Source organism: Malania oleifera, chromosome 4 (assembly GCF_029873635.1).
Source record: "Malania oleifera isolate guangnan ecotype guangnan chromosome 4, ASM2987363v1, whole genome shotgun sequence".
NCBI classification, from domain to species: domain Eukaryota; kingdom Viridiplantae; phylum Streptophyta; class Magnoliopsida; order Santalales; family Ximeniaceae; genus Malania; species Malania oleifera.
The window spans coordinates 77,176,034-77,248,122 of NC_080420.1; the positions used below are offsets into that span (position 1 = coordinate 77,176,034).

The 72,089-nt window shown below is 34.8% G+C and overlaps 1 protein-coding gene across 1 annotated transcript; it reads left to right on the top strand.

Moving 5' to 3' along the window:
* The first annotated feature begins 7,004 nt into the window (after positions 1-7,004).
* Positions 7,005-34,220, top strand: LOC131153066 (phytochrome-associated serine/threonine-protein phosphatase). Its single transcript, XM_058105099.1, has 10 exons — positions 7,005-7,278; positions 9,597-9,743; positions 9,858-9,925; positions 12,611-12,668; positions 25,117-25,227; positions 25,404-25,454; positions 32,699-32,842; positions 32,918-33,013; positions 33,106-33,177; positions 33,829-34,220. Exons 1-10 carry the CDS (start codon positions 7,198-7,200, stop codon positions 33,910-33,912), a joined length of 912 nt encoding a protein of 303 aa, XP_057961082.1. The 5' UTR covers positions 7,005-7,197; the 3' UTR covers positions 33,913-34,220.
* Positions 34,221-72,089: the final 37,869 nt, after the last annotated feature.

Genomic DNA, 72,089 nt, shown 5'->3' on the forward strand with positions numbered 1-72,089 from the left:
ATATTTAATTAAATAGGGAAATCTTCTATTATTTTATTGAGTAGGAAATATTTAAATATTAATCCAAAATAATTATTATTGAAATTATTAATCAATTAGAGAGACAAATTAATTGATAATAGCAACCTTTTGTTTAGGCCCTATTTAGAAAATGAAAAATGGGGGAAAAAGTAAAAGAAATATAAAAGAATTTAATTTTCATATTTCATATCAAGAAAATTGAAGGGTGGGGGGGGAGGGAAGTATAGTAAAAGAATGAATAAAAATATAATTTTAGAAATGATCAACATTTGAGTTTTCTAAATTATTAATCATATAAAATAAGTTATCATTTTTTAATCAGATATGATATAAAGAAAAAAAAAAAAACAAATGAACATACTTTTTCTTAAATTTGTTTTTCTGTGCTTTCCTTTTCTTTTTTTAATACCAAATCTTTCATTGAAATGAATCTTAAAACATACCCGTGTACTGAAGATCAACGAGCTCAATCCGAAAAAGGAAAACCCGATTTCACAGTAAATGACAATTACTTGGGCTGATTTGATAGACAAATAGACCAGAGAGCCTTTTGAAATGTTCCTTCAGCAACCTCCTGGGGAGGGAATCTTCTTACAAGCCATTTCACCACATTTTTCCACCAAAAAAAAAATCCCACCAAGAAATGAACCCTAATACGCACCAATTCGCTTTACGAAATAGGTCTATCGAGTTCCCCAAAATAATAAAACAAAAACAACAGAGCCAATGCAAACACCGATCAGAACAGAAATCAGAACCACATAACCCTCCCAACATAACGAAAAAGCAAAGATCGAAGCTCGAAAGAAATGGGCAGATGAAGAAATGAAATTACCGGCAAAAGAGAGAGAGTGGGAAGTGATGCAAAGGCTTTCAAGGAGAGATTGGAAAGTGAGATTGAATTCAAGAATGGAGAAGATGGGCTAGTATGTTGTCCTATTTATAGGTGGGCTTTGTTAGTGTTACGGGGAGGGTACCTATCCCAAACCTCTATGGCAGAGTTCAATCTATGACCGTGGTTGTGGCCTCGACAAGCCGCTCTCTATTCTTAGAAAATGCCCAAAAGGTTTCGACATTCTATCTGAATTCAAGTCCTATTGAATCGCTTTAATCTCGTACGCCATGGAAATGGCTTCCAGTCCTCGAACTGTAGAAGAGATCTTCAAGGATTACAGCAGTAGACAAGCTGGCCTTGTTCGTGCCTTAACCTATGATGTTGATGATTGTTATGGCCTTTGTGATCCAGATAAGGAGAACCTATGTCTGTATGTTACAACCAAATGAAACTTTGGAAGTTACTCTTCTGGCAGAGGAAGTTCCACTTCCTGAACCTGCACTTGGGATTAACGAAGGACAAGTCAAAGGCAACCTGAAACTTGCAGATGAAAGTTACGAGGAAGATGAAGATGAACATAGTGAAACCCTTTGTGGAAGCTGCGGTGGAAACTACAATGCTGATGAGTTTTGGATTGGTTGCGACATTTGTGAGAAGTGGTTCCATGTAAAGTGTGTGAAGATTACCCCCACTAAGGCTGAGAGTATTAAGCAATACAAATGCCCATCTTGCAAGACTTTTTTCCCCGTATATCTTTTTTTTAAGAAAATTTATTAAATAATACCTTTTTTGGGCAAATACTTCTCGAAATGACTCTGACGTAATATTGCTACTTGGTCCAACGAGATTTGCCACGTGTCACGAAACGACATCTCTCATTTTATGTGATCTTCTAGATTTGTACGTCATGTGTGTATGACATAATCTTTTGGCCTTTATAGCATTTTAAAACCCCCCCCCCCCCCCCCAAAAAAAAATTCCTTTTGTTGCTTGAATCATTCGCCTAAATGGAAACTAAAATATGGCTTTTAATATTTGATAACATCAAGTATCCATATCCTTTGGATCCATTTGTTAATTAACTTAGAATAATCTTCACTCATTAGTTACTTGTTTAATTTAGGGATGGGGTTAGCAAGTATTAGTTCAACCAGGTTTTGAACATTGAACTGGATCAAATTATAGAGGTTTTTGTGCTTATTCAAGTCCTTTTTTTACACTTGTTACCCACACAATTTCGTTGGATTAATTTGAAATAGATATGTGATCATAAATTTTTTTAACAATGTTTCATATGTGTAGCCATGTTGGCTAACAAAGATAGCCTTCTGGTTTGAAATTTGACTTCGTTTGGTACATGCTTGAGCATGCATATTGAGTTTGGCAGAGTCCCCTTTAAAAATTGAGCATATCCATCCATGCACCTGTTCAAAGAAAGCATTTATTCTACACAATCAATACTAGTATGTTCACAATGTTACATTCACCACTTTCATGTATACATCCGTGGGAAACAATACAAAACGTTCATTCACACCAATCATAACCAAATTTCATTCACATATACATCTTGTGGAAAATGAATAAATATTTGTAATTATAGATAAATAATACAACGATGCTCTTTACAATTGAAAAAAAAGAAAAAAATATATAATGTTGTACAAATGAAATAATAGAACAATCATCTATACAAATGAAAGAATAGACATCCTGATGCTATACAGAAGAATTAATACAATGATGATCTATACAAGTCAAAAAATGAACAAATAGATGTTTGCCACTTTAAATAATACGATGATCTATACAAATGAAATAATGAACAGATACATGATATACAAATGAAAGAATGAACAAATACATGTTGTACAAGTGAAATAATATGATGATGATCTCCTACTCGGTGCCACAGGGAGGTCGTCTCCGGTGTCGAGGTGGCTGCCGCCTGCATCTGCCCTCTCCTGGCCGCTCCTTCGCGTCTGGCGTTTGGGCTCGTCGATGTGCTATATGTTCATCTTTTTCGCCAATAGGTATTGCATCATCTATATCCATGCGAAGCGGAAGGGGAGCTAACTCGTATGAAGTCTTTAGACGAGTTTGATACATTGCACACAATCTCCATCCGTAATCGTGCTTCTTACACCTAGCAACCCATAAATCTGGGGTAGATTGCACAACGTGGAAGTCATGGTGGGTTCGAGCGTGATACATTCGCACTCTCGCAATCAACTGATCCTTTGACCCGAAGAGCATCCACCTACTCAGCTCAAAGAATTCATCCCAACGAGTGACGCGTATAGGAAGCTCATCCACCGCAATTAAATTTACAACATCTAGGTCAATATAACCGTATATCAGAGGCTCGGCCGTGAACAGGGCGTCGAACGTTGCGTTATCCGTTTCACGAGGGGGTGGGTTCACATCATCGGGGTCCTCATTTAACCCTTCACCCATTTCCTGCTCGTACATGCCTTCATCTTGAAGATGAACATTGTTCGTAATGTTTATGCCCTCGTTCAATGTGTCGTTTGCAATGGTGAACAACGATCCTGAACCCTCTATCGGGACTTCTTCGCAACCTCCCTGCGGATACGTGTCAGGAACAGGTGTTTCGTACGTCGGCGACTGGAACAACGATCCTAGATATTTGTTCAAATCCACAATAGGCATACCGCCGACCTCCACAATCATATCTCCATGACGTGTTTGTTGGGTGTCTTCCTCCACTTCATCCAAATGCTCGATAGGCGCCTTTGGCTGCCTAGTCGCGGTTACACGCATTTGAGGAATGGTTTCGACATATAATTGCACAGCTAAATATGTCAGACCTACGCAGTGTGCATCCAACACAATAGGCAGACCATAATCATCAGATATGGGAACAACCTCGTAGAAGACTGTATTATTCAACCTTTGCAAAGGGTATCTTACGGTCACTCGCAATGCATATTGATCTGGATCAATATGCAAGTATTTGTATATTTTCGTATACAATTTATTTAATTTACACCTACGACCAATTCGAATTGATCGAACTAGTAGAGTACTATAACTAACATCATCTACTCTAGTTATAATGTCCCCCCTATATACAACAATACTGTCACCGAAGCACTACTTGAGCTTCCTGCCATTTAGATCGGCGTTCGGGAAAGAAAAAAGACCTACGCAAAACAAAATTGTATGTATGAGTGATATGTGTTACTTATAGTAATCAATAATTAATTTCACTAAGTATACGAGACAGTATCAGCATCCTTTTAATGCAATTACACTAGTTATCTATTATTCATATTTCATCATCTGACCAGTGCAATCTTCCCTATATGTTCACGAGCATGCAATCTTCTCTATATGTTCCACTCATCATTTCAAAAACATTTTTGCATGCATTTAATTGTTTTCATTAGTATATAAGAGCTTTTATGGGAAAAGTTGTATCGAAATTTCGTCAGCGTGCCGTCTGTAATTTGGACATTTTTTTATTTTTACCAAATTTCCCTGAAACATTTGCAAGCAATGTAATAATTCCAGTATGAGCATGCGAGAACTTATAATATCTATCAGCATACAATTCATATCATTGCATCAACCATGCAGGAGGCATTCAAGAGATTTGTGTTTTTTTTTTGGTAAACTTTGTATTTTAAAAGAAAAATTATATAAATCCTTCTTGTAGATTAACCAAAAACACGTTTAGTCATCCTATAACTCTATTATGATCATTAAACTCCCTTTATAAATTTTTATGTGCTATAAAATCTTCTCATATCTAACCCCACCCATCTCTCATAAACATGGCACGTCACTAAATACTGTGATTATGAAATATGAGAAAAATTATAATATCTATGATCCAATAATAAAAAATTATTAGAACAATAAATATAGTAATTGCAACCACACCTAAAATTTACTTTTAAATTATTTATCTGCCCCATTGGGATTGTTGACTTTCACTATGCAGTAATGCAACCACCATTAGGTTCACGTTCACATGCGCGGCTTCTATTCGCCACACATCAACCAATTAATATTACCTAAAAAAAAAAAATCATTAAGGAATAACAATTTTTAAATTTTTGTATGGAATAAAACAAATTCTTGTATGAACATAAGAAACATAAATTAAATTTTTATTTATTAATTTACATACAATTCATTTTAACTTTCAAGATAAAAAAGGGGAAAATTTTAGTAAACCTTTTTGGGATTTGACTTAAAAAAAGTACTTTATAGTTTTATTATGATCACTAGATTCTTGTGCTTTCTAAAATTATACAAAATTATTTTTTGGCCAACAAAACATCTTAAACGGACCCAAATATCCAAATAAAATAATTAACCAAATTAAAAAATTAAATTATTGGATTAATATTTATACAAATTTCAAGACTTAATACCCCATACTCATCTTGGAGTGCATCCCTATCATAATAGTTAGACTACTAATGGTTAGTTAATTGTCTACCATTCAATCAACAAGTACTTGGTTTTTGTATGGAATAAAACAAATTATTGTGGACCCTAATGTAAATTTTTAAAAATCTTCACAAAATCCTAGTAAAATTAAGGATTTCTATTTACTGACTTTATTCAATTATTATTATCACTTTAGTTAAATCTAAAAGTACTAGAGAATCCCTATATTATATATATATATCAAAATAATGTGTGTAAGCAATGGAGTTACATACATATAATATTAAAAGAGAGATAAGGGAAAGTAAAATAAATTTAATTTGTAGTGATTTGATTATGTGAGATTAGTTTGGCTAACAAGCAAGTTCAATTGGTTGCTAATTACTCTTCAGCATAAAAAATAATTTGAAATTTATATGCTACTAAATTTAAAATACTTAACACAAAATCAAATCACAAAACCCTACTGAGGTTTAATTTTATTGATAATATGAACTTTCAGTTAGTCAACCATTAAATTTAGTAAAAAATTAAACTTAATAAAATAATAAATATACCCTTCCACTCAATTTTGATGAAATAAATTAAGAAAATAAACAACATGCATTTAGAAATAAAGATGCAAATATATCAAACAAAGATGATTCCATAAATATGCTAAAGAACATTGAAATACAAAATGATTATATAATCCAAACAAATAAATTTCATGCATCTCGTTTTTGTTAGGGCATACTGCATCATAAAAAAATAAAATTCAAATGCAAAAAAAACCTTAACCTTAAACTTGGGTGTTTCCAAACGAAACCTTCAAATAGCAAATTGAAAGACACACTAAACTCTTTTATCAATCAAACAAACTTTTTGATAAAAAAAATAAAAAAATAAAATTTATGAACAAAGCAAATGGTGGATTTGTGTCTTACCCCATCTCCTCGAGTTTATATAGCTACTCCTCAACGGTTAGGCAGCCTCCCGACGAGCAACGGTCACTTGCAACTTGCAACACGTTCGGCCTCTACCTCAGCAACGGTAACCTGCTATGCTCCTCCCCGTCTCTCTGTAAAGCCTGCGTAGGAGGACCTACTCTTTGTTCGCGAACAAATGGAAGGAGGAAGGGCTTTGTAAGGGATGAAGCAAATTTCGCTGGATGAACCAACGAGATTTATCATGCGTCCAATACTGGCTGGATGGGTAATTAGTATTTCGAAGCAAATTTCGTTGGACGAACCAGCGAGATTTGCCACGTGTCAAGCGCCGAATGGTTGAGCGATTAGTGTTCTCAAGCAAATCTCACTAGGTGAATTAGCGGGATTTGCCATGCGAGCATTTTTCATCCACAATAAATCTTATTACTCCAAGTAGCGAGATTAAGTCAAAGTTATTTTGGGAAATACTTCCCAAAATAGGGTATTATTTAATATATTTAAAAAAAAGTTAAACCAAGAAAAAATTTAGCTTTCGAAAGTATTGATTTTTGGTTTGAATTTAAATTATATTAATTTTTTTAAAAATTAATAGAATTTTACTTACATTTTATTGAAATCCACACAACTACAAATTCAAGGAAAGTCCACACAACTACAAATTCAAGTGTAAGTAACTACCACTTTAGAATGATAATTATTTTTTAAAATATTTTCTTGTTAATTATTTTCTTAAAAAATTAAAACATTTTATAATTTCAAAAAAATAAAAGGGCAATTCGGGACTTCGAAAAACTGGACATATGGAAAATCCCAAATCGGAATTGAATCTGCCATTGTGTATGTCTTGCTGCTGCTTTTGGTCTCGTCTCTCTCCCTTTCCCTCTCTCTCTCTCTTTCTCTCTCTTCCTCTCGCTTCTTGTTCTCTGGTTGGCTTGTTGGCCTAAACCTAAAACATAAAGGAGGCGCAGGCCCGCACTCAGAGAGAAGATGGATTTGGATCAATGGATTTCAAAGGTCAAAGAAGGGCAGCATCTCTTGGAAGACGAGCTTCAGCTTCTCTGCGAATACGTCCGTAATCTCTCCTTTTATTTCTTGTTCAGCATGCTATGTATCCATGGTTTTGCCTAGTGTCTTTTTTTCTTGGTTGTCTTCTCCTTATTCTTCTTCTTCTTCTTCTTCAACACTGCTACTGTCCACTTGGGAATTGGATTTCTTTCTTTCTTTTTTCTTGTATCATCTTTAGTGAACTGTGCATTTTGTGTATTCTTTGGAATTTTCGATACGTCGGTCTAATTGATGCTCTCCCTCGTAGTATTTTTCTGGCTGTAGATATTTTTTTTCCCTTTTTAAGGCCATTTTCTCTTCATTTAATATGCTTATATCTGCGCGCAATTGTCTCAGTTTAGATGTCACTACCTCCATTGGTGAATAAACTAAGCATAATGTATTGATTTAGTTTCCGTAGGGTGTCCAAATTGCCCTCCCTCCCTGCTCTCTGCGCTTGCTTGCATTTCTTTTTCTTGTTATATTAGCACCTTCAAACGCTTTCTTAATGAGAAAAAAATTTGATAGTTCAGAATGGTTTCTTTTATGTGATACCACATTCAGAGTTTCAGTAGTTATGTAGTATCTAGGTGATTTTTTATGAGTATTATATGTTTGAATTTGTGGCATTGAACATATGATTGCCAGGGTTTATTATATTGTTATAATGGTAAGTGTAACAGTGAAAACAATGTAAGATTATTTTGACAATTCTGTTTCTTTAATGACTGTTGAGTGTAATGGGCGTTGAACATATAGCTTTTAGGGTTAATTGTAGTGTGGGGTGATGTTAGGTGTAACTTTGATGCCAATGTGAGATCTAAGATTTCTGTGCCAGTTCTACAAAAAAAATGAAGAAATCTGAAGCAATTCACTCTGTCTTTGCTGCTATCTCTCAAAAGACGAGGGAGATAAATGGAAAACTTTTGAAGATGCTCATGGATATACATTAGGAAGGAATAATATCAACCTATCCCTTTTTGTTCTATCCTTTCCAAATTGCAAATGAAGTGTTTTGAAGTTAATGAATCTCTAGTTGGGAACCTTATTGGTAAAACCTATTGATTGAACAATAGTCTCTTTAAGTGCAACAGTAGCAGCCCACTCAATGCCATGGCCAAAGGCAACAACAACTAAGCCTTTTTACTCAACTATTTGGAGTTGATTTCTTGATTTATTTTTCTTGAACTTTCTATAGAATTCATTTTCTTCATTCAGCCAAATTTGTGATACATTTTCTTAATTTAAGTATATAATATTTTCATGTTAATTGTAACATGTCAGTAATAAAGGGTAGGAGAACTAGTTTGCAGCTTTATTAGATTATGATACAAGGGAAGTGTGATTGCTAACCTTCACTAAAATAACCTATATAGCTTTTTTTTTTTCGGATAATAAAACAGAAAAGCATACATGGATACCTGGTCTCCATTCTGCACAAACACGACTAACTACCTACCCTCCGAAGCTAATCGAGTCACACATGATATTTCCTTTTGATCCCTCTGTCAATTCAGCCTTGATGCCTGTGTGGCCATGTGCTCTTGTACCTATACAGTTCTAATTAACAAAGAGATGGATAATTGACACGACAAAATAGTTCAGAGGGTTTAAGCTTAATGTTGATAGGAAAAAATATGTAGAATAGATTGTGTAACTCGTGGAGAGCAATTTGATTGGCCAAGCAACGGTTCTTAAGATTTTCTTATTATTTTACTGAATAATATTTCTCTATAGCTTCTTGAAATGGAATTCTTCCTCGAGAAGTGGTCCAAACGATGTGTGCTCTTAGTGAGCTCGCAAAACCATGGGAAAAAAATGGTGTTATTGGTTGTACAAGAGCTGAAGATGTTTAATGTCCCACTCTTGTTGGTTGGGAGGTGTGGGAGCTTGTTCTGCACTGTTTGTGGTATTAGTTGTGATGTGATAAAGATTTTTTTTATATATGCTATTATACACAGAAAATTGTGCTTCTAAATTTTTTTGAAGTTTTGGTACAAAAAGTCTATTTATTTCCTGAAAACATTGATTTAAATATCACCATAGTAGACAAGTTTATGTTGGTGTTGAGCTACATACTGACCTGAGAGGAAGAGGGCATAAACCAGCTTCTTGCACTGCTACAAAAAACCCCATTGGACTTCAAAGTAGCAAAATCTAATTCAAAAATTTCACCCAATTGAGCACATCTAGCATTCTTCATATATATATAAATATATATATTTTATATATTTATTTGAGGAAGATGTTTTTACTTTTTTCTATGTGCATTTGAGTCATGTATTTTCTTTGTGAAGCTAATGATTCTTATTATACTTATTTTCTGTCTTGTTTTGGTTCAGGTAAAAGAGATACTCATTGAGGAGTCAAATGTCCAGCCTGTTAATAGTCCAGTCACTGTTTGCGGTGATATACACGGTCAATTCCATGATCTTATGAAACTTTTCCAGACAGGAGGTCATGTGCCAGAGACAAATTATATTTTTATGGTAAATTTACACTTTTTTCCTTCATCTAATGATCCTATATCATCTTTTTAAGAGCGCCCATTTTATGTTATTTATTATTTCCTGTGGTTATCAAGTCTTTCTAATGTTTCGTAGGGTGATTTTGTTGATCGAGGGTACAACAGCCTTGAAGTCTTCACAATCCTTCTGCTCCTTAAAGCAAGGTATTTAATTTTTATACAAGCTCGTAACTAGGCGTTGATGCATATTTTCTCATTATGTGGCACTAATTCATCAGCTTTGAACTCTTCAGCCCTTTTGCTTTTGAAATCAAGGTATTTTGTTTAGCTTGCATTTGCTTGTGACTGTACCTGTGCATTTTTATGCTCCTGAATTGTTATTGTTAAGGCTTGCTATACATTTTTTGCCCACAACCTAACAGCTTAAGGTTTTAGATGAAGTGGTAGTCTAACATGGTATGAGAGCTATATTACCAGGAGGTCCTGGTCTCTATTCTTTTTGTTTGCATTTGTTGTTTGTTTGTGTTAAAATTATGTTGTTCCCCATGGTGGGAGTTGTTTATTGTTTGTTTATCTCTCTATGTGCAATAGGGTTGCATGTGCAGGTGAGTGTAGGCTTGATACACATTGTTCATCCACAACTAACAACTTAAGCTTTTAGGTATAGTGGTAATCTAACATTGTCGCTTACCTTATTTCTATCGATACCCCTGCTTCTGCATCATCATCCCCCGGGGTGGGGGGGGGGGGAAGCAAAATCTGTTGTGCTTGAGATTTTTTGTTTATGCATAATATTTGGCTGCTAAAAGACAATAGTAGCACATCATAGGGTACAGTGTAGTCTAAATGACATAGGACCGCCCTGCCTACATCTTTTAGGCTGCCCATTCAGCAGGCTTATTTTAAACATAGATTCAAGAATTATATTTGTATTAAGCCCTTTTCTTTGTACTGTGTAATGTCCTGTTTTTTTGGGGTTTTATGTTAATATGTGTTTTATACTTTAGTTACTTGGTATAAGTACTTTGGCTTGTAAGTTATTTGGATTTATTATCAGATTTTAATTGAGAGTTCCAGAATTGGATTTTCCTCTCTCGCGTATAGGTTCCCCCTTCCCTCCACTCTTCTTCCTTCTTCCTTCATCTTCCTCTTCCTCCTTTCTTCTTCTTCCTTCTTATTTCCTTCTCCCCTTTGGCCTGTTCTGGTTTGCTGTTCTATTTCTGTTCTCTGCTATCTCTAATTTCTATTCAAAAATTCTGCCTTGCTGCATCTTTAATTCTCTTTCCTTTCTTCCCTTCTTCTTTCTATTTCTCTCTCTCTCTCTCTCAGATCTCTCTCTCTCTCTCTCTCTCTATATATATATATATATATATTCTTGTCTTTTTATTTCTGTCCTACATCAACTAGATATCGGAGAAAGTCTCGATTTACCAATCTTCCTCTGTTATCAAGATTCATCCACGGAAAAAAACTGGAATTTTGAAGCATCGCTCATCTGCAACTTCTTAAAAAATTACAGCCGTGCTCCTTGAAATCAAACTCCAATTTCCAGCCAAAATTTCACAATACCACCCACATCATCTAAAATAGAACCCCCTGAAATACCATCCCCTAAAGTATCATCGCCGTCCAATCACTGAAGGACCTTACCTAAAACTTTTCTGGTCGGCCATTCTTCAAAATTTCGCATTGCGGTTGTTTTCTTGACACACTGCCACCAACAAACAACTCACCAACGCCTGATCTGCCACATCATTGGAGGCTTCTTGCTGGTTGTCCGCACACCCCATGTGTCAAGGATGTGCTTAAGACTGAACCAGATTCTCGAACATTTTTTATAGATTCACAAGAAGTTGCTTCCAGCGTACGATAGCCTCTGAAAAACACACACTGTCCTTCCATGATTCTTGACTCTCCTGATGTTGTCAGAGGCACAGTAGATGCACTGGAACCCATGATCACTGAGATCATCTGCTCTTATGGCTCATTTCTGTCACTATATCTTTCAACGCATGGAAGAAAGACAACCATCCTGAAGCTTTCACTCCCTCAGGGAAGCTTGAGCCCCTCATATATCTTTGAATTTCTCCAAACACAACAATTTACCCTTTCCATTCAACAAAAAATTCAAACTAACAGCTCCTCCATCTACTTACTCTGTGGACTTGCCCTCCTGAATCCTTCACCGACCCTCCTTGTTCAGACCAAAATAACTCCATCTTCCTTAAACCCAGTGAATTTTCTTCAAATCTTAACAGTAAAATAACAGTTAAATCGCTGTATGTCTTTTGGCAAATTCCCAAATGTGAAAAGAAGCATGATGCCATTGATTCAAATTGAAAACCTTCTGATTAACTTCAAAATCAAAATGTATACCCATAATGACTAATCTTAACTCTCTAAGACACAAAAAATATCACTTTCTGGATTCAATGGAGAATTCTGACGAGAGAGAGAGAGAGAGAGAGAGAGAGAGAGAACACAATTTCAAGAAAGAGAAGTAGACTTTATTGTATAGTTGTTTTAAATGCATTTGTGACTGCTAATTTTTGATTTACTCTATTTTACTACACATGGCATTTTGGCTTTGTTAGTTATATGATTAGTTAGGCTGGAGTTTTATTTTAAATCTAATGTGTACTATAGATATTTTATTATTTGTTCAGTTGCTCTAATTAGTATTTCCTTGGTATTGTGCTGCCTCTTGATAACTTAAAATATTGCTTTGGTTATTTTTGTGCCACAAATTCTGAGAAGATTATGAGCAGCTATGTTGTCTCATATTGACTGGATGTGCAAAACTAGTGTTGCTTTACTGTCTTCTGCCTCGTCTTCCTCAGAGACATTAAAACTGTTCTGTTTCTCATTTGTCTTTGTCTTTGCTCATAGATTCCCAGCTAACATTACTCTTTTGCGTGGAAATCATGAAAGTAGACAACTAACTCAGGTATGCTTTCGTAGAGTACTCCATGAATTTGTTAGTTATGCTAACTATGTTTCTGTGTTTGTGATTGTCTAAAACAAATTCAGGTGATATGTCCATCATACTTCCATGCACAGTAGAGAAATGTCTGCAATGCCATTGGTTTCAGTTTAAACACTTGTGCAGAGACTGGTCAAAAATTTTTGCTCATCCATCTGAAGTCCTGCATTTATCTGACATCAGACATTTTTTTGAATTAGTTTGGATGAATAGAATTAACTTTTCAATGTTAGCCTAATAAATTTAGTTTCTTGAATTTTTTGCTTTTTATGTTTTACTAAAACCAAGTGACAGGTGATGCTCTTGAAGCTCATGCAAAACACTTCAATCAACAATGTTTAAGAGTTTTGAGTGCTCAAGTTTTTTTCTTTGCTCAACTTACAAAATGTTCACCAATGTTTACAGAATTACAGTGGCCTTTTGCTGGGTTGACTATAACATTGAGGTTTTCATTGATATGAAGTGGTTTTAAGTCACAAGTATTTGTCAATAGCTTATATACTATATTTGTTTTTTTAAAGGACAGATTGATTTGTTATATTGTAGTTTGCTTGTCAAAAAAAAAAATTGTTGAATATTAATTTTTTTGATGAACATTTTTTTTGGATAGACATTATACATTATAATTATATATTTTAACTATGGTGTTGCACTTGTGTGAAATACTATAAATATTTCATTAAGTTGGGCATTCTTTTAGAGATCCTTTTGCACCTGTAAAAATGAAGATATGTTTTACGGTTAGGTTGAATTCTTGGAGAAGCTATGCAGTGTTACTGTTTCATTGTTGTCATAGGTGCATACTCTAGGCTCACCTTCCCCGGACCTCCCCCCCTTTTTCTTGGAATCATTTAATGTTTTTTGTGTGGTCAAAAGTGGGGTGGAAAAATGGGTCAATAGGCCAAGTAGCTGATGAGTGAGTGTGAAACAGGTTCAAATTTAAATTAACTTTAGTTGTGATAAGGAGCATTCAAAAGTTAAAACAATAGTTCCAAATTAGGCTTGGATGGCTCTTCTGCGAAACCCTCCTTTATGAGAAAGTGAGAATACATAAGGTGGGAGAAATCCCTTATTTGTTTGTTCTTGAGAACAATATTTTTCATAATAGATGAGTAAGATTCTCCAAAGAGGCTGTAAGTTGGTTTACTGATGTTCTATCAAATGGTCAGATGGGTTTTCGAAGTGTTTGTCTTGGAACCATGCAGTATTGGCTGTCGATTCGACGGATGAAGATGGGAAAATTTCTGGAGCAGATTGGGGTGGAAAGCTAAGTAGTTTTTTTGTATTTGTCCTTGGTAGTGTTGAATGTGATGGATGGTGAAGTTATGTGAATGGTTTTTGCGAGATAGCTAATTAATTTGGTCCTGAATTTGAAGGCAAAGGTGAAGCAAGTTCTTTGGTTCCTAGACCATGGAGTCAAGTGGTATCAGAAGGGAAAAGAGGCGAAGGCAAAGGTGCTGGTTTTAGAAGTTGTATCCATGGTTGTAGAAGTCGTATCCAAACATGGAAGCAGAATGTGGAGTATAGGAAAGGCATGATTCGTTTTCGGTGTGGGGGTGAATTGCAATTGAAGGAACCTGTGGTTTCGTTGTTGAAAATCGCAGCTGATCGATCTGAGGATGTCCACAGAGTCATAGTCTCTAGGGTTTTAGAAGGAGTTGCAAAGATAGTGGAGGCAACTAGGGTTGTGCTTGGAGAAGATGAGGCAAGAACTTTGGGCCGGGATGCTTGGTTTTCTCTTTGGACTCGGGGCAGGTAATTGAAAAGGGAGCAGCTTCTTTTTTAACCAGTCTTGGCCAATTAATTGAACAAATCCAGAGTCTTGGTAAAAATGATTTGGGCCATTCTCTGGAAACGAAGGAGGTTTCTTATTAGACAGGCCATTCTCAGATGGGCCATTTTTTAAACAAGCCCATCATTCGAATAGTGTTGATTTGTACCAATGGACTAATGCAAATACTCTAGGAGCTGTTTAGTTCTTAAATAAGGCCAAAGAGGACCCTTCCGCTAGTGTTGTTAAAGACCAAGACTGTTCGGCTGGAAGTGAGGAATTGAAAAGAGAACACTTACAAGAAGATGCAGTAGAAGGAACTCCTTAGATGGAGCAGCAGTTAACATAAGTTGGAGCGCAAATTTAGGGAGTTCTAGGGAAACCTGCATTTCAAGCCCAGTTTTCCATTAATGTGTGTAGGCAGCCAAGGGACATAACAAATATGTCATCTTCCAAGCAAAATTCAGGTACCAACCCTATCTTGCAATAGAAGGAACTTCTTAGATGGAGCAGCAGTTAACCTAAGTTGGAGCACAAATTGAGGGAGTTCAAGAAAAGCCTGCATTTCAAGCCTATTTTTCCCCATAACTTATGTAGGCAGCCAAGGGCTTAACAAACATGTTGTCTTCCGAGCAAAATTTGGGTACCAATCCTATCTTGCAATGTTCACTTTCTAAGCAGATTCATGATGATCAAGAGGGTTCTCAATCTTCCATTGTAAGAAGTAAGAGTACCAAAAGGTTAGAGGGAAAGAGGCGGTAAAGGAAAGTCTTGTTCCAAGCAATTCAGGAAGTCTTGTTGATGATTTTATTCATTTAGTTGGACAAGAGATTCTAATAGTAGAAAAGGCGTCCAGCGGATCTTCTAGTGTGGTTACCAAAGGAAGGGGTTTTATAAAAAAATCATGATTCTTATGAGGTCAAGAGTCGGGAAAAATGTTGGTTTGGGATGGGGAATCAAATGGTAAGAAAGAAAATTCGATAAGTTCAAGGTTTACACTCATTGGAATCTAGAGCTATTGGGTGTTGAAATGAGGAAAAGTTTGAAGAAAAGCGAGTTACATCTGCTGAGATAACAGGAAAAGTTTTGTGGAGAGATGTAGGAGGTAACTTAAGCATACTTGAAGTACCACTTGCCCAGAAGGGTGGGACCATATTGACTAGTGAGGGGTTGAGTAGCTGCAAGGAAAAAAAGAATTGGGTGTAATTTTCAGATAACGATAATGTTGGCATCAGTGATTTTGATTGTGATGCTGGGTTTGCTTTTAGACGAAATCCGAATGGTATGGTTATGATTCTGATTATTCTAATATACTTGGGGATTTAACATATGTGCTGCCACGTCCATTGGAAGGATTGGAGGGAATTAGTATTTCTGAAAATGATGGTGCTGAAGAAAATCAACTGGGGAGAGATGGAATTTTTTCTTTCCCTATAGAGGAGGTAAAATCTTCAAACTCTGCATTTGTTGGATGAATTGGGTCAACACGTCAGATTACTGAGGAAACAAAATTTGGATGGCTGTTGGTATGTCTAAGGTTAAGAAGGGTCGGAAGGAATTAGCAAATTTGAAGTGTTCAATGAATTATGGTGGAAGGGTTTGAGAGGGTTTTTCTGGGATAATGTCTGTGTAGTTCTTTTTTTGTTTTAATTTTTAATTTTTATTTGTTTAATTTTTGCTTTATTGAGGAATTTATGTCCTCGCTTACGTTGTAATCTCTCTCTCTCTCTCTCTCTCTCTCTAAATATATCTTCTTTTATAAAAGAACAAGTTCAAATTTAAGTTTACCCATTTATGAATGTGCAAATAAACGTTTGCTTTTGTCCATCTAATTAAGGAGTTGCACGGGATTTTTTTTTTATGTATTTTCTTGGAAATTTCAACATATTTAAGTGGAACCATAGAAGAAAATGGCAACCACCCCCTCCCCACAAAAAAAAAGACAAAGAAAATGTTACTCTCTCTTCCTAGGAGGGAGAGATAAAGCAAGATTTTAGGTCATGATTGGTTCACGGAAAGTCTATTCCTATGAATAGAACACTAACTTAAGGATTTGATAAATTACAAAAGATGTGTTGTCATCATAGAGCAAATGGCAAGGTAAAGATTGTTATGAATCCATAACATGAATAGTCAACGATTGAGGATCCCAAATTTCACCATGGAGATGCCTATTCTAGGTTGGATAGAATAATTCAAGTTTTTTCATTGTTGTCTTTTTTTCTAAATTACTATATTTCTATACAATTTATGTTACAATTGTATCTTATTCTATTTTGTTCTTAGGGATAGACATTCCACAAGCCAAATGTAACCTTAGGTAAAAAATTGACGCGTTGGTACAATATGATGCACTTGAACTTCGTTTTCATATAGGTTGTAGAAAGATGGGCTGTTGTTGTTATGTTTGTATTTGTGTGTATTTTCTATTATTTAATTTTGAGTGATGTTTTTAGAAAAATGCTAAATTGTCTTCTTGTCTTAGTTTGATTCAGTTATTCATCAGTTCAAGCTTAATGATTCCCTGTATAATAATGATGATGATGATGATGATGCATCACAATAAAATTTCCTTGTATATGATATAGTACAAGAAAACTTCTATAAATTTTCAATAGATGAGGATTGAAAAATGTTGGTATAAAAAGCACTATTTTAGTTCTTGATCCAACATCAAGTATTTCTTTTTGGATAAGCATAATTTTTCCTTTTTAAAAAGATTTCCTTGACTCCTTTGTCCCCTTCTTTGGATAAGATAACTTTCATATAAATAAAAAGTTGGAACTTTAGCTTGTCTATGGTTTAATGTTTTATCAAATGAGGGAGATTTCATTATAGATCTGTGTAAGAACTATTGAATTGTGAGTTTCTTACAGATAAAGGGATTTCAGTTTGTTCAGGATGTTATAGCTTTGTAGTTTTTGTATCTCACAAAGCTCAAGTAGATATTTCCCCTGATTTTTTGAACTTTGAAAACTACTATTTTTTTTTTTTTACCCCTAATGTGGCAAGAAGAATAAGAGACTACGTTTGGAGATGTCTCATCATAAGACATTGCATGACTGCATTGATTTTTTCCAGCCTAGCTTTAAGTGGACTAGCGTCACAGTCCCTCATTGTATGTATACTAGGGAAACCTTGCTTAGGTTTGACTACTGTTATGTGAGACACCTTTTATAGGGCAAAACTGTGAGGCCAGTGGGATTTTTGGTGTTAACTCCATTCAAGTGCCACCAACCAAACAAACACCTTTATCTTACCTTTAGCTTGTCATATACCCCAATAGAGAGGAAAGACCACATCAGCCTTAATAAGGAGCAAAGAAAGATTTACAAGAATAATCCCCCGATATTCCAAAAAAATTCGATAATCCAAAAAAATAAAACCCTATCATCACTCCTTATGTAAAGCTGTTTTATAATTTTTGTATTATACTTACTTATTTTTAGCATTATTTATTTCATAAATATTTTTGTTTTTAACTTATGTTGTGGTTTGACTTATATTACTCACTGCTTGAATCAATGACCTAGGATGTAGCTCCTTGGCCAGACTGACGTCTTTCATGTAACGCCCCGAACTCGAAACTGGGGTTCGGATTGTTATTTAAAAAAAATAAATCTCTGATACCAAAATAATTACACAGCAGAAGACCTCAATATTCATATACCAGAGTACTAAAAACCTTTTATTATAAGAATATCTCCAATAACATATTTAATACATCCTTAGAAATTCTAAGATATACCACAGATAACAAATTTAATAATTAATCTAAACTACTATTTCTAACACCACCCACGCTTTTGCTGCGCACTCTGATTATTGTCATACTCCACATGGCATGTGAAAATTATTTGATAATGATGGGGTGAGACACTTCTCAGTAAGGATGAAATAAATTATCATTAGTGTGTGACCAAGGAGTTTAGTGTATACATAAAATAACCATTTGTTAATAAACAACAATTGTTAATACATTTATAGACTATACTCACACATACACCATTATTTATAAGCGAGAGTTCCCGAGATTTGGGGAGATTACAAGCCCATAACATGTAGCGCCCCCTTTGCTCTGATACCTTATATAACCTTACCTATTTAACTTGGGTATGGCTACATCTCGTACCTATCAGGGCACTCGCCTTACTCAGCAAGCCCTCAGGCGGAGAGTTTACCTCGCTCCAATCACATGTAATGCCACAGTATAAAATACATTTAATACTTTATTATAAATAACTTTCACATGCAGACTATAACTCACACCTATATAAATACTATAAATTGTAAGCTGTTAATACTTTGCAACTATAAGCTGTGTAATGTAAATATTTTGCAACTATACTTTGTGAATTGTAATATTTGGAATACTCTGCTCTGTTATACTTTGTTAAATATGCTCTGTTTTCATATACTCTATTCTGTTATACTCTGGTTAAATCTACAAAATATGAGTATAAGAACTCACCCCGAATGGATAAACGACATGCTTCCCCTCATGACGGGTTGTGCGACCCGTAGGCTAGACTTAGCCCTGGCCGACCTGCCACCAGGCTAAGTCAACTATACTGTATGTCTGCTAGTACGAATGGTGATCCCATAGCTGGTCTAGACTCCAGGTGGGAACTCTATACTTCATTGGCCCATTCGACTATTCAATACCAACACTCTCTTCGAGACGTGTGGTTGCACTAAGCTCTTCATTACTATAGCTGTGGTACTGAGCGATCTATGAACTATCGGAGTTCTTAAACCATGCATTTCAATTTAATAAAACTACTTGTGGTTTATACACCAGCATAATTATTTACTATACATGCATTTTTTCAACCATTCTAGAAAATAATATATTATCAACACATTTTCAGTATATCATTATATCAAACCATAAACTCATAACTTTAATTCAACAATAAAATTCTTTCTCATGCCACACGATTTAAGTGTTTCTTTTAATTATATAAACTATTGGAAAACAGGTCATTTTATACCCAATATTTGTTTTACCGAAAATACCGGTTTAATTATCTCCACCATTTATTTAACTCAAAATATGTATTTAAAGGAAAAATGGAGATAACCAACCCTACTTACTTTAATTCTTTACAAAATACGTATAATAAATCAAACCAATAATTTTAACCGGTCAAATTATTCAGAAAATCTATAACAATAATCCAGAAATCAAATACTTTAATTCAATCGGTTCAATTTTAAAATAACAATTTTTATAAAATCCCTAGGCTCACAAACACCAATTTAATTAACTCATAATAATAATAATAATCCAAATTCCAATTTCCATATGCCAGAATATTCAGAAAAACGTATATATAATTCCTGTAATCTCAAATTTCAATTTAATTGGTTAAATTATAAAAATTTCTGACATAATTTATTCCACTTACCTCACCCAGGAGTGGTGCCTACGACGCTCCTACGACAAATCCACTCCAGTTAAAATGTTGGTGGACGAAAATGGAACTCAGTGATATTTTTCGTTTCCATTTGGCTGAGAATCAGAGAAGAAATTGAAGAGAGGGAGACGAGCAGAGGAGAGACAGAGAGACGTGAGAGATGAAGAGAGAGAGAGCTCTCTGCTCTCTGGATTGAAAACAATCCTGAAGGAATTTGATTCCTTCAGGTGTAAGTTTGTATATGTAATATTATATTATTATATTAATATATTATTATATTATATTATATTATTTAATTAATAATAATAATTTATATATATATATATATATATATATTTTGGAATCACTACATTTCATGTACCTAATGAATCATGGGAAATTGTGATCCCCCCGTTTGGTGTTTTCTCCATTCATTTTAGTTTAAGACCATCCTGTTTGGCCATGCTTTTGTCCTTCTTTTTCCTGGGCTTCATGTTGTTTTGAACTTCAATTAAATCATCTTCCTTCTTTTCATTTCTTGTTTTCATTTTTTTATTTTTTTGGGGTGGGGGGGGGGGGGGGGGAGGGAGGGCAATAAATATGGATTTAGTATTAGCCAGCATGCAACAAGGGGTTACCAATCTGTGTAGACAAGAAACATCATTTATGGTACTTGAAAAATGAGCAAAATCTATCACATTCTGCACATCCAGCATTTTCTTCTCACAGAATCCCGAATTATAGTATTTGTAACCACTTAATTTAAAGAAAGATAAGGGAAAAAATTTCTTAATATATATAAATTTTAGATAGAAAATAACTTTTTTGGGGAGAGTAATTTCTTCTCTCAAAAGCTCTCTTGTTCCCCTTCGCTTCACTAGCCAAAAAAGGGTCAGATAAATTAAAAAAAACTTTTCTATGTACAATTATGAATTATGATTAATATTGAAAGTCAGGTGTTATCCCAAGAGGGGGGTTGAATTGGGTTTATTAAAATTCTTTAATTGTTTTTCTGAATTTTCAATTTTTTGAAAACTTAAGCAAACACACAAGAATGAGTTAATGTTAAATCCATCACAATCCAAACACAAGCCAAATACCAATCACAAACCAAACAATAAACAATTACCCAATCACACAATACTTAACAAAATTGTGAAAACTTGCAACACTTTCTTATTTCAGCATTTGCCAATTTTCAGTTTGTAGCCCTGTATGAATGATTTTTTAAGCACTACTTTTAATCAAGATTTCAACAAGCGGTTAATCAATGTACTCCTTTTTAAGGTTTCCGCAAAATATTAACCAACGTACTTTCTAAGATTAAAAGGTCTTTTTAATCTCAAATTTTCAGCAAACCTGCACTTTGAACCACAATTTGTATATGCTGAAATTTAAATAGAAAAGGGTAGAGAGTGAGACCGAGATTTTTTATGAGGTTTGGCTTATCCCCAGCCTACGTCCTCGCCTTAGGCAAGACCACCTAAGAATTCCACTAACTCGTTCCTTTCCGGGTGGAACAAACCGATTACAACTCTCCTTTAGGGTGGAGCCCCCCCCTACAAGCGATACCCCACGCTCGGTTACAACGATCCAATCACCTGAACTGTCAAGAAACAAGAAACAAGAAACAAATTTCTTTTGTACAAAGAATGCTCTCAGATAGAGCTGGTTAGTACATTTGAATCACTATATACTTCAATAACAAATATGACAAGAAATAGAGTTGAAGCTCAATTATAATTTCACAGGAATACTTCTCTAGATGGAAATCAGCAATTCAGATTGTAGAGCTCAGAGAAGAATGATCAGGAGTTCAGAATTTCAGTAATTCTCAGATTGCAAGAGTGAGTAAGAGAGAGCTTTGAGAGAACAAGAGTGCTTTCAGCTTAAGAGCAGATTTTCAATTGCTTGGTGTGAGTTTGATTTGTGAAAACATGTATTTATAGGCTTAAAAAGGTAAATTCATGTTGCCCAAGTTTACTTGGAGTATTTCCCAAGTTTTTACAAAATTTAGGGCATAAGAAACTTAATTTTGAATTTTAAAACTTTTAAAAAATATACCCGTTAATAGTGTTCAAGCGTCTGAAGTCTCGGTGTCAGTCGCTTGAAGTTCTTTAAAACTGAGATTTTTCAATTGAAAACAGGGTCAGGCGCCTGAGGTGACAAGGGTCAGTCGCCTGAGGTTACACTGCCTCTTCAAGAATTCATCAGGAAATTCTTCAGGCGCTTGAGCTTATTCTTCAGTCGCCTGGGGAAAATCTTCAAGCGCCTGAGGTTATTCTTCAGTCACCTGAACAATTATATTTTCTGTTTTTCAGTTCAGTTTTCAAAAACACTTAGCCTTCTTGCTTTGTCACTTTGAAAATCATTTTTCGGGGTTTTAAAACAAGGTCTCTAAATCCAAGACAAACCCTAATGAGCTTCAAACCATTTCTACATGACATGTAATATGAAATACTTACATAGATTCATCCTAAAGCCTTAAACACTCTAAGCTTTGAAGTCTTTATATGAGTTTTTGCTTTGAGTCCTCGGAGACTTTGAGCTCGAGTCAACTTTAGGTTTCCAAATCATTTTGGTCCACTTGAGCTTCCTTTGGATCACTTTGAAGATAAGTGTGGCTTTATGGTCTTTGGTGATCTTGAACTTGCATTTCCTTTGGTATTTTGAACTTTGTCATTTAAGCATTCCCGAAACATCATCACTTAACAACACATGTTAAATCAACCTTCATTTGTTATCATCAAAACGAGATTCGAAAGCCATGTTAGGCCAACAAATATTTCTTTTGAGAACAACTCTTCCACTAATGCCTGATAAATAAATTACATTGGTTTAACATGAGACAAATGTGGGACAAATTTGGAAATATGCTAAGAGTGAATTTTCTCTCTGCCCGGGAATATTACTACATTCCTTGGTAGCAATGTTTCAAGTGCGTGTAAATTGTAATATATATTAATTAAAGAAGGGTTCTGAGGCATAACATATATATATATATATATATATATATATATATAATAAATTGAAGAAAATTATGTTTGCTTTATTGATGTGTGATGCCTTGAATTTTTCTCTTTGATGAGGCTACTTGAAAACCTAGGTCCTGTAGTAAGACTGTTTTTTGCTTTATTGAGATGACATGATTCAACTTATCCTTATTCTTTTCATCCTCTTCTCTTCTGTATCTGTGGATACATCCTGAATACTTTTCCACCTTTAAAACCCATAATATCTCTCTGTGATGGAGTTGCATTCTGTCGCAGCTGAGAAAGGAGAAGACAGAGAAAAAGACAAATCTGTGGTATGATAGAGGGAAACGTGTAGAAAGTTGTAGAGAGTGAGAGTAATGTGTATTTTGAAAGTTGAAACTGCTATTGTACCATGAAATCCAACATGCCCATGACATAAACAAGAAATTAAAATTTCAAATTCTCTGCTTATGGCTTAAGAATCTGTCTGGGAAGCAATATATGGCTTGCAAAAATATGGTTTCTGGCTGTTTTAGAGAATGTTGACGTTGGATTATGGGTTATTCAGGTTTACCCAATTCGGGTAGGGAATTAGAAATTTCAAACCCAGCTTGAGTTCAAATGTATATAGTTTTGTATATTCTATATTGTTTATAGAAAATATTTTTTTCCCACAAATTGTCCTGTAATATGAATATTACAACTGGAATTTTATGAAAAAAGCCAAAGCCCCTTATCATTACTTAATTCTTGACAGGTTTCTTTGTATGTGTTGTCTGACTTGCTCCCTTGCCTTGATTGAATGAGAATGGATAAGAAGCTCATGGGGTTGACGTGAGGGGGTAGGGATGGCTATATTTCTGGGTGTGTACTTTGCCAATTTCTAGCAATGTCCTTTATATGTGTGGTTTCAACTTGAAAGGATCTATATAAACCAATTCTCCAATCATCCAGTTATCCAGTTATAGAAGCGACCCCGTGGGCTTTCACTTTCACATCTCTCTAATTCCATCATGCGGGATTTAGGTTATGATTGATTAGTGGAATGCCTATTCCTAGGAGTAGATTAGTTTTAGTAGGTTAGTTACAATTAGTTATACAAGAAATTATGTTGTTACTATAAGTCGAATAACAATGTGAAATATTTTGAGTCCATAATAAGGAATAGACAATGAAGAACTATTTCCAAATTTCATCATGGAGATCGTCTATTCCTTATTACATTTTGAATGAAATAATTAGAAATATAAAAGGAATAACTATTCCCTTTATTAACAAAATTTAAACTATATTCCATCTTATTCCAAGGAATAAATATTCCTCTGAACCAAACGAGCCGTTAGTTTATTAAGAGGGAAATTATGGTTACTTTGGTTTTTGAAATGTGAAAGGAAAAGAAAATATTCATGTAGCTGAAGGTTTTATTGGTTTTGTAATGCATTATTCAGCACGATTGGTGTTATGTGTAGGATTGTTAGTTCGTGCTGGTTTTATTTGTCCTTTTTCCCCCAATTTTTTATCTGGATTTTCCAGACTTTGATAAGGAGATGGCTTATTCAGGTAGTATGTTCGTAATTTATTAGTGAAATTCTTCTTTTACTATGAAAAAAATGATCCCTGCATGCATTCTGAGGATCAAGTAAATTAGAAAGTGAAATGTTTGATTGAGTTAATTACTGTACAAGAAGGTGAATCAAAAGTCCATTATGGTTTCTCAAAAACTTGTACATAAATAACGTTATTGATGGGATAATATATAACTCATAATGAAATTTAAATTTGTGAAAGCGAATCTGGTTGTGGTGTGTGTCACTGAAACTTCAAAAATGTGTCGTTTGTGGTTCTGGTTTGGGTGTCAAATTTCAGCTTTGCTAGTTTCTTTGAGAATCCTGTGAATTTTGTTAAAATGGTAACTTGACTTGAGGAATGATTAGTCAATTTGATTTCAACGCTTGACTTGTCCAAAGTTAATGTGGCTGAACAATAAATGATATTTATGATTCTTTTAGTAAATGATATGCTTTGGATTACTGGAGGTTTTGAACGTTTTGCAAAATGGAAAATTTGTTTTGGCCCTCAGAAGTCCTCAATTTCCAATTTAAGTGGCTTTGATTATTAAAAATAAGTGATCTTTCTACCCAAGGAAAAGTGAACTCGTAAATTGAGACTAGAATCCCAAGATCTTGAGGTTGTTTGAATTTAAGTAATTGCAATAAGATCTTTCAAGTGTGTGTTTTGTCGTTAATGTATGATTATATGTTGTCCAGGTCTATGGCTTTTATGATGAATGCCAGAGGAAGTACGGAAATGCTAATGCGTGGCGGTATTGCACAGATGTTTTTGATTATCTAACACTTTCCGCTATTATCGATGGAACTGTAAACCCACCTTCCTCTCTCTCTCTCCCAGAACACACACATACACACACACACACACACAGAAGCATACCTGCGCAAGTGAGTAGATACAGTATGCATGAGTGTTGGTATGTGTAGATCCAAGTTGTGTGCACCCTCTCTCGGTTTTAACATGTTTTTTGTTCTTGAAATTCCAGGTACTTTGTGTGCATGGTGGTCTTTCGCCTGATATTCGAACCATTGATCAGGTTTTGTGTTCTTTGCTTTGGTTTAATTGAAAATATTTACATCATTGGTAATGATTAAATTAGATTCTTTCTATCTAAAAAGGTAATAAAAATAGATTTATGTTGCTCTACTTCAACAATCATCACATCAGTTCACTGGAAGTTTCTCCTGCTAAAATTTTAATGGTATTAACAGGATCTTGAAATGAAGGGCAGAGTCCGTGACTATGCCTGACCATGTATTTTGGCTTGAATCAAGCATTTCTCGTATTTATGCTCATGTGCTTAATGCTTAATATAAACGGGGCATTTGGTTTTTACCTGGATAATTTTATGTATTGGAATGATCCAAGTGGGTTTATACTTTTTGATTAGAAAAAAATAATTATATTAACATTGATCCAAATAGTACTGTAAATTACTAAAGCGCTGCCTGCTAATTCCTAATGAGATTGGGCAGCAGCAGACCCATAAAAAACCTGAAGGAATGGAGCAGAGAAGCTAATAACGCTGCTTTATCTCACAACAACACAGAGATGTTGTGTGATCATTGAAGGTTCTTCCTTTTGATCCATGATGTCCACAAAATTGCAAAAACTGCCCTACACCATAACACTTCTCCCTTCTTGATCTTGCCAAAATCCCAAAGCTGAATGAGCAAAAATTGGTCCACCAATTGAGGTGGCACCTAAGCTTCACCATACAAGAAAAGAGGGCGCTCCAAAGATGGGTTGCAACTCTGCAATGTAAGAAGAGGTGAGCATTTGTTTCATTGGTCGCAGCACATCATGCACATGCTAGGATTGAGATCCTTGTTGGGCCTTTAATAAACAAGCCCATCAACTCCAATGAGCCCTCAGCCACCCGAGCATCCTCTCAGAATTGAGCCCTGTTGCAATCACCCACTTTGAAATGAATGAGAGGGAAGAGAAGACTGGCTACCTTAGGCACAAACTTCCAGGGGCTAGTATGAGAAACAAAACCAACTAGACTCCCAGCCATTCTGATGAACCCCGTACTTTTTTAACCACCTTGTGCCAGAAGGAACCTGACCTGTGAACAGACCTATGATGAACTAAATGTAACTTTTAACATTATTGGTGTTATGGTTATTGTCTTGTAAAATATATGATAGAAACTTTTTTCCCCTTTCTTTTGACAACCAAATTAAGTATGGAAACAGGGAGCTTGGGGTAGACATTTTCCATAGTGATAGATTCCTTGCACTATAAAGTACAATGAGATTAGATTTGATTCTCGCGGAACTGTATAAACATGCATCACTTTCTCTCAGTTCTATGACCAGGAATAAGACTCCTTGTTCCGAGTTTCACCAATTCCCATTTTACTTGTGTCGCTTTAAATCCTTTGAGAATAAATATGAAGAGCCTGAATCGTTGGGTTCCTTAGATGATTCAAGAGTAGTAGAGATTTTTCATGCTAATAATCAAGAATAGTTCTTCTCAAAATCCGGCTGTTAGTAACCAAATTTTAAATCTGTATGTGGAATCCCAAAATTTGGAACATGCACGAAGGATGTTTGATGAAATTACAGACAGCTATGTCCATTCATGGTTGATTCTAATTTTGGGTTTTGCTAGAATTGGGTCATCTAGATTGTGATCTTTATCAAGATGCAAGTTGGGGGTGTTTTTCCCATCCAGTCACTTTATCTTGTGTTTTGAAGTGTTGTTCTTGTTTGAGCTTGAGTTGAATGGACATGGGAATTCAGGGGTGGATGTTACACAATCTCTATGTGAAATGCAGTGTCTTTCATTGTGTGGAAAAAAGGTTATTGAGTTGATGGTCGAGAAAAACAGTTTGTGGAATATAATGATGGGTGCAAATTAGTGAATCCAGATATGAAGAAGTCTCTTGATTGGTTCTGGAGATGGCCTTTCAAAAATGTTTCAAGTTGGAATGCAGTTGTTGCTGGCCAATTGCGAAATGAGTTCAAAGGAACTGCAGGGGGCATTTGATAGAATAAGCATTAAGGGCAGAATGATGGATCCAGGTCTGAGTCTGTGAACCCGAATTAGAACAAAAGTGAAACCCTGAATGCTGAATAGTTTAGATTGTTTGGCAAAGGTCCAAATATGGATTTTTTTTTTTTTCTATTTTCATCCTTGAACATTTTCATGAAAACTTATAAAAATAAAAAAACATAGAAGGTAGAAAATTATTCAGTTTTGAATAAAAAAACAAATGTATATAATTTTTCATGTCAAAACAAGTACATCCTATGTATTGCAGAAGAAAGAAAAAAAATCTAAAACATCAAGAAGTTACCTTTACATAAAAAATGAATTAGATTTAAAAAATAAACCAACAATAAACCCAGATCTTTGTCTAGCTCAGATCTTCTTGCTAGTAAAAATTCTAGAAGTTGTCTTTTGGCCCATCCCTAAAAATTCTTCTTCATCAGGGGTTTGGATCCGTTGAAGGATATGCAGAGGTGCTCACTTTTCATTGTTGAGAAGAGGCCTCGCCTGGTTCTGTTGTTGAGAGAGAAGTAAAGAGAGATGAACGAAGGAGAATGGTGAGGAGAGATGTTCGTCTTAATGTTGGGCCTTTTAGTACTTTATCCATATCTAATTACCCCAAAGATTTTTCATTGATCACTTTCAAAGATTCTTTTATTACATGTCAAATCCACCTTGTACCGTTTCAAAGACATTCATGGGGTGATCCATTCCCTTCGTTATTTATTCTTGTTGTGGAGATACTTGGCAAGATCATATAGAAGGCTGAGGGGGTTGGTTGGTTCTCTTACTGGGGGAACTGCAAAACAACTTGGTATCTTCATCTTTCTATTCTGCTGATTGCTGTTATAGATTGCTTCTCTTATTCCTGCCATCCATTAATAGAGAGGATTTGGTGGTCAATTGTATAGAGGTTAGAGGAGAGATGTGCTTAGTGTCCTATATTTGTTAGGACTTAGGAGTGTGCTCTGGGATCCTGAAGAATTTTTGGATCTTTTGGGCTCCTTTATGAGATCAAAATAAGAAGGGAAAGGTGGAATTTGCATCAGTGATAATCTGCAAGCCAGAGGCAAGATGCTGGTGAATTGATGCTATCTTTGCTAGGCTTTAGCAGAGACTGCTGAATATCTACTTTTACGTTGTCCTTTTAGTAGATATTTGTGGTTGAGGTTGCTTGGGTGGAAGCAGGGAATGTGCTGGATAAGTTGAAAGCTTGGAGAGGGAGAAAAAAATGTAAAATATGTTTACACTAGGGAATTATTATGTGATGTCTTCATCTCTTTAGAAACTTAAGAGAGGGCCAACAATACATTCCTTGCACACTGCCTGCTCAGATGCAAAGGTAAATAAAACAATGACTAGCACCCATTAGTGGAAATCCAAAATCCAATTACGATAATTTAGTGAATAGGAGATGATGCGGACTATAAGAATCAAAACAAAGACCTTCTGAAAAATGGGAATTATGGCTCATATTTATTTGGTCCATTTGAAGGCTTGCTGGCCTAGGCTTTTCCAACCCCCTTAACATTCCAAACCTGTTCCATCATTTCTCAAGGTTTGAACCTACCCCCTGTTTGGTTTGCCGAATGAAATTGAAGCAGGAAAGGAATCAAAGGAGGAATGGAATCAAGGTAGGAATGGAATTGCTTCTAGAATGCAATTATTGTGTTTGGTTAATACCATGGAATGACTGTAGCAATCTAGTTTCAATTTCTTTCCAACATTTGGTATTTTTGAATTACTTCTATAGTGGAATGAAAAATAAGTCATTTTTTTTTAATTAAAATCTATAATACATAATTATTTAATTATGTTTTATCATTTTGATTTTATAATAGTGATTTTTATTAGTTTTAATATTATTTTTTTATTTTTGTTATTATTATTATTTTTATTTTTATACTAATTATTATCCATAAAATAATAATAATTATTTTTCCTTTTTATTATTATTATTGTTCTTTTTGTTATTATTATTTTATAGTAATAATTATTATTGCCATTGTAATTATTATTAGTTATTATTATTTCTTAATAATTATTGTCCTTAAAATAGTAATAATTACTATTATTTTTGAACTTTTTATTATTATTTTCCTCATTGTTATTACTATTTTATAGTAATAAATATTATTATTGTAATTATTATTATTTTTTTTCTGTTTTTATAATAATAATAACAATTAGTATTGTTATTGTTGTTGTTTTTGTTTGATTATTATTATTTTTTTAATATTTATAATAGTGATTATTGTTATTGTAATTATTATTTTTATTGTTTTTATTACTATTTTTATTATTTTTATAATAATTATTATCCTTAAAATAATAAAAATAATAATTTTTTCCTTTATTATTACTGTTCTTGTTGTTATTATTTTACAATAATAAATATTTTTCTTATCAAAGTCATTAGCTGTAATTTTTTTTTTATTATTTTAATAATAATTATTATCCTTAAAATCATAATTATTTTGGCCTTTTTATTATTTATAATGTTCTTGATATTATCTTAATTATTATGTTAATTGTAATAAATATTATTATTATTGTTATTGTAATTATTATTAGTTGTTATTGTACTCATAATAATAATATTATTATTTATTGTTGTTTTTGTTTGATTATTATTATTTTTTATTTTCATAATAGTGATTATTATTAGTGTAATTATTATTGTTTATTGTTAGTACTATTTTTATTATTTTTATAATAATTATTATGCTTAAAATAGTAATAATTATTATTTTTGCCTTTTTTAAAATCATTATTGATTTTTTTTATTATTATTTTACAATAATAAATACTATTTTTATTGTAGTTATTGTTAGTTGTTATTATTTTTATTATTTTTTATAATAATTATTATCTTTAAATAATAATAATTATTTTGGTCTTTTTTATTGTTAATATTGTTCTTCTTGTTATTATTATTTTATAATAATAAATATTATTTATTGTTATTGCAATTATAATTAGTTATTATTTTTGTCATAGCAGTAATAATAATTAGTATTATAAGCATTTATTGTTTTTAGATTTTTTTTATTATAAAATAAGCCTGATTCCATGGAATGAAGATCGATTCTAGTCTAATTCCAGCCTATCTAGAATGAAATCGTGATTCCCCCATTCTTAGGAATCGTATTCCAGTCGGAATATGATTCCATTCTTAATTCCACAAATCAAACGCAGGAATGCGATTCCATTTGAAGCCTAATTCCACAAACCAAACGGGGCACTTGTACTTGAACATTGGTGTCCCATGATCATACTATTGGGTTGTCCCTTGGGGGAAGACATACCATGTTAACTCACCTTTTGCCCAAAAGGTGAACTCAACATGTTGTGGGCCAACAATGTGTACTAAACCTCAACATATTTACTTGCTTAGCAAAAAGGGTAATTCCTTGCTTCTTGATTGAGTCTTAAAGTGGGTTGAAGTTGAATTTTTTGTCTATGATACTTGTATTAGATCCTTTGGGTTGCCTCAGTAGCCTATGTGTGTGTGTTTTTGAGTTCGTGCTCGTGTGCCTGCATGTTAAATTCTCTATCTTCTACTTCACTCTTTTCCTATTGTTACTCTATATGTATATTTTTTAAATAAAGATTCCCTTTCACTCTTGAACTTGTTGGTGGGTGACCGCGCATGGATAATTTTAGACTGTCATTTTTATGCTTTAAGATTTAGAATTAGAGATCTTGGTTTGGTTGGGGAAATATGAATATTTTGGAATTTTGTTTAATTTAGGTATTAGTTTGGATATCTTTAGTTACTTTGGGGTTATTTTGTAGTTTTTCGTTATTCAGTTTAAGGGCTTCTTGGTTTTCTACAAATATAGGCTTATGGATGTGTAGGATATGGAATTGATTTGGATAAATTGAATTGCCTAAGCACTTATCTCTATCACTCCTCGATATGTTTGATCTCTTCACTGTCATCAGATTTGGTATCATGGTGCATTAGTTCCACCCACAGATCCCTCCTTTGCCATCATTATAGTAAATTTTGCAACGTTGTCTGGTCCTTGTTTCCATCTCTGACCATCTCGCTACTGTTGTGGACTCGACCAACCCAGAGTTGGTGGGAATGGGATTGTGGTTGGCTGATCCTAGAGGATATGAAGTTTGATTGGGTGGAACTGAAGGAAAATTGAATGAAGGTTGGCGGGAATTGTAGAGGGAAGGGTTGAAAGAGGGGTTTTCTTAATTGGGATTTTTTAGTTCTATTTTCCTTTGTTTTAATTTTTTTTTCGGTCTTCTTTTTATTTATTTATTTATTGTTTTCTCTGCCATGAGGACCTCTTGTCCTCTCCTTTCTCTCCTCTTTCTTATTATATTTCTTTTTGCTATAAAAATTTTTTATTGGAATATTCATTTTTTTAAATTAAAAATTGGAAAGTTGTTTGCATAACTCAACAATTATATCAAAGTAATGTATGAAATAATGGAAAATGACTTGAAAAATCTTGAAAATTTAATATTGTTTTTCTTGGAGTGCAAATCTTAATAAAAACAATGCCTATTTTTTGCCTCAAAGGAGAAGGCCGAGGCACTCTCACAAATGTCTATGCCTTTGGTTATATTATTGGGAGTGTTGTTCAAATTTGTATTTGTGTATGCCTTTGGATATATTATTGGGAGTGTTGTTCACATTTGTTCCTACATTGTCTTTTTTCATGGACTTTGTGGCATAATTCCTTTGAAGTTTCTGTTGAGAATTGGGTATCTGGAGGGTCTTTGTGTTGTTCATTTTGCAGTTCTACGGAAAACAATTAGAGGAAAGCTCTTTAGAGACGTACAGTTTTTTCAGTTATTTGCATTTGGTTGGAGAGAACTGCTAGAATTTTCAAGGGTGTTTGCTTATTCTCATAATGTGATTTGGAGCAGGGTGGTTTTTCTGGCACCAATTTGATAGTGTGCCAATGGTTTTTTAGAAGTGTCTCTTTAAATGTTATAAAGAGATTGCAATGCATTGCTTCATTCATGTTGTTTTGTTGATTTTTTCCCTTTTTGTTTTGTTTACTTGATTGGTAGGAGGATGTTGTGTGGCTTGTCCTCATTGTTGTATTTCTCTTTTCTTGTAATAAAATTCTTTGTTCATAAAAAAATAAATAGAAACTGTGCTACTATGTTTGGATTTGTAGTTGAGATGCAACTGTTAAAAATAATATTAAAAGCCTTGCAATCTATGTTGTGCAGTCATCTTTGCACCTGGGGATTCTTATCCTATCTAATTAACATGATTCTTCTTTTCTTTCTCTACTTATTGTTTGGCAGATAAGGGTCATAGAAAGGAATTGTGAGATTCCCCATGAGGGGCCATTCTGTGATCTCATGTGGAGTGATCCGGAAGATATTGAAACATGGGCAGTTAGTCCACGTGGAGCAGGTTGGCTGTTTGGATCAAGGGTCACATCTGAGGTAATGTGAAGGTATGTTATGGACTCTAGTATCAATTTTTTTTTATTGGATTAATATGTTGTTCTTTTCTTGCAGTTTAACCACATCAACAATCTAGATCTGGTTTGTAGAGCTCACCAGCTTGTACAGGAAGGTTTAAAGTACATGTTTCAAGACAAAGGCCTCGTAACTGTGAGACCCTACTTTTTTTGTGCTGTGCTTTCTTTTTAAATAGTTTTAATGGTTAAAGAAATGAATTTTTTGTTTTTTCAAAAATCTTGCAGGTGTGGTCTGCACCAAATTATTGCTATCGTTGTGGGAATGTAGCTTCAATATTGAGCTTCAATGAAAATATGGTAAGATTATTGCTTCCATTACGTTCGACTTCTTCTCTTGGTACTCGTTTTGCCCTGGTTCACGCTCTATAGTTTTATGTTCCATTTTTATGGGTGGGGATCTTGCTTGGACTGAATATTTGTCCTGCCCTTTTCCCTTTTTCAATGCTTCTCAGAATATATGTTTGAACTCATCCTTGCAATTTATCCTTCTCTAACTTTTGGACATGTGCAGCTATACTGCTTCTATGATTGGGTAATTAGTAATTTAAGTCCCAGATGTACTGCTGGACACACAAAATTAATAGATATCTGTAATTATTTGGCCTGTACTATTAAGAAATGGAAGGGGCTGCTGATGCAAGGCCTTTGACCTGCAAGTTTTTTCCCAAGAAAATGTCCCATACATAGAAAATCTGACAACAGCACAAAAGTAGCTCATGGCTAGTATGGTATATGGTAGGATTTATTTTATGCATGATTAGAAGTTACTGGAGGTTCTGTTATGCCATTTTACTGTCGTTTGGCTGGCGAGACTTGCACGTGTCTTGGGATAATTTTGACGGAATTTCGCTGGACATTGTTTGGATATGATGTTGTATTCTGTTACCAATTGCCTTCAGTTTTAGTTCAATATGTTTCTCATGGTGGTTTGCTTTTTCCATTTTATAGGAGAGGGAGGTGAAGTTTTTCACTGAAACAGAGGAGAACAACCAGATGAGAGGGCCAAGGACGGGTGTCCCTTATTTTTTATAAGCTGAAGGGCACTATTTCCAGCTTTGCTTGTGAAAATTATTTCGGTTGAATGATTTATTGTTGACAATGAGGTGATTGGGGAAGTTTGTAAAGGGGGAAGCCTAAAATATGTCGTCCGATAGGTGTAGATCTTTTACTGCATGGGCTGAAAGTGGAGTCTCACCGTCTGTTGGGCCGCTTTTGGAATTTAGGGCTTCCGCATTAGGCTGATTTGTATCCTATTTATTTTACTTGTTCTTTTTTATTCTGATATATTTCTGAACAGTGAACACTCAACTATAATCATATGTTCTTTTTGCCATGACCTAGTGATGGACTCTAGTTAAACTCTACTATTACTTGCTGGGAAAGTTGAGTTGTGTTAATAAGCGATATAGGGTTACTAGACTTCTGCCTTGGTGTCACCTGCTGCCCGGAAGCAATTGCAATGGTTAGTAAATTTATGCATGTGGCCTACCGAATGAGCAGCCAACTCGAACATTTTGGGCTATACTTTTTTATGGAAACGAATCTAGAGTAAAAGATTCCGATCTCTCCTTTGGTAAAAAGCCGAGTCTCTCGAGATTAAAAATTTTTTAGGGACTTCTCTGGCCCTTTCATCTGAAAAATTTTACAAATTTTTCTTGAGATTTGTTGAGAAGTGTAAATCCTAAGAGAGATCTGCTTTTTTTATTTCTTGTGTTATAATATTTTCACAAGATGTTCATATGTTTGGTTTCATGTGAGAATTTTGAAATGAATTTCAAAAGCAATTTATTGTCTTGCCTTTGACTTGCACATGAGTAATATATTTAGAATAATCTTATTTTTGGTATAAAAGTTTCTTATGTTACGAAATTCAGGCATTGCAAATGAAAGAAATTTAGGTTTATTCTGAATGTTTTTCAAATTAAATTCATGTTAAAAAATGTTCAAGCATTGCAAATGAAAGAAATTCAACTCATGAATCCTATTTACCAAAAACAAGAGGGGGATATGAGAATGGAATTATAATGGAACTAACTTGCAGGAAAAAATGAATGAGATTTTTGTGTTTTGTGGGGACTTCATTCAATCCCAAGAAACATAAAATTCTCGCAAGTACCAATATGATTTCATGAACATTGTATTGTTGAGAAGGCTAAAGATTTTGTGAACCAAATGCCCCTCTAGCTTGAAAGTAATAGATTTGACAAGTCCTTGTGCTTGTTAGTATTCAACGTAGGTGGTTGGAGCATTGCCTTTCGTTGCTCCTAGCTCTATGGGAATATCCATGGTCCCACTTTTTAGCACACATCTATAGTAACTTTAGATTCCCGTCTAAGGATAAAGGTATCATCACCCTTTAAAAGAATGAGAAATTATACAAGGGACTTGCCCTCTCTATGTGTTCACATGCTTGTTTTTTAGATGTAAAATATGTGACTATAGATATCATATTTATTAGCATAAGATATATAAGAAGTGGGATCCATTGCCACATGTTTTACATCTAAAAAAAGTCACATGGACAATGTGGAAGGCTAGATTCCCTATATAATTTCTCCGAAAGAACAATGATTTTGGATCACTTGAAGGCAAGTTTCCCCTTCACCAATTGCAACTACTAAGCATGTCCTTGGGGGCTCCATTTAGATGTTTTGTTTGATGAAATAAAAAGAAAGGAATCCATACAGATTTAGGAGTAGCTTATGAAACTAAAAAAAAAATCAACATTGCAAGAGGCCATGACTCCCTTAGGTCCTTCAATGCTGAAGATCGCCTTGAGTAAATCCCACCCTTTTGACCTAGAAAGGGCCTCTTTCCTCAAAAAAATAAGAAGATGAAAAGGGCTGGGTATTGACCACATCTATTTTAAGGAGAGTCTCTACTAGACTCTTTGTAAATTGAAGATAGTTTGTAAGAATTGAGCATCTTTTCATGGCTTTGTAGAAAATGCTATGAACTTCTTTGAAGAAAGAACAAAAAAAGAAACATAAGGAGTGAAGCTTAATGTTTTAAAAAAAACAAATCACAAAGCATGACCAGGAATTTTTAGTGAATTATGACAAAAAGTTGAGGAGTTTCTAACTTTGGTGGGGGCTAACAGTAGGCAAGGACATTTGGTAAAGTTATATGGATGAAATTGGTTTATTGGAATGTTTGGGGCTTAAATGATAGCTAAGAAAATGAATGGTTAAATGCTTTCTTAAAAGTGGAGAGGAGACAAAATATGCTAACAGGAAACCAAAACTGGATATGTTGAAATGGGGATCATAAATATTGCATATGTATCTATCTAGGAGCTATTTGAAATGCAAATTGTCTAATTGTTAACTTGAAAGACAACTTATTTTCATCGTAGTTCATAGTCCAACTGAATGACCCTCTAGGAAAAATTTGTGAAGGGAGCTTTTGAAATCAAGGACAAATGGGATATCCTTTGGGTTATTGGGAAGACATATATTGTCTTATATCCTTATGAGAGGAGTGGTGTATTTGAAGAGCATAAACTTGAAGGAATTCTTAGAATTTATCAATGTGAAAGTGCTCATTGACCTTTCCCTTATTAGTGGCTCTTTTATTTGACCTAATTCTTATGAGACGCCCTACTACTCAAGGATTGATAGGATTTCAATCTCAATAAGATAGGAAAATAATTTCCCTAAGGTATCCCAAAAGAAGCCAAGGCCTATCTGGAGTCACTTCCCTATTGTTCTCAACACATGAGAAATTAAATGGGGTTCAACTTAATTTCATTTAAAAAAAAATGGCTTAAGCATGAGGGCTTTGGTGCAAGGTCAAGTTGTGGTTTTCACTTCATTTTGAAGGAAAAGCAAGCTACATAGCTACCTAAAAACAAATGGGTTTTAAAAAAGGATGAAAAAAATGGAATAGGAACACATTCATGAATATTCATTTGAAAATGTATCCGATCCGTCGTAGCCTCAAGGGGCAAGATGATAAAGAATTAGCTCACAACCTCAACACTGAAGATAAAGTAAGAAGGCTAATCCTTATATAAAACCTGACTAATGTAGTCAATATGGAAGAAAAAACTTGGAGGCAAAATATTGGGCCTTATGGCTTAAGGAAAGGGATTGGAACACCAACTTATTCCAAACCTAACAAAAGGTTTAATACCTTGAATAAAGTTGATATAGAGGGGAAGATTTTAGTTTAGGAAGAAGACACTAAAAAGGCCACTTATGACTCCTATCAAAACCTCTTTCCAATACTTGATAATTGGAGACCAAGAGTTGATGGAAAAACTTTCAGCACCTCAAATCTTTTCATCATGTAATGGTTGCAAAGGCTTTTTAATGAGGAAGTTCTTCAAGTGCTCAAGGACAGAGATGGAGAGAAAGATCTGGGCCCTATAGCTTCACTTCAAGCAAACTAGGACATCCTCAAGTCTGACATTATCATGACTCCGATGATTTTAACATAATACAAAAACTAGTAAGCAACATTAAGGTTTGTTTACTTGATTCCTAAGAAAGTGGGTGCCATAAACATCAAGGATTTCTAATCTATCCACTTAATTAGAAGTAATTATAAAATCTTATCCTAGTTGCTTGCCTCGAAACTCAAGAAAGAATACTAGAAATCATTGGCCAACATTAATAGCTCCCACAAGGTGAAAGAAACTATTGTAAAAATAGATAGAAAATGCTGTAGAACAGAATACGCTTCAAGGCACGTTACTATGTCGTTTTCCTTAAAACGTTATTTACCCCCATCAGATTGGTGTGTATTGAGACAGCAGACACATTTTCAGGATACAATGAAGATCACAAACACCCTTAGAAGAATTTGAACAACTTTTTGGAATTCTATTTCCGTAGAAAACAGAACCCATAATTGAAGAAAATATGATTTGTGAAAGCCTTATGAGAGAAAGAGAAGGAAAGAATGATTGATTATTCCGTAGGATTCTTGAAATTAATTCTGTCTTTAAATAGACAAAATTGTGCTTATTACCAATAGTTACATTTGTTCAAATTTAAACTTCCCAGATTAAAATCTGAATGTTAGATTATTTATACGGTTCAGATCGCACCACTTGATCTTATAAAAAATATAAGATTAATTTTAAACCATCCAATCATGATCAACGGCCATGATCTCGCAACGATGCAAGCGTGCAAAGTGCTAAGTGTTTGTGCGCCAACTAAATGCGTCACTAGCGCCCTATAGCCCACGCCATGCTCACGCGCGCATGTGTGTGCGTGTGCGGACGGTGCAAAACACCATCCTAGGGTGCACTAGAGTACACACTAGTACTATCTCTTAACCAATTTTAAGAGAAGTTTTCACATTATTATTTAATAATAACTCTTCCTTTTTCACTCTTTCCAATGTGGGACGAACCCACATAACATTAAATGCTCTTCCTAAATGCTTTAGAAAATATAGAAATGGAAGATTTTGAAAACCCATAAAATCAATTATTTTAGAAAATATTTCAACATTACCCTTCCATTTTCAAAATATAGATGAAAAACAATTTATTCAGACAAGAGAAAATTCATGCATAAATGAAGGTGTTTTTAGAACTTGAACATTCACTTAGTGAATACATGTCAAAATTAATCAGGATTACATAGTAGATGAACTTTGAACTAGCAATCCTCTTTTGACTAACCGGATACATATCACACACAAATTATCAGATCTTTGGGTGTTACCAAAAGTCGACGCGTGGATTGGCCTTGCATCTATATCCCAGTTTGATAAGTGCTCTAGAGATAAATCCATTTCTTATAGGAAGCGACACCACTTCCGACACTCATATAATAGGCTTATCAAAGGTACTCCTATAATTAAAGTACCTCACAGATCTTGTTATAATCCTACTAAGAGCTTAAGCTCAACCTTCACCTTTTTTCACATTACAGGTACAAAGCACTGTTTTCCTTGGGATGGATTATGTGACACATATACATTTTAGTGCTTCCAGTCACTACATATGATGTACTTTGCTCATTGAACTCAAGGGCTTGAAAATTTCAAGTGTTGAGCCGAGTTTCCATCATCGGTGACTATGGTTATGCATTTAAGTCCCATCCCCTTTGATGTTTTCTAGACCATGTCTCTTGCAAGTCCTTTTGTTAATGGATCAACCAAATTTTAGCTTGATCTCACAAAATCTATGGTAATTACACCATCAATAATTAACTACCTCACATAACTATGTCTTAGGCCAATATGTCTAGATTTTCCATTATATATATTACTATATGCCCGTGACAAACTTGCCTCACTATCACAATGCAAAGAAATAGGTGGCATAGGCTCTGGCCAAAATGGAATTTCTAATAGCAAATTCCTAAGTCATTCTGCCTCTTTGCTACAAGAAGCTAAAGCCACAAATTCTGTTGCCATAGTGGAATCTGTTATAAGGCTTTGCTTCTTTGAACCCCAGGAGATAGCTCCTCCACCAAAGGTGAATATCCACCCACCGGTTGATGTATGATTGTTAATTCTATGAGTCCAATCCTATTTTGATAATTACAAATCACTTGGTCTTTGACCTGTGCAATTGAGTTTGTGAAAAGAATCATGATTTAGAATGCATGAATGGTAAGCATGATATGGAAGCCACGAGGAACCTAAAGTACATATCACTTGGCTCAATCCATGGAACTAGAAGAGTAAAAGGATGAAGAAGCAAGCTTCAAGTTCAAGATCTTCAATTGGAATAGGTATTTAGAATTGAATGTATTTATATATGTCATATGATTTAATTTGAAACTCAAATATACCCTAGATTAAACTTAGGACTCATGCACTTCATGAAAGATTCATTTACATTAGTTCTAGGTTGAATGAATTTTTTAGAGGCAAATTTTAGAGGCCTCGTTTACGAACCCCATGGCCTCGTCGACGAACTCATAAGGCCACTCGGCAATGAACAATGTGTTCTCGTCGACGAGAAAATACCGAGAGCCCAAAAAGTTCAAATAGGTCTCTCGTCGACAAACTCAGGTTCTTGTTAATGAACGAGTGTCGTACACTCGTTGACGAATGAGTCCTCTCATCGACGAACGTCGCAGCGTAGAACAACGCTTCAATGCAAATACAGACAGATTAATGTTTAATCTCCATGATCCAATGGCCAGAAATTAATCTGACGGCGAGAACAATATTTAAACATTCCCAAAACCCTAAAAACACAAGAAGCAAGAGTTTTAGAGACCTATCTTCACATCTTGTGCTAAGTGTGCCTCCATTCCAAGATTTTTCCAACACTCTACTGCATTCATACTCTTTGCGCAAATCTTCTCAACTTTTCAAAGGAAATTCATCTACAAATCTTGTAAGCATTCCTTGGTGATTGAGGTTTGATGAATAAGTGATTGGTTTGTGGATTTAATATATACGTATCTCAAAGGTTTTTAATCTCTCATACTCTTATATCTAATATTTTATTGAGAAGAGAAATCCTTATTTTATTACTTGAAAAATTTATTTGAAAAAGGATTTTGCTTAAGGTTGAATCTTTGCAAGTATTCAAGTTTATATTTTACTCAAATATTTCTTCTTATGATATTATTGCAATAACTTTTGAATAAGCAAATCATAAGGATTTTCATATACATAACTTTGAGAAATCTTCTTGAAAAATACTAATTTGTGTTCGGATCTTTGAAGCTAGTTCATTATATATATATATATATATATATATATATATTTATACAAAGATTATACTTCTATTGAACATATTACATACACACTACTGAGCTTCATGTTTTATCATATGAGTATGTACTAGGATTTCTATTGTACTCACTAGTTTGGTTAGAAGAATTTTGAGTTTTGCAGAAAATTTGTATTCATTATATTGTATTCATGGTTCGGGTTATGAACCGGAGTTGAGGAGGAAGCTACGGCTCTTGTAAGTAGCAGACTATAAAGGGAAGCTTCGTCCCAGTTACAGGAGCATAGATTAGTGGAATCCTTGAGTGGGTTGCTCAAGGCAAGGATGTAGGTCGAGTCGGCTGAACCTCGTAAAATCGTGTTTGCATCTCTCTTACCCTTAACTTCTTTTAATTTCCGCGTACATTTATTTATGTGAATATTGTGAATGTTTTGAATATATAGTAGGTCTGCAAAGTAATTGGGTAAAATTGGCTGATTGACAAAATCACACATTAAATTGATTAACTATGAAACATTGAGCTAGTTGTAAAGTAGATTGCAAGTTTGTAATTGAAAGTTTTAAAAATTAGAACTTAAAGGACATAATAATTTTTAAATACCCAATTCACCCCCCTCTTGGGATAACACTGAAATTCACAATGATCATTACGATCAATGATCGAATTGGCATATGTGAATCCTTCTAAAATAGTAGGATATCCTTTATAATGTATGTGATAATCCATAGTATTTTTCAAATACTTTAACACTCTATATATAGCATGCCAATGAATATCACTAGGATTACAAGTATATTTACTAAGTTTACTTACAACAAATGCAATATCAGGTCTAGTAGAAGTCATAGCATACATCAAGCAACCAATAATTCTAACATATTCTAATTGATTTACTGCTCTACCAGTGTTAGGATATAATTTCAAATTTGCAACAAAAGATGTGCAAAGAGGTTTGCAGTCAAAGAAATTAAACTTTTTAAATATTTTTTCAATATAGTGTGATTAGGTGAGAATCAATTTATCATTGTTTCTAATTATTCTAATACCCAGAATCACATCTGCATTACCCATATCTTTCATATCAAAACTAGATGACAAAAGTTTCTTAGCACTTTCAACACTTTCAATATTAGTACAAAAAATTAACATGTCATCAACACATAAGTAAATAATTACACCTTTATTTCTATTCAACTTATTATATACACATTTATTGGATTCATGTATCCTAAAGCCATTAGAAAGAATAACTTGGTCAAATTTTTCATGCTAGTGTTTTGGGGCTTGTTTAAGTCCATAAAGAGACTTAACCAAATTACATACTATTGGCCTAGCAAGGTTTAATCTTGTTTTGAGGATAACAAATTAAGGATACTTAACACATTTGTTTAAGTAAAGTTTCGGGGCTCAAATATATTCATGAGATTAAAGTTCAAGAGAATGAATGAAGATTGTGTTTAAAGACATAAGTAATGATGAAGTTAATGCTTATTGAAGAAAGAGTTCAAGATGGACACAAAGAATGGAAGCTAAAGCATGAAGACTTAGTGCTTAGAAAGTTTTATTTTATACAAGTCTTATGTAAGTACTTCACAATTTCAATATGGATGCTCGAAACTCTTAGGAAATACCATTGACTTAGAGACTTGTTTTTAAACCATGGAAAATATTTTCATAAAGTCTCAAATAAGTCTTACAAGTCTAAAACTAAGTTTTAAAACCAAATGTTGAAAAACTAAGAAGTAGCAAGAGGACAGGAGATTGATGTTTTAACATCAGCTTACTGACATATTGTTTTGATTATTTAGAAGCAAATAGAACCGGATCAGGTGACTGACCCTTTAAAGTCCAGTCGACTGACTTAACACTAGATTTTCAAAATACACTTAACTTAAAGAGATTAAGCAACTGACCCTCGGCCTTAGTTGACTGACGGTTATAACTTTAAAACAGCGTTTGTAAAGTTTCCAAAATTGATTTCTTGGCTCCCAAACTAAGAGGAAACTTGGGGAAAACGGTAAGAAACTTTTCTACTCTAAATATACTTGATATTTTCACAAATTAGAAAAGATATACAAGCACATACGAATTGAATTTTGAAATCTCACTGCTGAAAGCTTGTTGATATTTTGCTGGAAGCTATATTATGCAATTGCTGAAATCTTATTGAAGTTCTGATTTAATTTCATGAATTCTTCACTCTTTAATCAGAACCCTGGTGATGTTACTCTGAGCTTCATCTTCTATATTGTATTTTGATTGAAGTATACTAATTTTAAATTGTACAAATTTGCTCTAACTGAGAGTACGGCTTGTACGAACAAAGTTGTTCCTTGTTTCTATTGTTTTTTTGTTTGACGATTCAGGATTATTGGATCATTGCCTAGCAAGAGGGGTGTTCTCATTAGAGAGAGATCTCCACTTTATATGGAGAGAGGCTTTACTTCACCTGGTAAAGAAGTTAGAAAGGAAATCCTCACAGCACGTTGTTTGAGGCAAGGACATAGGCCGCTGGTCGAACCTTGTAAAAAATCTGGTGTTCCTCTCTTCTTCCCTTAATCTCTTTACATTCTTGCAAGTATATAAATTGTGTGTATGCTTATCTAAATATTGAGAACTTGTTGGATATTGGTAATTTTTGGGGATACTGATTTTGATCAAGGAACCTTATTGATTGTCTTAGTTGGATTGATAATTCAGAATTGATCTAAATACTGAGTTTATGAATATCACAGCTGAGGCAAATCTTGTGAAATTAATTTTTCCATTGAAGGAAAGTTTCAGGGTAATTAAAATTGATCTTTTGAAATTATAAATTGATATTATCACTGTTCATTATTGAAAAGAAACTCTGATTCTGAAATTTATCTATTGAAGTGCTGAAAGTTGAATTTGTAATATCATATATACGTGATTGTGTGATTGTATCAAATTAAATTGAATCGAGTTATTCTAAACTAAAGTTTCATAAGAAAATTTTAAAACCCAATTCACCCCCCTCTTGGGAGTACATCTTTATTCTCACATACTTTAGATTCATTTCTAGGCATAATAAAGCCTTCAGGTTGTTTTCTTCATCCAATTCTCCATTCAAGAATGTAGTTTTTACATCCATTTGATGGATTTCAAACTTGCTTTGAACTTGTCAATTAATCCATCTACCTTCATTTTCTTTTTGAAGATCCATATACAACCTATTGGTTTTGAACCAGGAGGTAAATCAGCCAATTTCCAGGTTTTATTACCCATGATAGAATCCATTTCATCGTTTATAGCTTCTTTCCAAAATGCTAAATCTTGAGACTTCATTGCCTCTCCATAAGCAAGAGGATTTGATTCCACACTTGGTGAAATTATAGTTTGTCTAGAGTGTGATTCTCTAGAACCTTCTACTAGGTAGATTGTGAAGTTTGGTCCAAAAGACTTTGTTGTTCTCCTCCTCTTACTCCTCCTAGGTTCACTAGGTTCAGAATGTTCACCACTAGTATGAGGTGATTTCAAAGTATCCACTGATTTAATTTATCACTAACCTTTTGTATAGAAGTGAACTTATTTTCATAGACTTCTGCATCCCTGGATTTTATCAATGAATTAACTCCCATAGAATCATTTGGTTCAATTACCAAGAATCTGTAAGCTTTGCTATGTGTAGCATAGCCAAGGAATACACATTCTATTCCTCCCTCACCTAATTTTCTTATCTTAGATAAAGGAAGCCTTATAATTTCTTTATAATCCCAAATATTAAGATATTTTAAATTATGCTTTATTTTCTTCCATAACTCATATGGAGAAGTCTTAGTCCTCTTAAAAGGAACTTTATTCCCAATAACCACTACTTAGTCCTAAATTTGACATCATGACATTGATCATTTCAACCAATGTTCAGTTTTTCCTTTCTATCACTCCATTTTGTTGTGGAGTATATGCTGCAAAAGTTTCATGTATCACACCTACGGATTCACAATAGGCAGGGAAGTGATATTCACCTCCCCTATCCGATCTAAGACACTTTATCTTAGTGTCACATTGGATTTCAACTTTGGCCTTATAAACCTTAAATTTATCAATCACTTCATCTTTAGTATGCATAAGATAAAAATAACAGAATCTAGAAAAATCATTTATTAATGGTACAAAATATTTTTTTGCCTCCTATGGCAAGTGTCCCATGCAAATCACATACATCACTATGCACTAATTGAAGTAAAGAAGAAATTCTAGCAGTTTTTGTTAGGAAAAGGTTTTCTTCTTATTTTGGTTGTAATACATACATTGCACTTATCATCAATGTCATTTACATATCTAGGAATTAATTCCATATTAGCCATATCATGCAATTTTGTAGTATTAACATGTCCTAAACGATTATGCCATAAAAAAAATGAATCAACAATGTAAACAAAACATTCACTTAATTGATATTAAGCTTAAACATATCCTTATACATATAGTCTTTTCCCACAAAGTCTCCACCCTTGGATAGTACACATTTTTCAGATTCAAACACTAACTTAAAGCCAAACTTATTAAGTAGGCTTATAGAAACTAAATTCTTCCTAATTTCTGGTACATGGTATACATTAGTGAGAGTTAAACTTTTTCTAGAAGTAAATTCAAAAGTGACATATCCTTTGCCTTTGACTACAGCAGTGGACGAATTTCCCATGTAGAGAACACTACAATCTTCCACCGGTTCATACTTTGAGAATGAACTCTTGTCTTTGCAAACATGCCTTGTTGCACCTGATTCAATCCACCATGCACAACCATCTTCAACAACATTGATTTCAGAAATCATAACCACAAACTTGTTAGAGTTTGTTCTATTTTGCTTTTTCTTGAGAAGACGACACTCATTTTTGTAGTGTCCATGTTCTCCATAATGGAAGCATGAACCTTTATTTTTTTGATTTTGATTCTTGACAGAATTGAACTTCCTCTTTAGATTCCATTTTTAGGGATGTTGGGGTTGTTTTGAATTGCTTTCTTTTTCCATCATATGCACTTTGGAAGTATGCTCTTCTACACCTTTCTGGTTCTGCCTAAAAACTTCCTCAACTTGGAATTGTTGGCCCAACTGTTCAAGAGACATATCATCCTTCCTGTGCTTTAAAGATTTTCTAACATCTTGCTAGGATGGAGGTAACTTATCAATAACATATGAAATAGAAATGCATTCATCCATTTTCATATTATGTTGATTAAATTGATTAAGGATATGCATAATTTCATGAAACTACTCTACAACATGCCTTCTATCAAGCATGGTATAATTGAAAAATTTTCCAGTTAGAAATTTCTTACTAGTCCCATCATCTGTGAAATACTTAGCTTCAAGTGCATCCCATAACTCTTTTGCAGTAGCTATATTCTGATACAGATTGAATAGATTGTCTAACATTGAATTGCAAATGTGGCCTTTACATAAATAATCATCTTGTTCCCATTTTAGCCTTGCACATCCTTGAGCCAAAGTCTCATTCTCATTCATGGTAGGTTTGGGGGTGGTAAGAACATACACCACTTTGAGACCCGCAAGAAGAAAGTGCATCTTTTTTTGCCAGCACCTAAAATTGCTTCAATCAAATTGTTCAAGTTTTACAAAATTTGCAACGAATTCCCTCAAGGTTGAAGAACCAACCATTTTGAAAATAATGTTTTAAGACAGAAAGAAACTATTGTAAAAACATATAGAAAATGTTGTAGAACAGAAAATGCTTCAAGGCACGTTACTATGTTATTTTCCTTAAAACATTATTTGCCCCCACCAAATCTGTGTGTATTGAGTTAGCAAATACGTTGTCAGGATACAATGAAACCCAAAATATAATCTGATGTCAGTTTGTGTTATATACAAACGAAAAATTGAACACAAACACCTTTAGAAGAATCTAAACAAATTTCTGGAATTTTATATTTTGCAGAAAACAGAACCCATAATTGAAGAAAATATGATTTGTGAAAGCTTTATGAGGGAAAGAGAAGGTGAGAGTGCTTGAATATTCTATAGCATTCTTGGAATTAATTCTATCTTTAAATAGACAGAATTATGCCTATTCCCAATAGTTACATCTGTTCAAATTCAAACTTACCAGATTAAAACTCGACCGTTAGATTATTTATACAGTTTAGATCGCACTACTTGATCTTATAAAAATAAAAGATTAATTTTAAGCCATCAGATCATGATCAATGGTCATGATCTCGTAATGATGCAAGCATGTAAAGTGCTAAGTGCTTGTGCGCCAACTAGATGCACCCCCAGCGCCCTACAGCCCACGTCACGCGCGCGCGCGTACGTGTATGCGTGCGAACGGTGCAAAGCACTATCCTAGGATGCACTAGAGTACACACTAGCACTATCTCTTAACCAGTCTTAAGAGAATTTTTCACATTTTTATTTATTAATGACTTTTCCATTTTCACTCTTTCTAATGTGGGACAAACCCACATAGCATTAAATGCTTCTCATAAATGCTTTATAAAATACAAAAATGGAAGATTTTGAAAACCCATAAATTTGATTATTTTAGAAAATATTTCAACACAAGGCTTACAAACTTGATATGGAAAAATATTTAGACCATGTTAATTGAAATTTTCTCCCTTTCAATATAAAAAAATGGACTTTGGTGATCTTTGGAACGAATGTCATAATATATTACTACTCCAACATTTTCCATGCTTTTTTAATGGCTACCTCTTAGATTTTTTTTTAATCCTTGATTGAGGCAAGACCACTCTCTATTGTTCATCATGGTGATGGTAGTGTTAAGCCTCCTATTGAAAAAAAAAACCATTAAGGTATTTTAAAAGGTCTCAACATTGGGATGGGTAGAGGAGTGAAACTCTTCCATATTATTTCCTTATGACACCATTATATTTTGTGAGGAAGACCCTCAACAAATACTTAATTAGAGGTACATTCTAATTTTCTTTGAATTAGTATTGGGTTGAAAGTCAATTTAGGAAAAATAAAAAATTTTCTAATAGGGTACAAAATGAGAAGGCTTTCTGTGTGGGTATTATGAGTTCCTCTAACCTACTTTGATCTCCTTCTTAGAGCTAAATTTAAAGACAAAGGAGTATAAGATCCTTTTATCGAGAGAATTGAGAAGAAAAGCTTGCTAGATGGAAAAATAATTACTTATCAAAAGGATGTAGACTTACACTCATTAAGAGCTTCTTTTCGAATCTACCAAATAATTATGTCCATTTTCCCAATTAGACCTGGAAAAATGGATAAAAATCTGTTAATCCGATCCACATCCGACCCGTTTTAATCAACTTATAATCAACCGCTTGCTAAATGAGTTGAATATGGTTTTTCATTTTCATATCTGCCTTCATAGCGAGTCGGGTCGGGTTTATCCGGCGGATATCCGCCAATCTGCTTAAATTCCATTACTAATTAAGCTAAAATGGTCCAATTGCCCACAACCCACAACCCAAGTATGGAGAGCCTAGTGCGGTAGTGCACACACGGCCCACGCTACACGGACGATCTAGTAGCCCACACGACCACAGGGCCACTGCCCATAGTCCGTCAGTCGCTCCCTCCCACTCCCAGGCCAGCCTAGTCCCAAATCTCAAATCCTATTAGGGTTTCATTGATTCAAAGTTCAAACTTTCAATTCCCGCTGCGCAACCACATCCCACGACGATGAAGACTCCCACTACTATTGCCATAGCTGACTGCCACCCACGGCCACGAGCCATGATTCCCTCTCCCAGTCTTCCCTCGCAGCCTCGCCCAGTCACTCGCCCATTCGGCCCTCACCAGCTATCATGAAATTGCTGCTATTGTCCTCCACGCGGTAACAATTTATTTAGTCTGCCCGCTGCCCCTCTTACTTTCCTAGTTCTTTCTGCCCTTCCAAATTAATTTCCAATCTCCTTTCTCCAAGTGAAAATCCAAATATTTGCAGTAGCGGTGCTTCTTTCCAAAATATTTGTTCTACTTCCAGTCCCTTGCTTTCAAGCCTTTTGCAAGTATTTTCTCCTCTTACTCTCTTCCTCCTTCAATTTGTAGGGTTTAATGAATGTCTCTGTTTCGATTTTGATTTTTTCTTAGAATGAGGCGTGGGAGAGCTGTTATTAACCTACAACATATGGAAGGTTGTAGAATTTTGATTGGATACTCATTGCAAAGTACACGCCCAGCGAAACCCTCACCAAACACCAATTCATCCTTTCCATTTTTCTGACCTAATCCTTCCTTAAAAGCATTGCAAATTGCAGGTAATTTTCATCATTAAGACTCTTTTCCTTCTTCTTCTTATGTCTAATACAGTCCATCTTCATTTGAATGATTTAAATAAATCTTTCAAACTTGTGGTCTATCTTCATTTGGCTGATTAATTTAATTAAATCTTCAAACTTATCTTGACGTTTAAACAACCAGAGGGTTTGCCTTTTATGACTTAATTTAATTTCAACTGGCTGTAATAATCTGCTCTATATTTCTAATTTATAAAAAGACAAGTTTTTGTGTGAAGTGCACAAATGCATGGTGGTGGAGTAAAAATGAAAGTGCGTGATAACCTTAGTGAGATTAATCTAAATTATAATAATTAATTGTTTTTACTGGAAAACCATTCTTAGTAGTTATTTTACTAGAAATAATGAAATTTAAGTGCAATAAGTCCCAAATATTGTTGGTGATATGCATGAGATGCTATATGAGGTCTTTCAAATGCATAGGCACAATTAGAATGAATTTGAAGGCTCACCTAGAGAAGAGACTACTAGCCGAGAACCTACACAGGGCCGAATGAGGATGTCAAAAAGTTTTATGAGTTGCTAAAGGATCTGGATAAAACTTTGTGTACTAGTGGATTGAACCTAGGCACTTAAAATGATAGGAATAGTCATCCATCTTGCCCAGCAATTCAATTTAGATTTTTGAAAGACTCACACAAGTCACATAGTTTGAGTTTCTATTTTGAGTGGGATTGAGACTAATTTATTATGTTTTAATGCTTACATTTTTACTTACATGAATCAGGAGTTGTTAATTAGTATAAACGATTGAATGATTAAAGTAATTACTAAAAAATTTAATACACAAACTAATCACAAGTTGTCGTATACAATTTAAATTATTATGACACAAAATAAATTATTAATAAAATTATATTTGACAATGGTGGATTGTTCGCCCATCCGGCATGAATTATCCGACCCGAAACCGCCTAATCTGCCACTTAAATGAGTCGAATATGGATTATGATTTCTCCACCCGATAATCCGCTTTATTCGCCACAGATTATTTGACCCGATCCGCTTTGCCAGGTCTAGTCCCAATGATTAATTGGCGATAAAAAAGAAAAATTTTGTGCAAAGTGTTGAATTGGAAGGTGAGGGCCAAATGACTAAATAAGTTATCTTTGAGTTTATAGAAAGGAATCTAGACATGAAGAACCAACTTGTTACAAACTAAAATTTTGGTGTTGTTCATACTTGGTCCTATCTTGAAGTTTGTTTCCTTGCCTAGGTTTACAAAATACATCCTTTGCTACTACAAGGCTCTAACTTTTGTAGAATAGCCCCCTAGACAAGAGCTTGTAGAAGAATTAGTCACCCATTTTTTCTTGCCTAGCCGCCTGAAGGACTATATTCTTTGGATAGATTATGTGTAGGCTATTTTTAGTAGTAACAGAAAGCCATTATATTTTTGATTTGATCCGAGGTCCAAAATTATTTGTTATACTAAGGCTATGGGTCTCTTATATACCTTTTCGTCATTTATTACTAGTGCCTTTATTTCTTTCTTTGGACTTCTTATTGTGTCTCTCTTCGACTTTGCAATGTTATTCAATCTTCATTTGCTTGGGTCATAAATATGCACCTTGATCAAGCATGAAACCAAAGTACAACTCTTATGCTCAAATGTATCATACTTAGGATTTTTAGCTACCCTTATGGTGGACGAGGGTTCTAGGTGGATGACATCAAGCACAAAACATTCATCCTTTACTGATTACATAAATATGTATTTTGGTCAACCTTAATAAAAGCAGTTAGCTAATAAGAATTTCGTTATTTTCTTGGCCAAAGTCTAGGAGTTGGCATTGTGACCCAAGGTACTTTCCTATTTTTATTGAGAAAAGGCCAACTTGACTAGACTAAATAAGGGGGGGGCAAGACTTTTGAAAACGTTGGGGCCTTTCTGGATATTGCAATTATGGTTCCTTGCTTATTTTTCAGAACAACTAACAAACCTATAAATACAACATTGATTTGTTCTCCAACCAGATACGATTACTTACTCATTCCCAGTTTTACAACCTTAAAGGAGAAATTTCATTATCTTTTCTTTAATTAGACCAAGCTAGGTACCTCTTAGCATCCATTCCTACCACCAAGCTCAATTCCCAAATGGTTATTAAACGATGATGAATCTATTTAGGTGATTATATTATCCATTGGGACTTGAATTATCAGAGATTTATTGAAAATGTCTAAAAATGACACATACGGTTAAGAATTCTACAAACTTAGTTTTGCACTTGACAATTTGGCTTGATGCAGTTTGCCCATATTCTTTTTGATCCTATGCTCACTTTCTATTACTGAAGAGGACTACTTTTCAAGGTCTATAGTGACATTGAATGGATTTGTCACGTCAACAAGCTCACTTGGTCTTACTTTGACTTTTCTTTGTACAATCTTCACCTTTAAATTATCCCTCTGAGACCTTATTGGGAAAATTATATACTTTATAATGCCTCAAACCATCTCCAAGAAAGAGGTCATTTCCAAAAAAATAAAATATCATCCCAAAAGGCTCAACCCTTTGCATAATTTAATAAGCAATTGTTTCCCCCTAAAGTGAAAAAGGACTAACTCCTTGTTTGTGGATGTTGATCTAGTTATTCCACTAAATTAAAAATCTAAGCTACACTTGGGTACCATGGTTGAATTTACTTTTTCTATTTAAGACAAATATAGAACTATATATAACCCTAGGCATAGGATTGATATAGAGGATATTTAAGCAAATGATTTCCCCATGGCTACCCTTGACTAGGTGAATTAGCCATTAACCCTATAAGTACCCCTTTGTGCCTAGTGCACCTTTTGCCATTGCTCATTCTCTTAATGAGGGGAAAAATCTATAGGAACAAATAACTTGAATATGCTATAAACTATTGATTCTCGGTGATGGTTCGACCATCTTACGTAAGTGGTTAGCTATCGCCTAGGTAATAGACTTCACCTTTTTGTTCCTTTAATTATTTTATTAAATACTTTGTGTATCCTAACTTTTCTTCTTTGTTGAGATGCAGAAGCCTGAAAAAAAAAAAAAAGACTAAGATTGTCTCTCTTGAGGACAACATTTTTATCTAAGGCCTTTTCATCATTACAAGATTCCTCAACCACTTTTCTCGACACATGACCATGTGTTGATGATCTCCCTATAGGTTAGAACGATCCTCTCATGGTTGTGTTATTCAGAAAGCCCTAGAACCTTCCAAACCTTGGAAATCAATTCTTGTTGCTTATTGCTCAATTGTTCCAAAGAAGTGCAACATTAAGAATCCATCACAAAAGAAATAGTCGACAATTATCTTAGTGGATTCAAATTTGAGTGCTTATTCAACCTTATCGACAAGCATCCTCCCACCATATACTATGAAAATGAATTGAGCATTTACCTATGTTATCAAGGAATCTATGGTTGATGCTATTATACAAATTAATGCATATTGGAAGCAAACAATCTCACAATTCAGCACTTAACAGTGAAATATACAGAAAACACAATCACACAGATTATAATGAAAGTAATAAAACAATGACACGAAAAATTACGTGGTTTGGAAATGCCTACATCTACGGGAGCAAACGATAATGAATTTTTCACTATCTTGTGTCCAAAGATCTTGAGTTACCTTATACAACATGTATATATAACTTTCTTGGTCGTTTTTCCTCCAAAACCCAACTTATATAACTTCTTAATTCAAAATTTGAAAACCAATGCTGAGTAATTGAGCCAAAACATTGACAATTTCAAACATACCGTCAACGGTTTGAAGCCAAGACCAAACACTCGATGTAACAGCACAAAAAATAGTCGACTGTTTCTTTGCACCTCGCAAAACCATTGACTATTTTCAGTGTTTTCTACCATGTTTTCCTTTTGTACATGTATTCCACTCAATATATGAGTAATATATTGCAACAATCTCCACCTTAGCGAATATACTACCCTTAGGAGAAAATCGAAAACATAATCCGCTAATCCACCTGGGATAATAGGTTGGGACCGCCTCCCATATAGCAACTGGAGACATTAAGCAAGTCCAAGCAATGCTTGAACTTATCCGTGGTAACCGACTTTGTCAAGATATCTGTTGCGTTCTCAGAAGTGTGAACTTTCTCAAGCACAAGTTCACCTGAAGAAACCAACTCTCGGATCCTGTGGAACCTCACATCTATATGTTTGGTTCTTGCATGATACACTTGGTTCCTCGCCAAATAGATGGCACTCTAACTGTCACAACACAGCTGAACTCCACCTTACTGCATACCCATCTCCTTGACTAAACTAGTAATCCACAATGCTTCCTCGGTAGCTTCAGTGACTGACATATACTTCGTGAAAGTTAAGGTGTAGTCCCAAGAGGGGGGGCGGGGTGAATTAGGTTTATAAAATTTCTTTTATTCTTTAGAAACTTCTTTAATCAATCATTTATTTACTCACAAACAAAGTTGGTTTATAAGCACAAGTTCAACGGAAAATTAATTAAGTTATAAATATTTATAAATGAGTGTAAGTATACTAACTTGAATACTTTGTGAACTTTCAGAATTTTTTCCAGCAATTCAATTCAACCAAGATGATCAAAACAAGATACACAAGATAGATAGATTCCAACAATGCTTTCAAGATTCAACACTTTAATAACTCAAAGTAAAGATTGAGAATGTATGCTTACTGATAAAAACCCCTGTATTAATGGATTTGATTTCTCAATATGATGTGCAATATGAAATCCAACACTTTTTCCAAAAACTAGACTTTAAATAAACTTTCAGTTAATGAGTCTTGGGTGTTAACCAATCAACGTACTCCCTTATAGTTTCTGCAATTTGTATTGACCAACCAATGTACTTCCTTTCAGTTTCCGCAATCTCAAAATCAAATTAATTTTTAGTTTATTTAATATCCAATCCACACAGTGTATATGATCAAAAAATTAAATTCAACCACACAGTTCATATATGTTGGAATTTAAAAAGAGTAAGGAAAGAGAGTGACACCACATTTTTTACGAGGTTCGGCTTATCCCTAGCCTATGTCCTCGCCTTAAGCCAATATCACCCAAGGATTCCATTATAGTACTCCTTTTTGGGCAGAGCAAACCAGTACAATCCCTTCTTCAATTAGGTTAGAGTGTGCCTCTCCAAGCGATACCCCACACTTGGTCCAACAATGATTTAAGAACCTGAACCGTCTACAATAACAAAGAACAAGATTTTGTGTACAAAGACACTCTCGAATAGAGTTAATTAGTACAACAATTTAGAGCTAACAATATACTTCAATTCAAAGTAATAATTGAAAGAATTTGATTTAAGAAGTATATCACCGTAAGCCTTCTTTCTAGGTTGAAAGAATTAGGAGTATAGGCTTAGAATTGTTCAAGAAATTTTTAGCAAAACCTCAGTAGAAGAAATTTTCAGAACTTGTTTGCACAAAAGAGCTTTAGAGAGTATTGAAAACTTAGAGAGCAAGAGAGCTAGATTTCTGTAATTGCTTGGTGTGTTTAATCCTTAGCCTTGGGGGGCTATTTATAGATTGAAAATCAAGTCTATTCCATGTTCCCCAAGTAACTTGGAGTGTTTCCCAAGTTTTCATAACGTTTGGAGTTTAAAAAATCAAATTTGGAAAGTGTCTGTTATGTTTAATTTTCAAAAACTCGAAGAGTTAGTCGAGTGGAAATTTAAAGTCGGTTGCTTGGATCCATTTAAAACATAGATTTTCAAAGGCAGAACCAAGTCAGTCAACTAGAAAGTTAGGAGTCAGTTGCCTGGCTCCTCTCGGGTTAGTTCAAAAATAGTTCAAAAAATGATCTAGTCACCTAGGAAAACCTTCCCTGTCGCTTGGAAAGACCAGAAAATTGTTTTTTGAGTTTTTGCTTCCAAATTTTTTTGCTCTTTGCTTTCCCCAAAATAAGTTAAGGCTTTTGAAAAATATTTTTTGGGGTTTCTTAAAACATGGTCTCTAAGTCTCTGTGATTCCTAATAATCTTCAAATCTAAACAATTTATCATTTTGAATGAAGTACTTACATAGACTCTTTTAAGACATAAAGACAATCTAAGCTTTTGGAGTTTTCAAGCTTGTTCATTGTTGAGTCATTTTTGTCTTTAAGCTTCAAATCTCTAAGCTTTCATCAATTTTTATTTTTTGACCTTTCATATTCCTTTCACTATGAAATCTTGTAATGAGCTTTAAATACTTGTTACTTGAAGATTATTACTCAAAACAAAAACATGTTAAATAACCTTTTATTTGTTATTATCAAAACAAGATTTGTAAGCCATGTTAGGCCAAAAATCTCCCCCTTTTTTTATGATGAAAAATATGGAGCAAAATATAATTGAACCTTGAAAAGGCTCCCCCTTACACTAAGCATATAAGTTCATATTACAAGTGCTTATATTCATCATATTTCATATATTTACCATATTTCAGCATATATATGTTCACTTTCAATCATCTCAATGTCATATTGCAACTTTATGCTTAATTTTGCTCAAATTTTCCTCCCCTTCTAACATCATGAGAAAATCAAAGACACAAGACACAAGATGATATTTGTAGAAAAGCATAGGTGTACATAGTGCAACTTGGGATACACATAAAAAACAAACTGAAGTACAATCTGAAATATAGATAAACTGAATACTAATAAAAAGAAAATTTAAAAAAAAATTACTAATGGATCAATACGTAACATAATAATAAAAAGCACTTAAGCATCAGTAGCAGATGCATCATCATCATCATCATTAGATCCTTCTTCATCTCCTTCATCTTTCTCTTCCTTAGATTCCTCATCAGAAGCATCATCACTAGGATAACGTGAGGAACTAGCCTATTGTTGCTCTAACCGACTAAGTCATTGATCAATGGAGGAAATACTAGATTGAAGGGAGGCTTGACTTTCCTTAAGAGATTGAAAACCTAAGCGTACATCATTACTGAAAGTGGTGAACTGATGATGAAATGGTATGAACCATGTAGGAGCATCAGGCTGTGGTTCGGGCTGCTATTTAGGAGCAAGTCTAGGTGGTCTTCTTGCTTTAAGAAACCAACCCTGTTCATACTTTGCATAGCCCATCTATTTGAGAGTTCTAGAATTGAATAGATCATATCGAGTCCTTTTGATAAACAACTCAATTGGACTGATTAAACTTAGACGAGAAAACAAAGCATTGAGAATTCCACCATATGGAAGAGTCACCTTTCATGTTTCCAACCTTGTCCACATCCATTTCAAAATCAAGCTGGACAAGTAAAGCTTCTTGCCTTTCAAAAGGCACCACATAATGAAACAATGCACATATGATAGATAATCATGGGATCCAGCCTGAGGTGTGATGGTATATGTAATGATCTTCTGAAGGATTTGTGCTTGAAGGGCTAGCTGAGTATACTTAGGAGGAGTCCTAAATTATTTTGGAGCTTCTTCCATAATTAAAGGTAAAAATTCTTTGGGGGTGAATCCTTGATCCATGATCCAAGTGTGTGAAAATGTAGGACACTCAAGTTCACCGCGATCAATATGAAGAATAGGGGCTAAGGTTTGAGGAGTTAAGACAATTTTACGACCTCTGACTTCGATGGAAAGAACCGATTGATTTTGGGTCATATTAGCATAGAATATCTTGACAAGATTAGGGTATAGACCCTTTGCTTGAAAGACTACAAAATTTTTCCATCCAATTGTCCTAAACAAGGGCAGAATATTTGGAAAATTGTCCTTAAAGAAGGTTGTTTCAATAACCTTACCAAGTATAGGATTGACTGCACGAATATGAAGGTGATATCGTTGTTTTGCTTGAAGAGTAACCAACCATTGATCAAGGTTATCATCCTCTTGTTGGCTGGAGGTTTAACCTTAGTTTGCAGCTCTTTTGGTTCATGGCATGTTTGATGAATGAAGCTTCAGCTAAAACCTTACATATTCAAAGGAGAGAGTGTGGGAAGATGATTTTTGGTGGTTTGATAGAAGATTTTCAGGTTTAGAAGCAAGGGGAATTGAAGAAAGAGGTTTCGGGTGAATGGAGATGAGGAGTCCAATTGATTGGAAAGACAAAAATTAGGGTTTTTGCACAAAAATTTATAAAACCCAATGATCTAGTCAACTGGGTCACTTGAAGTTAATGCTTGATTGATAGGAAGAATGAAAATTAACAATATAGGGGCTTGTCAGTTGACTGGGAATTCTGACTCAGTCGCCTGACTCCCTAAAATTTTCAAATTTTCTCCTTCTCTTTTATTGTTTTCTTTCTAAACCACTTCCCTATTGGGTAATAGACCAAGTTCTCTTTTAATTGAAATAAATCTTTCATCTGGAAGGGGTTTTGTAAAAAATGTCAGCCCATTGGTCATTTGTATTTATGAATTCAAGTGTTATATCCTCTTTTTGTACATGATCTCTTAGAAAATGATGTCTTATGTCAATGTGTTTTGTTCTTGAATGTGATATTAGATTTTTAGAAATGTTTATAGCACTTGTGTTATCACATTTAATTGAATGGCTAAATATTCTAAGTTAAAGTCTTTTAGTTATTGCTTCATATACAAGGTTTGTGCACAACAACTTACCGCGACTACGTACTCAGCTTCGGTTGTGGATAAAGCTACGAAGTTTTGTTTCTTTGAAAACCAAGATACTAGAGATTACCCTAGAAAATTACATGTACCACTTGTACTTTTTCTATCAATTTTATAACCAGCGTAATCGGCATCCGAATAGCTAATTATTTCGAATTTAGTGTCCTTAAGATACCAAAGTCCTAAATCAATTGTTCCTATTAAATATCTTAGAATTCTTTTAACAGCTATTAGACGAGATTCTTTAGGGGCTGACTGAAATCGTGCACACATTGCATACACTAAACATTATATTCGGCCTTCTAGCTGTTAAATACAATAAACTTCCTATCATTCCTCTATAGTATTTCATGTCTACCGATTTTCCTTTTTCATCCTTGTGAAGGCTTATAGAGGTACTCATGGGGGTTCCTATGGGTTTACTTCCTTCCACGTCAAACTTTTTAAGCTTATGTTTTATATATTTTGATTGATTTATAAATGTCCCATTTTTAGCTTGCTTGATTTGTAAACCTAGGAAGTAATTTAATTCTCCCATCATACTCATCTCAAATTCATTTTGCATATTCTTTGCAAATTCCTTACACAATTCATCATTCGTAGTACCAAAAATGTTATCATCAACATAGATTTGTATAATTAGCATCTCTTTATTTTTGGTTTTAATGAATAAGGTGCTATCCACCTTTCCTCTTGAGAAGCCATTTTCTAGTAAGAATTTGCTCAATCTTTCATACCAAGCTCTAGGAGCTTGTTTTAATCCATACAATGCTTTAGTTAATCTAAATACATGATCAGGATGTTTTATGTCCTCAAAACCTGGAGGCTATTCCACATAAACTTCTTCATTTATAAAACCATTTAGAAAAACACTTTTGACATCCATTTGATACAATTTGAATTCTTTGTGTGATGCATAAGCTAATAATATCCTAATAGCTTCCATTCTCACTATGGGAGCAAAAGTCTCATCATAGTCTATTCCTTCTTCTTGATTATATCCTTGAACTACAAGTCTTGCTTTATTTCTAACAACTATGCCATTTTCATCCTTCTTATTCCTAAATACCCATTTAGTTCCGATTATTAAGTGATCATCAGGTTTAGGAGCTAATTTCCATACTTTATTTTCTATCAAATTGGTTTAATTCTTCTTGCATAGCAATTATCCCAGAATCATTACTTAAAGCTTCTTCTATATTTTTAGGTTCTTCTTGTGATAAAAATGCATAGTAGTTACATAAGTTCTTTAATGATGATCTAGTAGTTACTCCTCTAGTAGGTTCTCCTATTATTTGATCATTAGGGTGATTTCTTACGTATTTCCATTCTCTTGGCAATTCAAAATTTTCTACAAGATCATTTTTTGGAATTTCTTCATTATTCTCTTCTTTTTCTTCTTTGATTTCTGGATCTTCTGATTTTTGTGAATTGTCATCTTTTACTTCATTTTCTATTTCTTTTGCATAAGGATTGGATTCATCAAAGGTTACATGAATTGATTCAATAATTGTTAGTATTCCCTTATTATAGATTCTAAAAGCCTTACTATTTGCTGCATATCCTAGGAAGATACCCTCATCTGACTTAGCCTTGAATTTCCCTAAGTTATCTTTGTCATTTAGTACAAAAAAATTACATCCATAAACATAAAAGTAAGCTATGTTAGGCCTTCTTCCTTTCCATAATTCATAGGGAGTTTAGTTTAGACTTGATCTAATGGATACTTTATTTATTACATAACACGCGGTATTAACCGCTTCAGCCCAAAAATACTTAGGTGGTTTATTTTCATTTAGCATTATTTTAGCCATTTCTTGCAGGGTTCTTGTTGACTTTCGTGCAATCCCAAGACGGGGGAGGGGGGGGTGAATTGGAGATTTAAAAATTTCCTCCTAGGTTCGACTAATCTAGTAGCAGTATTATGCAGCATAGGGGCAGTCTAAGTATATATGAAATTGCAGATATGCTATATTAAACAATTTTCAGTACATGCACCACAATTTTAGTATTTCTCAACTAGATGCAATATCGTGTAAATAAGATATGCAGTATATTTAGCAAGAAATTAAACCAAGCACAAAGCAGAATATAATACAGGAAATATAAAAGTGACACCGAATATGATATCGGGGTTCGGCCAATCCTGCCTACGTCCCTTCCTTGGCTCACTAGCACAATGATTCCACTAAGGACTCACTTCAAGGGTGGAGCGGCACCGTATACAACCAAGTAACGGGGCTGACCTCAACCTATAACTACACCTTACTAGGATGGTGCACCTAACCTGGTCTAAGCCAATCTAGGACTTTTACCAAGGCAAGTCTCCCTCTTCAGCCCCACGCATGGAATACAATAATCAATGTGATTTTTGCGTACAAATGAAATGCTTCTAATCAAGCAAGTATGTACCACAATACAGTCTAGATGAAAATGCACGCACAAATGATAGTAAATATGCTCGGTGCCAATAACGTGTGCTAAACACTCAATCTAATGTAAATGTGCAATCAAGGCCTAGAGTGTATTGCAATTCAAACTTTGAAACAAAGTATTAATGTAAAACAATCAACACAAGTTTCAAAGAGTTTCAAAAAGAATATTCAAAATATCTCAAAGATGATTATCTCAAAAATATTAGCTCAAGAGATATTTGAAAATAAGTAAGCTTGTGAAAAATATTTTGCAAATAAAAAACATACAAGTTTGATGAGTCTTGCAACAAAGATGCAAAGACTCACTAGCTACAAGGGTTTTCCCACACAAAGATTTATTAATTAAATTGGGGGAAAAACCCCAGCAAAAATTATCTATAAAAATAATCAATCAATCTTGAACAATGAGAGTTTAAGCAACAAGAACCACTCAAGAACACTCTTAGGAAGTTGGATTTATCAAAGGAACGACAAACAAAGAGTGTATGGGCTTGGTATGTGAAAAATATGCACTTGAAAATTGAGATAATTTTTGGCTTAATGATCTTGTTAATTACCCTTTATTTTTGCAAATGAACCTATATATATAGAGAAGGCAAAAAATATAACCGTTTGGGACATACAGGGAATTATTAAAAATATTTAAATGTGTTTAAGAAATTAACCCTGTTTTATCCTAATTAACTGTGGTAAAAATTTGGCAAACTCGAGAGTTTCAGTCGACAAAGCCGTAGGTTCGGTCGCCCGAATAGACACAACAGGAAAAAGGGAATTTAAAGTTTAGGTGCCTGAATGGGGGTTCAGTTTGCTGACCAAGGCGATTTTTTGTTTTGTCCGAGGTTCATTCGCTTGAACCAAAGTTCAGTCTACTGAATTGCCAAATTCGGTCTCCCGAGGATAAGATGAACTATAAGTTCGGGCGCCCAAGGACGATGGAAAAGTACATAGCACAAGTTCAGTCGACCGTGGATACTCAAGTCATTTGAGTTCAGTCACCTGAATCCAGGTCAACTTTTTGACCGGTCCACGGTTTGGTCGACTGAGGCAATTTGACTTGCTACGTTCGGTCGCCCGAAGTCCTTATGATTTTTACCTAAGGTCCATTACTTGATTTTAATTTTAACCTTGATAACATATGAATTATAGCGGGATCTGGTGCACTAGGTGTAGGAACCTAAGGTCAAACTAAGGTCGTTCTGACTTAGCCCCAAAAATTCGGTATCGGTCGACTGAAGGGTGACCCCTAAGGTCATTTTATGGTCTTGAGCATATAATCCTATCATGCATGTGATGCAGTTATTACAGACCATATTATATTACAGACCAAGTAAAAAATGAATTCAAATACAATATCAAATAGGTCTTCATTCTTTCTCTTCTTCAGATGCCATATATGTGAAGCATGATCTTTGCAGTTCGTATGGCCTCCTTGAGTTCCTGCCATTAGTGCATGCTAAGGATGAACCGTTCAAGAAGCTCAGTGCACAGGTGAGAAACATTCGTTTTGTCATAATCAAAATGGGATCAGACTCATAGAGTCAATAGTTCTATTCTTTCTTTCTACAACTCCATTTATTTGCGGAGTTTTAGGGGCTGGGAAGTTATGTCTAATTCTATGTTCATTGCAAAATTTCTCAATTTATTTATTATTAAATTCTCTTCCTTGATCACTTCTAATATTTAAGATACCATAGCCTTTTTCATTTTGAAGTCTTTTACACAAGTTTATCAAGGTATTACATGCTTCATCTTTTGAGGTTAGAAAAAGTACCCAAGTAAACCTGGAGTAGTCATCTACAATGACGAAAGCATATTGCTTTCCTCCTATACTTTGAGTCCTAGTAGGACCAAATAAGCCGTGCTTTCGTGAAACTAAACTAAACCATACGAGTTTTGATAACATATAATACATTTCATAATACTGATACATAACTGTTTCATATTTCATAGAAATATTTGACATGATTATATTTTCTTGAATCTTGACATAACATGCATATTTATGGCATCTACACTGACATAAATCATGGAATTTTCCGACATATCATATCATATAAATCACGGCATCTGCACTGACATAAAACATAACATACTGAATCATGATGTTTCTTGCACTGTTAACATATTAATTAAAAACCATAGTTCTTGTATTGTTTTTATGGTTTTTCTGAAAACTATTATAACATGCTTATTCCGAGAAATTATAATATTTCAGTATAACATAATTTTCATGGAAAATTATACTCATGCCACACAAATGTGAATATTATTCTAACTATAAAATCTGAACTGAAACCACACTAAAATGTATAAAAAATCTATTTCCCTGTTCAACAACAGTATTCCCAAACATTGTATTATATCATACGTAATTTCTAAAAATAAATGCTGTATAATAATAAATAATTTCATGAAAATGCTGACTTAATTTATCCCCTTACCTGACTTATTGAGAAGCTCACAAAATTAACCAAACTTGCTAGTGTGTGTGTTCCCAGCTCAACACCATGAAATTCACATTTTCCCCACAAAACTTCAGTATTATCTCACCTAATACATTTTCATCAGTACAGAAATACCAAATACCTTATAAAACCTAACGTAACCAACTTACCCAAAATTTTGGATTGTGCCCAAGTTGGCCTAACCAACAATCTACTCCAGCAGACTTGTAGAGAATCTTTCTAGGAGTAGCGTAGCGGCTTCCGATCTTCGAATTGGAGAAGAAAGAAGCCAAAAATCTAGAGATCAAGAAGGAGGTTCGTTGACGAACACTTCACCCTCGTCGACGAAATTCAGGCTCTGAGAATAACCCTTTTGGTAAATTCTCGTCGATGAGGCACACGTCCACGTCAACGTGCCCAAGAAGGCTTCTCGTTGATGAGCACTCTGTGCTCATCGACGAGACCCTGCTGAGTTCCCCTTGGAAATTTTCTTTTCTCTCCTTTCTTTTATTATTTAATTACTATAATTCTTTGGGTCTCTACAACCTATCCTATAATCTAAAATACAACTTATACATTAGTCACTGTATAAACGATACTGATTTTATCTAAACTATTTCCTTCCTTTTCCTGACTAGTACTAATCCTCAAGTTCCCGCAAAACTTCCTCCATTGCGTGATTCCTCCATAGGACTTTTACTAGTGGTATTTTCTTGGTGCGCAACTCTTGTTCTTTTCTATCTAGAATTTGCACTAGTATTTCCTCATATGATAAAGTATCTCTAAGCTCTATTTCCTCATGGCTGATCATATGGGAGAGATCTGGGACATATTTCCTCAACATGGAAACATGGAATATGTCATGAATCCTGGATAGAGCTAGTGGGAAAGCTAGCCTGTAGGTGACTAATCCCACCCTCTTAAGTATCTTGAATAGGTCAATAAACCTAGGGCTCAGCTTACCCTTCTTCCCAAACCTCATAGCTCCTCTCAGCGGCGCTATTCTAAAAAATACCTAATCTCCCACATCAAACTCCAACTTTCGGTGGCAAGTGTCTGCATAGATTTTCTACCGACTTTGAGCTGCATTGATTTTGTATTTGATAAGTCAGGCTTTATTATACGCCTAATGCATAAAATCTGGTCCCACAACTCGCCTTTCACCCATTTCATCCCAATATATTGGAGAATGGCACCTCCTACCATAAAATGCCTTGCAAGGCGCCTTCCCGATGGTGGCCTGGTAGCTGTTATTATATGCAAACTCGACCAACGACATATACTGGGCTCAACTACCCCTGATATCCAGTACACATGCTCGTAGAATATCCTCAAGTATCTGGATTATCCTCTCTGTCTGCCCATCAATTTGAGGATGAAATGCCGTGTTGAAAGATAACTAAGACCCCAAGGCTTCCTACAAACTCCTCCAAAATTGGGATGTGAAATGTGGGTCTCGGTCTGAAACTATAAATACTGGCACACCATGGGATTGAACTACCTCCTGAATGTATTACTCTGCCAGCTTGTTCATAGAGTAATTGACTTTAATAGGGAGAAAATGAGCAGTCTTCGTCAGTCGGTCTACGACCACCCAAATAGCGTTATGCCTATGCAACGTCGGTGGTAACCCTGCAACGAAATCCATGGATATATGATCCCACTTCCACTTAGGGATGTGAAGTGGCCACAACTATCCCACCGGTCTCTAGTTCTCAGTCTTTACCTACTAGAACGTCAAACACTGCTCCACAAATTCAGCTATCTCCCTTTTCATGCCACTTCACCATAATGACTCTAGAAGGTTCCGATACATTTTAGTGCCTCCATGATGAACTGTGTTAAGGGATCTATGTGCCTCCACTTGGATAGCCCTCCTAATCTTAACATCTGTAGGTACACACAGCCTTGTATGGAACTTCAGAGCTCCATTATCTGAAATACTGAACTCCTCCCCCTGTCCGTCCTACACTTTATCTATTAGCTCTACTAATTCTATGTCATTTCTCTGAGCAGCTTTAATCCTCTCCTGCAAGGTAGGTTCTAACACTAGGTTGGCAATAAATGCCTGATGATCATCCTCTACCAGCTCCACACCGAGCCTCTCCAAATCCATCTGAATTGAATACTGAATCTCCACTACTGTTAGTGTTGCTCCCACTGATTTCCGGCTTAGAGCATTAGCCACCACGTTTATTATCCCTAGGTGGTAGCTGATAGTGCAATCATAATATTTAATGAGCTCCAACCATCTTCTTTGCCTCGTATTCAATTCTTTCTGGGTGAAGAAATACTTTAAACTTTTTTGGTTAGTGAAGATCTCACATCTCCCACCATAAAGATAATGCCTCTAGATCTTTAGAGGATACACCACTGCATCTAACTCTAAATCATGTACCGGGTAGTTCTTTTCATATTCTTTAAGCTATTGAGAAGCATAAGCAATAACCCTCCCATGCTGTATCAACACACACCTAAGTCCATTCTGGAACGCGTCACTATATATAACAAATCCATCATCTCCTAATGGAATAGATACCACCGGTGCAATGAACAACCGTTGCTTCAACTCTTGGAAGCTCTGCTCACACTTGTCGATCCATTCAAACCTCACATTTTTCCTCGTGAGTCGTGTTAGTGGAGCCGATAATCTGGTAAAGCCATCCACAAAATGTTGGTAGTACCTTGCCAGACCTAGGAAGCTTCTCATCTCTTGAACATTCATTGTTCTCACCCAATTCACCACTACTTCTATCTTACTCGGATCTACTGATATGCCATCCCCAAAGATCACATGCCCAAGAAAAGTGACCTGCCTCAACCAGAATTCACATTTCTTGAGTTTAGCATATAACTTCTTTTCCCTTAATACCTACAATACCAACCTCAGATGATCCTCGTGCTCCAAAAAACTCTTCGAGTAGATCAGTATATCATCAATAAATATCAAAAAAGTTGGTCCAAGTACTGATGAAACACTCGATTCATCAGATTCATAAACACTGCTGGGGCATTAGTCAATCCGAACGACATTACCAAGAACTCGTAGTGTCCATACCTCATTCGGAAAGCTATCTTCAAAACGTCCTCTGCTTTAACTTTCACCTGATGATATCTCAACCGCAAGTCAATCTTGGAGTAGACTTGGGTTCCCTGGAGCTGATCAAATAAATCATCAATTCTGGGAAGAGGATATTTATTCTTGACTGTCTTTTTATTTATCTCTCTATAATCAATGCACATCTTCATAGTCTTGTCTTTCTTCTTCACGAACAGGACTGATGCTCCCCAAGGCAACACGCTAGGCCTGATATACCCTTATCCAACAACTCCTGCAACTGATCTTTCAACTATTTCAGTTCGGCTAGAGCCATCCGGTAGGGTGCTTTAGATATTGGTGTTGACCCTGGTAGTAAATCCACAGAAAATTCAATCACTTGATTTGGTGGTAAACCAGGTAATTCCTCAAGAAAAAACATCTAGAAATTCTCTAACTACTGGAATATCAACTTGTTTCAATTCTTACTTTGGCATCTCCTTTATATAAGCAACATACCCCTGGAAACCACCCTGAAATAGCCTCCTCACCTGAATAGCCGACACTAACTGTGGCGAGGCGCGCACATGTGATCCCATGAAGCTGAATTCCTTCTCACCTGGGGGTCTGAAGATCATTTCTTTTTGATGGCAATCAATGTTGGCATAATTAGCTGCAAGCTAGTCCATACCCAATATCACATCAAAGCTTTGCATGTCTAATACCATGAGATCGACTAGTAATACTTTCTCTTGAATGCCCACTAGATAGTTTTTAAGTACCATCCTACACCTCACTACTGATCCAGTCGGCGTGGCTACTGACAACCCAACATCTACAATCTGTGTCTCAATACTAGATAGTTTAACATATCCCAATGACACAAAAGAATGGGTGGCACCTAAGTCAAATAAAACAACAAATTTATATGATAAAGTAATAAGAATACCTATCACAACGTCTCCGGCAGCCTTAGCATCTCCCAACGTTAACCCTCGCTAGAGCTGTGTTCCATTGCTGGCCTCCTTAGGGTGCTTGATAACCTCCTCGAAATGGTTTGGGAGCTGGTGGGTGGGTCGGCAGTCCCTGACAAGCTCGAGCCATGTGGTCGAATCTCCCACACCGATAACAAACGTTATCTCCCAACCCGCATTCTCCCATATGTCCCCGGTCACATCTAGGACAGATGGGATAAGTTTATTCGCCCTGAAAACCATGGTGTCCCGTCATCTGCCTTTAGCTTCCACTATACGGGTCTCCTCTCCATGAGCCCCCGCTGGAACCCACCTAAAAACTCGGAGGCATAGGCCTCTTCCTCTAGCTTTGCATCTCAGCATCCCTTGGTATACTCTCCTTTGCAACAATGGCTTTATCGACCAGCTTTGAGAAATTCGACACCTTTAAAGTCGCTACCTATGCATAGAGTTCTCACCTCAAAGCTCTCTTAAACTTTCTAGCCTTCTTAGCCTCGTCTGCTACTATGTAAGGAGCAAATTGTGATAGCTCGATGAACTTTGCCACATACTGCTGAATTGTCATCTGCCCTTGGGTCAAACTCAGAAACTCCAGCACTTTAGCCTCTTTGATAGTGGCATGAGAATATCTATCAAAAAATACCTCCCTAAACTAGCTCCAGGTCATAGCCACTGGTATGGGTCTCTTCTCCTCCAATAATTTCATTGCCGTCCACCATCTCTCGGCCTCGCTTGTCAACTTGTACGTGGCATAGAGGACCCTCTACTTATCGGTGCAGTGGAGCATCATTAATACTTTCTTGATTGCATCCAGTTCTCAGCAACTGCAGGATCAGCTCCTCCTGAAAACGCTGGAGGGTTTATCTTGGTAAATTTCTCTATCTTACGCCCCTGGGCTGCAGACGGGCCTCCCTGCTCCCTCGAGCTTTGTGCAATATTAGCCATAACTTACTGAGTTACACTACATAAAACAACATTTGAATCCCCACTGCCCATGCTAGAAGGTCATGCACCATCATCATTGCTAGCGTGAACACTACTACTTCTAGGGCCCATCCTGCAATAATACCAAATAATCTAAGAATCTAAACTAATATGAGAATCCAAGCTTCATAATGCTATTCTTACATTCATCTAACTAAGATATCCTCATACTGCCTATTGCTAATTTAAAGTCTAGTCCTACCATATGGAAATATAAACTGACGATAGCTTACTATGGTTTTACTGATATTGTCACCGTAGGAAAATCACAGAAACCACCCCGAAGTTCCTACTTCCAGACTGCAGAACAAAACCCTAAATTCTCATCTTAATTTCTCAACATTAACTTAATGAAATTCTATTCTGTCTCAATTTCTATCTTTCTCAAAATTCCATTCGTATATTTTAGTATAGTTTTTTGCTGTACACTAGAGTCTATAGAACCTAGCAACCTAGGCTTTGATACCAAATTGTAACGACCCAAAAATTCACACCTATTTTTTTTTAAATACTGTAAGTTCATACTACTATTAAAATCTACTATAACATCTCGGTCTCAAAGTGGGCACCGAGGAGTACCTGTTCATAAGATAATGCACCTATGCAGCGAAAAACATAAAATCATATAATCATAATTATAATACTAGAATTCAGTATTTTCCCAAAACACACACACACACACACACAAATCTCTCCAGTATTTGCCACTAAATCATCTAGAATTTAGACAAAAATACATCTCCAAGCATTCACTTACCCTACACACAAGGCAGTACATGATCCCTTCTATCTCCGAGCCTGATTTGTTCATCTAACTGGAATACCTAAAATGTGTTAAATTATTGGGATGAGAAAACTCTCAGTAAAACAAAATATGCTATTACTCGTGTGTGACAACTGAGTTTCCATGAACAATATAATTTTAACCAACAGAAACTGAGATAACATGTAAAATAAAATGCAATATAACTCACTATGAGGCTTAAAATACAACTTTTTCTAAACTTTCTATTTAATCATACTTTTAGTATCTATAGGTATATCTGCAGTTTTCTATAAATCTGTATATATATACATAATTGTGAATACTTCCTTGGATGGATAATTGTAAGTCATGATTTAACCCCTCATGATAAGGTTGTGTGGTCTGTGGGTGGGACTTAACACTGGTTGGCCTACCAGGATAAGTCAACTGAAACCTCTGTCGTCAGATCGACCGCCTCAACCTGGACTACCAAGGAGCCTGCAATCTCTCCTAAGGCATGATCGACTACTCATAAAATCCACACGCTATCTGAGATATGTGATTGCACTTTGAACTGAAATAGCTATGGTACCATGCTCTGGGATCTGATCTCATCCATCAGGGTCTGATACTATATAATACTATTATATATATCTTACTATTTTACCATGATTCTATTTCAATTGAATTAACCATATCACTGTAATAACAGATCTGAATAAACTGTAATATCAGAATAAACTATAATATCTGAATGTTATGGTTCTATAACCTGTATATCATGGTATTCTATAAATGCTGTAAAAAATCCTTCTGTGTGTATACTGTAAATCATGATTCTGTAAATTTTGTAAAACTTCTTTCTGTAGATATATTGTAAATTATGATACTTTGAAAGCTGTGTAAATTCTGTACTAAACTGATATTTACTCATGCCACATAATTAAATAAATAAAACCTATGTACTGTAACCTATATTTTCTAATAATAAAGATAATTTATAATCTGTAGAATTTCCTTGAAAATACATAATTTCATACCCTAAAACATCTAGAATTCATATCTCAAAATACATATATTTTATTGGTTGAGTTTTGAAAATTATTCAAATCATGTTGTGACTTGTTAATGATATGCTTATAGTAAGAGGGAGCCTTATTAAGGCTTTCTCATTTTTGCTCCTTATTTGTCATTATAAAAGGATGGGGGATATTGTTGGCATAACAAGGCTTAATCTCGTTTTGATGATAACAAATCAAGGTTACTTAACATACATGTTTGAGTTAAGTTTCAGGGCTTATGTGTTTTTGTGAAATCAAGTGAGCATACTTGAAGAGATTGAATGAAAGTTACACTTAAAGCTATGAGCCATGAAGAACATAAAGCTTCAAGTCATGAGGGGTATGAAGGTTATTGAAGATTCACTAAAAACTCAGAAGGATATTAGCTCATCACATGAAGACTTTGGAACTTAGATAGATTCATATTGTAAAAGTCTCATGCAAGTACTTCAAATTTCGATATTGTTGATTGAAGCTCTTAGGAAATATCATTAACTTAGAGACCTATTTTTAATCATGGAAAATATTTTCATAAAGTCTCAAATAAGTTTTCCAAGTTAAAAGTAAAGTTTTGGAACCAAACTTTGAAAAACAAAGAGTGGCCAGGTTGTCAGGCGACTGATGTTCTACTGACTTTGGTTTTAAGTGATTAGTATAGGAACAGGTGACTGACTTATCATGATCAATCAACTAACCTAGTATTGACTTTCAGAATGTGCTAATTTTAAAAGAGCTCAGGCGACGGACCCCTCGTGTCCAGTCGATTGACGCTTATGTTTTAAACTTTTAACAAGGCTAAAATTGTTTCCAAATTTGATTTCTTGGTTTCCAAACTTAGGGAAAACTTGAGGAAAATGGTAAGAAACCCTAGTACACTATATATATATATATATGTATTATTCTCATACCTTAGGGTAATACACAACATACATACAATTCAAATTTTGAGTTATACTGGTTAAAGCTATTCTGAAAGTACTGTTGTGATATTGCTGAAATTCTCACATGAAATTATGATTTGTTCTACTGAAATACACATTCCTTGATCAAAATACCGGTGATATTATCTTGAGCTTCAAACTTCTTTGTTGATTTCTTTGAAGTATACTGTGAAACTAACTTGTACAAATCTGCTCTTCTAAGAGTACTCCATTTTACGGACAAAAAAATGTTTCTTGGTTTTGTTTTTGACGATTCAAGGTATTTGAATCTTTGCCTAGCGAGAGGGTTGTTCTCATTATAGAAGCGGCTCCACCTTGAATAGAGAGAGGCTTGCTTCACCTTGTAACGAAGTGGAAAGGAAATCCTTACAGTGGGTTGCATGAGGCAAGGATGTAGGCTGCTGGCCAAACCTTGTAAAAATTTTATGTTCAACTCTTCTTCCTTTAACTTTTTATATTCTTGCAATATTATAACCTCTGTGTATGTTTATTTAATCTTTGAGAACTTGCTGGACATTGGGATTTGCTGAATATTGATTTCGGTTATATTTGAATCAAGGAACTATATTAATTGTGTTGTTGGATTGAAAAATCAGAAAAGCCTTGATTACTAAGTTTTTGAATATTCAGCTGAGGTAAAACAAGTGTGTAATTGATTATTTTATTGAGGCAAAAGTTGTAAGATACACAAGATTGAATTATTGAGATTGTGTCTTGAGATTATCATTGATAATTGCTAAAATACTGATTCTGAATATTGCTTAACTATTGAAGCATTGAAATTTGGATTTGGATTGTAATCTCATATTTATATTGTTATCTAGGATTCTCGATTGGTATAGCACGGTCGCTATTTATATTGTGGTTGTGTTATTGTTGTAATATAAAATAAAAGGTCTAAATTAAATTAAAATTCTGCAAAGAAAATTTCAAATACCCAATTTACCCCCCCTCTTGGGAATACACCTTTAATCTCACTTCGCTATATTAAGGGCACACTAGATTTTGGCCTCATTTTTCATCCATTTGCTGCTCCTGGTGCTTTAATTGTTTACTCTGATGTAGACTGGGCAGGATGCCTTCATACTCATCGTTCTACCTCTAGTTATTATATTTATCTTAGCGACAACTTGGTAATCTTGGAGTGAATGAAACAACCTACTGTTTCTTGCTCCAGTTGTGAATTTGAGTATCGTGCCTTGGCTTTCATTGCTGTTGAAATTATTTGGCTCACTTCATCTCCTTCGTGATCTTAGTGTCCCTCTTCTACAGTGGCTTCTTCTACTTTGTGATAACAAGAGTGCTATCTTCTTGAGTTCCAATCTCGTTTCTCACAAGCGGTCCAAGCATGTTGAGCTAGACTACCGCTTTCTTCATGAACTTGTTCTTGCTGGAAAACTTTGCACCTAGTATGTGCCCTCTCATTTGCAAGTTGCCGACATCTTCACCAAAAGTGTGTCAAGACCTCTCTTTGAATTCTTCCGATCCAAGCCTCATGTCTGTTCAAATCCGACGCTTAGCTTGCGAGGGGGTGTTGAGGATTATGTTGAGGATCCTCTACCTTAATTCTAGGAGCATATTTTGCATGTATTTTCCATTTATTTGTTCGTAAATTAATATGTAATTATTACACACAATCATTAATTCAATATAAATAAACCATACTCACCACACTGCAAGTTATGTGGTTTTCCAGACCTTCTCAGAGTGTAGTTGAATGAAGATCACCAGAAGAATTTGCAAGGATATCCTCCTTTCGACAATGATATACAAGAAATAGTGATTGGGATAATAACGAGAGTATTGATAAGATGGAAATCCATGCAAGGTGGTTCATGGTGGATAATGCTCCTAAATCTATGACCAAATCTACAGAAGATCATATAATGAATGTAGTTGAGTGAGGATCACCATTGAATATTTGGGAAAACCGCACTCTTGATCGTACATGAAGAGATGTCAAGAACATGATTACTTAAGATGGATTCAATGGGTGTCCAAGTTTACATAAACACAGTTATTATAAGAGGAGGAAGTTTGATACACACAACTTGTAATACTACATAACTTGGT

Coding starts and splice junctions, on each gene's coding strand:
- LOC131153066 (XM_058105099.1), top strand. CDS start 7,198: ATGGATTTGGATCAATGGATTTCAAAGGTCAAAGAAGGGCAGCATCTC. Junction 25,228..25,403: donor CCGCTATTATCGATGGAACT/GTAAACCCACCT, acceptor TTGAAATTCCAG/GTACTTTGTGTGCATGGTGG. Junction 32,843..32,917: donor GATCAAGGGTCACATCTGAG/GTAATGTGAAGG, acceptor CTTTTCTTGCAG/TTTAACCACATCAACAATCT.